This window comes from Malaclemys terrapin, chromosome 2 (assembly GCF_027887155.1).
Source record: "Malaclemys terrapin pileata isolate rMalTer1 chromosome 2, rMalTer1.hap1, whole genome shotgun sequence".
NCBI classification, from domain to species: domain Eukaryota; kingdom Metazoa; phylum Chordata; order Testudines; family Emydidae; genus Malaclemys; species Malaclemys terrapin.
In genome coordinates this window covers 211006718-211078806 of record NC_071506.1, presented here as the reverse complement: position 1 = coordinate 211078806, position 72089 = coordinate 211006718, and the positions used below count along the sequence as shown (strand labels likewise).

The window sequence follows — 72089 nt, the reverse complement described above, 5'->3', positions numbered from 1 at the left end:
GTCCCCTAACTGCCCCCTCCTAAGACCCCCCCCCCAACTGCCCCCCAGGACACTACCCCTACCTGTACCCTGACTGCCCAAAACTTTCTCCACTCCCCTCCAAAAGCCCCCCCCCCGTTTCTTGACTGCCCCCTCCAGAACCTCCCTGTCCCTTCTCCTGCCCCCCCTTACCCTGCTGCTCAGAACAGGGTGTTGGGCTCTGTGCGAGCGGAGCCGGACACATGGCTGAGCTCCCCAGCACAACACAAAACCCGGTCCCTGGCCCTGCACAGGGTTGCCGGAGCGGGCTGCAGGAGGAGGAGCTGCCGGCCGGCTCAGAATGCAGGGAGGGGGGGGTGGGAGGAGGAAGCTGCTCCGGAGTCCAGCCCGGGACTTTCCTGCAGCCCTCCCAGCCGCTCGCTCTGCCGGGGGAGGGGGAAATCCCGGACATTGTGAGTGCTTTACAAATTCCCCCCGACGCTATTTTTAGCACACAAAAGGAGGACATGTCCGGGTAAATCCAGACGAATGGTAACCCTACTCTGCACCCCTCCTGCACCCCAACCCCCTGCCATACCCTGCACCCCAACCCACTGCCTTGAGCCCCCTGCTGCACCCTGCACCACTCTTGCACCCCAACCCCCTGCCCTGAGCCCCCTGCCACACCCTGCACCCTGACCCCTCCTGCACTCCACACCCCAACTCCCTGCCCTGAGCCCCCACCACACCCCACAGCCCTCCTGCACCCCCTGGGGGCAAGGAGGGGGCAGAGTTGGGGTGGGGATTTCAGGGAAGGGGTTGGAATGGGGGCAGAGAAGGGGTGGGAAGAGGCGGGGCAGGGCCTCATGGAAGGGGTGGAGTGGAGGCGGGGCCGAGGGGGGAGTCAGTAATGCGGCCCTTGGGCCAATGTACTAGTCCTCATGGTCATTTGAGTTGAGACCCCTGCCCTACAGCCACCCGAGCGAAACAAGCTGTCCTGATGACAGCACAGATTTACTGATAGAACTGCCTCTACCTCTACAGGAGGTGATTGCTAGCACAGCTGTATCTGTCACAAATCCCACCTCATCACACCCCTGACCAAAATAGCTATGCCAGCAAAAATGTACAGAGTAGACCTGGCCTGAATGTCATGTGGAGTCAAACAAAACTCCTGTCCACTTGAACAGGCGTCTTGCCTAAGTGAGGATTGCGGGATCAGCTCTCCCCCGTCTTTAACTCACTCAGGTTCACCTGTGTACTGGGAGGTTTAGGCTCAGAGCTTAGTGTTATATGTCATACACATTAATCTGTACTTTTATCTATGTGCTGCTGTCAGCAGGGTGAGCTAAAGAGCTGAGAACCTTAATTCTGCTTAAATCTTTAACCTTGTGTTGCCTTTTAAAGTCACAATTCAATTCAGCATAGGATTGTATTTAATTAACTGAAGACATTCCCCCTTGGAATGAATAGCAGAGTTGTTGGCAGCCAAACTGGTGCAGGTGTTGTTTAACTTTTGACTGACAGACTTCAACTCCTTGGTATAAAGGTGAAGTTATTGCACTGCTGTTTCAACAGTGGGAGTCCCAGTTCCAACACACACTGGTATATTGATTTCCAAATATCTGCTTAACGTCAGAGGTGGTGCTAGCCCACTGGGGGCCCTAAGCAGGAATATTTGTTTGAAACTGCCCCCCAACACATAATAAAAAGCAAAGCGGGGGCTGTAAGGAGCTTGACTCACCACCACGGCACCTCCTGCTAGTCGTCCTCAGGGAATTAGCTCTCCCAGCGTCCGGAGCGCCCTCTGCAGGTCGGTGATCCGCCTTACCTGTGGCCCTCCCAGGACCCCGGTGCCCCATTTACCTGGGGTGCTACCCCTCTGGCAGTAACCCCTCAGAGCCTCAAGGTCTCCCCCTCCCAGGGGAATCCCCACCCCCCTATCCCCACTTCGCCTCAGTGTTCGGCTACTGCCAGTCCCCATCTAGCCCCCCACTCACTGGGGCAGACTGCAGTGTGAGTCACTCATCATAGGCAAAGGGGGTTTGGACCTGCTGCCTCTACCTACCCATGGGCTGCCCCCTGCAACCTCAATACCTAATGGGCCTTACCAGGCCTGCAGCCTGGGGCTTTCCTAGGCCGGAGCTCCCCGGCTCCCTAGGCCTTTTCGCAGCTCACAGCCTTTTATAGGGGCCAGCTGGGCCTGATTGGGGCATGGCCCGACATGAGCCTACTTTCCCCCAATCAGCCCAGGCTTCTTGCCCCAGCCACAGCCCTCTCCTAGGCTGTTTCTAGCCCCCCAGGGCACGAGCGGGTAACCACTCCGCTACAGGGCCCCTTTGAGCTGCTTGGGGCCCTAAGCAATCTGCTTATGCCTAGCGCTGGCTCTGATAGTGAGGAAATCGTTCTGTAGCTGGTGTATCTTTCCATACAATAGGCCTTTAGGACTTGACTTCAATGGACTTCGGAGCTGGGTTTTGATGCATTAATGGAAATGTGTCAGTTTCTCACATCCCCGTCCCTATCTGCACTAAACGCTTTCTGACCGCATCGAACCACGACAGCATTAAACCACATCAGCATTAGGCCGGGCTGATGATAATTCCAGAATGCTTATGGCCTTTGTCCCATTTGTATTTAAGGTAAGACAGGCTCCTAGCAACGGAGCTCCTTCATGCCTGAGCCCTCGCCCTGCCTTCTCCTAAAGAATTCCAAATAAACTTCTAAACAGTACTTTGCCAGAAGACGTGTTACTCACCTTTGACCTAAATTTACCTCCAACCCACACCTCTGGGAACTGACAGGTTGAGAAGCACGTTCCCAAGTCATTTGAAAAGATATTCATGATTTCCAAATATCAGCTTAACGTCAGAGACTCTTGCCGCTCAATGGAAGCGACTCGCTTCCTTTGAGCAGGGGGGGAGATTACCTTCAGGCGCACAAGGATAACTATTTAATCCTTTACTGGCATGATGAAGAAAGCTGAGCCATGTTAAAGCTGGCTGCGGAGCAGGGGAGGTAAGATTTTAATCTCTCGGTGAGCGCTCTGCTAGACAAGATACACAATGAAATATTCAAGACAGATGCATACCATAGATTTTCAATGTGCCATGTTTGGTGTCTTTCTTAATGTCTTTGCATCTGTACCTGACGGGGAGCTGATTTGGAGCTTCAATTTCTGAACCTCCGCATAATTTCTGTAGCACATTTTAAACACTTTCTGCCATGTGTGTGAAATTTCATTTTCCATTACGGCTGCTAAGTGTCAGTCTAGCTTTGTGATTCTTCCGGCTGTATAATAATTGCTTCCTTTCTTTGTAGGAATGATGTGGCATCAGCAGCCATGGAGGGGAGATTTTTCTGAGGAGGCTGTCTTTAATTAGCAAAACAGATTAGTGCTTCAGTGCCTTTCACTGGGGACAAAGGGATTTCTCTCTAGATGTGGGACACTCCCTTTGCAGCAGTCTGAACGCAAAAACTGCTACTTGTATATTTTGGAAGCAGGAAAACAGAAGACGGGCGACTGCTATACTTAGGTTTAGCAAAAGTTATTGACAGGCCCAAGATTCAGATATGAAATTTGAACGCCCTGGCCTAAGCTTTTGGATCCGAGAGGGGCCAGCCGTGCGTATGGATTCTGAACCCACCTAAATTTGGGAGAATATTTGGGTCCAAGTTTTGATTTAAGCACATCCATAGCGGCTGCAGTATTGTATTGCTAAAAGCATCCGTCCCCCTTCTCTGTGACACTGTTAGCCCTGAACGGTTTGCTTGGGTGACTCGTATAAATTTACATTTTAACTGGGAAGCGATTGACACTGAGGGGGAAGAGTGCATGCGTGTGTAAAGTTCAGCTCTGTGGATTAATCTACTAGGGAGTTAATGATGCACTAACAGCTTGAAATTTGCCAGGGTAATGATAGAACTTTTAAGATGTTCTGGCAAGCCTAGAAAATAGTCACCCTGTTAAACTGATGCCACCTGGTGGAGACAATTGGAGACTAAGATTTATACTTTAACCTGTCTGGCCATTCAATGTCAGACCTGCGGGTGGCTATCTTACAACAGAAAAACTTCAAAAACAGACTCAAGGAGAGACTGCTGAGCTGGAATTGATATGCAAACTAGACACAATCAACTCAGGATTGAATAAGGACTGGGAATGGCTGAGTCATTACAAACATTGAATCTATCTCCCCTTGTAAGTATTCTCACACTTCTTATCAAACTGTCTATACTGGGCTATCTTGATTATCACTTCAAAAGTTTTTTTTTCTCTTACTTAATTGGCCTCTCAGAGTTGGTAAGACAACTCCCACCTGTTCATGCTCTCTGTATGTGTGTATATATATCTCCTCAATATTTATTCCACTCTATATGCATCCGAGGAAGTGGGCTGTAGTCCACGAAAGCTTATGCTCTAATAAATTTGTTAGTCTCTAAGGTGCCACAAGTACTCCTGTTCTTTTTAAGATTTATAGCAGTTTTTAAACCAGTGTTTCTCAAACTTCCTTAACCTAAGCCCCTCTTCTAGGTATGAAAATAACATGTAGTTGTGCCATTGCCTAGTTCTGTGCTGGGGAGGGGGGGGGGGGGGGGTTGAATTTTCCTCTTGACCCCCAGATGGTTATCCACTTGTGCCGTGAAAAATTGCTACTAACCCTGGCCATTTTGTCTTAGCTAGGGTAAATATACAGATTCTGTTCTCATTCATCTAAGGGGCTAATCTTTTTTAAAATGTACTAAGCTATTTACCGCAGTAAATTCTTGCCACCCTGGTTTTGCCCTCTATCGTGGATGCAGCTGCTTAAGGAAGTACCGATCCTGAGAGTAGTACTTCAAGGAAAGCTGTTGCTGAACCCAGACTGGCTGACACTGAAATGTCCATCCCAAAAGGAGGTAGAATTCAGAAGCACTGATTCCAAGCATGAAATGAAAATAGAGCCATTCTCCAGTGTTCCTCTCCACCAGCTGCCACTCAGAAATTCGGGATATCACAGCCTCAGGCAGCCAGGGCAGGCCACAAATAGTATAGGTCTCAGGGTCCTGTCATTATCCAGGTTTGATAGAGATAGGTTATAGAAATATTTAGTTTATTTAAATCTATATGATGAGAAATTTTTTGCATTTTGTCTAGTGAAATCTGGGCTCGGGAAGGCAAGTCCAGTGAGAGAAATCTCAAACTTTTTATTTCCCAAATATAGGTAGATCTGTCCCATCAGTGCCTGTATGCTCTTGAAAAATGACCTTCCAGTTTCTTTTATTATCCTTTGTGTACAGCATGCTGGCTCTGCTTAACATGTGAGCAAAGAGCTATCGTGTGTGCTTCAGAGAGTTCATAGCTGGGGTGAAAGTGGGAACTCAACCCAAAACCTCTTGAGAGGAAGATGAGTTTTTCCTTCGGTATTGTACAATGTGAGCAGGATCCTGTTATTCAGATTTTCTTTTCCTTTTAGAGGGAAGGGTGGTTATCCTAAGGTGGAAGAGGCCCTCTTCCCTCCTCAGTTCTAGGGATGATTATTATTATTTATATGGTAGCACCTAGAAGCCCTCCCCCAGGATCAGGTCTCCATAGTGCTAGGCGCTGTACAAACACAGGAGAAGGACCCTGCTTCAAAGAGCTCTGTGGAACAATGTGCAGGGATCTCTTGGAGCCGATGGACCATCGCAAGCAAAGTCCGTGCTTGATCTTAATTATTGTTCACATCATCTACTGGTGAAAACGTTAATAAAGAATGTGATTTCATTGTAGAAGCCGAGACAGCCGAGCCCTCTAGCATGGTAGGTTCTCTGAGCGCAGAACAGGTTTCAGTTACAAGCTGAGCAAACAGCTGCACGGGAGAGAGCATGACCTCAAAGTGCTGCAGGCAGAGCCCCTTCTAGGATTGCAAGGAGGGAGTTGATTCACAATTTCCTTTCCTCTGTTTGCTTTATTTGACAAACAATTATCATTCCAGACGTAATTGCTGGAAGAGCCCTATGGGACTCATAAACCTCTAACGCTGAAGGTTTTTCAAGTGAATAAAAAAGACCCAGTGACATTTTATTTATTTATTTTATTTTATTTTGCCGTCGTGCCCAGGATCTCCAGATCTAGATCAGGGTCCTGTTATGCTTGGCGCTGTACAAACACAAAGACAAGGTACCTGCCCCAAAGAACTTCAGAATCTAAGAGGTTCTGAACTAGTAAAAAATAATAAGTTATCACAGCAATTCTCAACCAGGGATCCGGGGCCTCCTGGGGGCGGGAGGGCTGCGAGCATGTTTCAGGGGGTCCTCCAAGCAGGGCTGGCATAGACTTACCAGGGTCCAGGGAAGTAAGCTGAAGCCTGGGGCCCTGAGCCCTGACATCTGGGGCTGACGCTGAAGCCTGAGCAACTTAGCTTTGTGGAGCCCCCTGTGGAATGGGGCCTCGGGCAGTTGCCCTGCTTGCTACCTGCTAAGGCCGGCCCTGGCTTTTATATGCAGAATAACAGTTGTTGCGGCAGAGGTGGGGCCCGGAGCTTTTATAGCCTGTTGGGGGAGGCCTCGGAAAGAAAAAGGATGAGAACCCCTGAGCTAACAGACGTTAATGAGAGAGTTAAAAAATAAAATGTCCCAAGGGTGGGGGGCAGAGGGCAGGGGGGACCCTTGGCATGTGCATACCTTCCCCAGCGGGGCTCAGTTTGGAGGAAATGTTCTCTTCTAGATGACAGCTGATATGCAAATGTAGAGGTGATCCAAGTCTGCAGCTGGTTCCCACTATAATACCAAAACACCTTGACCAAGATCTTGAAATGTAGTTCGAGATTCTGGGTGTCCAATTTGAAATACATTAAAGAGATCTGATTTTTCCAAGAGTGCTGAGCACCCACCCTCTGAAAACCAGGCTCCTTTAAGGTGTCTCAAGTTGGGCACCCAAAAATTGAGGCACCGGAATCACTTAGTCCCTTTTGAAAACCTTGGTCCTTGTGATCAAAGGATGTTAGAGCATGTTAGGTTGGTGGAAGCCTGAGTCACGTATTAGGCACAGTATTTGATGGGTCCTCCCTCAGAAGGTCAATACAAGGATATTCCAGTTCACACCACCTGCAGTTAAATTGACTATAATCTCCTTTTAAAAGAACTGTTTATTGTTACACAAACTGTAAATCCATTCTGCATATTGAAGTCTTCAGATTTTGCATGCGTGTGTGTGCGCACAAGAAGGTTATCTAATAAACTGTTTCTTAAGCTCCAACAATTCTGCTACTTATATCATAAATTCAGTGATCTTCCTGTTACTGATCATTAATCTGCTTCATCTCCTGACAATTTTATACCCTTTTGATAAACTGTTTGTCTAACCATTTGAAAGAAACAATGTCAGAAACTCTACTTGAGGCATTCTCCAAACTAATGAGGAAAATCCATCACAGGGAGAGTTTCTCTCTTTCTTCATTGGATATAAATAAAATGTCAAACTAATTTACCTTCATAAATCTTAAAAGCTATTGCCACAATAATATTCTCATCTTGGGGTGGGTTTTTCCTTTCTTTTTCAGCATAAATATTTAAACAAGTATCAAAGAACATAAATCAATCAAATTACCTTCTAAAAACTGGATTATTTTGATATCTGGTGATTTAGTGATAAATGTGGATTCATCTGCTAGATTTTGCAGTTCCCAGGGTAGGTATCTGTGCTTTCCTGCTCAGGGCATGGGAATGCTTTATGGGCTCATACTGATCTGTTATTGACACACAGGCACATATCAACACAGAAAAGGCTAAACCTGAGGAGTGATCAACCCATTTATTTTTATCCAAACTGCACCATCAAACCTCTTGAGGTTCACAAGTCATTAGTAATGTTTGGCTTCTAACTTCCATAACTGTTCTCTTGGTTACTGCTGCCCATGGGACAGGGCCAGCACTTCCATTTAGGCAACCTAGGCGGTCGCCTAGAGCACCAGGATTTGGGGGGGGCGGCAATTTGGCGGCAGGGGGTCCTTCCGCGCTCCGGGTCTTCGGCGGCAATTCTGCGGCGGGTCCTTCAGTCGCTCCAGGACCCGCCGCCGAAGTGCCCTGAAGACCGGGAGCCCGGAAGGACCCCCCCCACCGCAGAATTGCCGATGACAACTGGGAGCGCGGAAGGACCCCCGCCCAGGACGCCAAAAACCCTGGCGCCGCTCCTGCCATGGGATATAATTTACCAAGGGCCATCTCACATCGTTTGTTTTTAAGCAGCTCTCTACGTTGGTTCCAATGAGGAGCTCTGCTCTTACTTATAGGTACATGGCTATGAATCCATTACTGTAAGTAATGCCTGTTTCATTAAAAGGAGGGAAGCCATGGGCTTACACACAGAGAAGAATTCCAAAGTGCATTTTATGAAAGCGCTCAATTTTTATTTCCTGCATTTGGATAGATGGACAGTGAATTTTTTTGATTACAAGGGGCAGGGTCACGAGTGATTTAGTGAGAAAGATATAAGCCCTGATCCTGCAGTGGGCTGTCTGTGGAACATTAATGTGGCTTCATGCAGGGGACTGCCCATGTGTAGGTTACAGCAAGGTGTGGGCTTAAAACATCTGAGAGAAAATTCTAGGAATTCTTAAATTCTTAAAGACTTTCAGTGACATGTCTTTACAGATTTCACGGTTTAGATTGTTAGATTCTGCTTGAATGAAAAACATCAGACGCTAAAGGCAATTATTATAGTTAACTTATTCATTTTTGTTTAGCTCATCTGAGCTAACAGAACTTTTCTGATTAATCAAGTACTGTGGGCTGCTAAATTTCCATCTGTAGAAAGGACAGCAGATAGAAAGAATTCTGCTTATCTATCTATCTATCTATCTATCTATCTATCACATTTGTGTTGTTTTAAAATGACTAAAGCTATGATATAGACTGATCCTGTGCCCTATTGAAGGCAATGCAGTACAGTCAATTGGGCGGTACAGGGGTGATTGGGCCCCTAGCTGACCTGCAGTGGATAACTTTGGAAAACCATCACTTTAACAACAATTCTGTCTCTGTTTCTCTCCTCTGATTCTTTATTACTAGGAATATTTGTACGAAAATAGGATCTTTCTTGCTGCTCCTGAGGGCTGTTCCCCACCCTAAGTTGTCATAAAATCATTTCCATGGCAATCAATTGTGGCTGAAGAAAGGCAGACGCACTTGTTATGAGAGTTTTTAAAGTCTGTAGTGTGTGTCACTGCCCTTTAACTCCTAAGAAGACAGACAACGAAATGCTGTGCTACAACAGGAGCTATACAGATAATCATGTGGCGTGTGCATTAAGGAGCTTGGTTAAACCATATGATTCAAAAGTACAGTATCCTGGGTAATAAAATAAACATTACCTGGCAACACTTGATGAACCTGAGATGGGTACTCATTTAGTCTTTGATTTAAATCCCACTATTTTCAAGGTTTCTTCTACATGATATTGCAAAGGCTGCAGCAAATGGTATTCTAGCCTCAGATTTCCCACCAATTTCTGTATCAAACACATTTGGATAATCTTGCAGACTGCTAGATGATGATCAGAACTGCAGTTTTCATCTCTGTGATCCTAGTTGTGTTCCCTAGCTTCTGTTTGCCAGAAGCTGGGAATGGGTGATGGGATGGATCACGTGATGATTACCTGTTCTGTTCATTCCCTCTGGGGCACCACCGTTGGAAGACAGGATACTGGACTAGATGGACCTCTGGTCTGACCCAGTATGTTCGTTCTTATGTGGCTTTTTAAACCACAGCCTATAGTAGGGGGATGCAAAGGCACACTATTGCACTACGCCAGCAATAGCTCCAGAAACATTGTGCCTCCAGACACTCTGCAGAGCTCAAGTGGCAGTTGGCTGAGCTCCCCTTTGCCAGGGTGCAGCCAACTGGTGAAGGGGAGAGGCCACCTAGCCCTATACATAGGGCCCTACCAAATTCATGGTCCATTTGGTCAATTTCACCATCATAGGATTTTTAAAATAGTAAATTTCATGATTTCAGCTATTTAAATCTGAAGTTTCATGGTGTTGTAATTGTAGGGATCCTGACCCAAAAGGGAGTTGGTGGGGTTGCGGTACTGGTACCCTTACTTCTGCGCTGCTGCTGGTGGTGGCACTGGCTTCAGAGCTGGGCAATGGTGAGCAGCGGCTGCTGGTTGGGACCCCGGCTCTGAAGGCAGCACCACCGCCAGCAGCAGCGCAGAAGTAAGGGTGGCATGATCTGGCATTGCCACCCTTACTTCTGCACTGCTGCTGGCGGGGCGCTGCCTTCAGAGCTGGGCACACGGCTAACAGCCACCGTTCTTTGGCTGCCCAGCTCTGAAGGCAGTGAAGAAGTAAGGGTGGCAATACTGCAACCCCCCCTAAAATAACCTTGCGACCCCGCTACAACTCCCTTTTGGGTTAGGACCCCCAATTTGAGAAACGCTGGTCTCCCCCATGAAATCTGAATAGTATAGGGGTAAAAGTGTGCAAAAGACCAGATTTCATGGAGGGAGACCATATTTCACAGTCCGTGATGCATTTTTCATGGCCGTGAATTTGGTAGGGCCCTAGCTATACGGTTTTCACCATCATTGCCAGTTCTAGAGTTGCCCCAGTGTTTCCAGTCCCAAAGTGCAACTATCAAGAGGGTGACAATTCCTGCTCAGTGGCACAATAGCCGAGGTGGGACGAAGCTTCCTTGAAACATCTTTCCTGCCCATCCTTCTTGCACACCCACATAGGGCTCAGTCCAGTCTAACCCTATAGCTCCTCCGCTTTACTTGCCTGTCTCATCATATCCACAGGGATGCCATTGGCTGCTTGCCAGACCAAAGCTGTGTTTGAGTTATGTGAGCATAGAAAAGTCCCCCGAAGCAGCAGCTTGTATTATCTTTTTGCACACATGGAAGCTATAAATGCCCAGTGAAATTTGGTTAAAAAAAGATGCACTCCTGAGATGAGACTTTGTCAAGCTAGAATAATTTTTTATGATCAAGTTATAAAACCCTAAAAGTAGGATAATGGGAAACCTGACACATCCTTAACTGAAACAGAGTGAAGGGCCCTGCCTCCCGGCCCTGCGCCTCCCTGATCCCGTCCCCAGCCTCAGCGCGGCTTGCACCCAGCCAGGGGCCCGGCTGCCAGCCCCTGCTGCAGACCCGGCTGCTGGCCCTCATTGCAGCTCTGCTTCCACCCCCACACTCAGCCTTGGCCCTTGGCCATGGCTCCGTCCTCAGCCCCAGACTCACCCCGAGCCTCTTATCCCTGTCTGCATTCTCCCTACCCCAAGCCGCAGCCCCACTCCTAGCCCTGGCTCTGAAGAACATTGGGGGGGCACGAACAGAGGGAAGGGGTGGCATGACCCTCTAAAGTTTGGGGACCATTGATTTAGGCTGACCTCCTGCACGTTGAAGGCCACAGAACCTCACCCACCCACTCCCGTAGTAGGCCCATAACCTCTGACTGAGTTACTGAAGTCCTCAAATCTTGATGTAAAGATGTCATGTTACAGAGAATCCACATTTACTCTAGCTTAAACCAGCATGTGACCCCGTGCCTCACATTGCAGAGGAAGGCGAACACTCCCCAGGGTCTCTGGCAATGTGACCTGGGGGAATATTCCTTCCTGACCCCAAATATGGCGATCAGTTAGATCCTGAGTTTGTGGGTGAGATCCACCAGCCAGACACCTGGGAAAGAATTCTCTATAATAACTGAGAGCCCTCCCCTGCTAGTGTCCATTCAGAACACACAGATGTGTATTATTCAGTAGCAGATCTTAGTATTGTTTGGGGGGGAGGGTTCCATTTATTACACATACAGAAGTGACATCTTCCAAGTTTAACCACCCAACACACACACACACCCATGAGAAAATGCAAAAAACTGCGTGTTATGCCATGTTAAATTTGAACAGATAAAAACCACAAGAAGTCAGGAAATGCAAAGTTTTTGGTTCTAAAAGCAACATTAGCTCAACTCCATTGTCCAACATATGTGTTTTGTGGTACACCTCTACCCCGACATAACGTGACCCGATATAACATGAATTCAGATATAACGTGGTAAAGCAGTGCTCCGGGGGGCGGGGGGCTGCGCACTTCGGCGGATCAAAGCAAGTTCGATATAACGCGGTTTCACCTATAACTCGGTAAGATTTTTTTGGCTCCCGAGGACAGCGTTATATCGAGGTAGAGGTATATTGTTTGATATTAACATAAATATATCAGCCAGAAAAAACAAGGCTGGAACATATCACACATATGGTAGATGGCCAAATGACTGTTGCTGTTTAACTTTTGCGGTACATTTTATAGATTTAATTATGTAATATTATTGTTCTTGTTATTATTTATTTATTCATGTAGCTCTCTAGCTGTGCATGGCATTTCACAGAACAAGCAGTGACTTACCCTGTGCTCATAAGGATTTACAATCTAAGGGCCCGGTTGGCAAACTCTTACTGCTGAGCATAGGGCTTACTATTACGAGGCATCCCTGCGATGTCATTGACTTCTTTTGGACTCCACCTGGGCACAGCAGCCCACCTGTGCAGCTCAATCCTAGGACAACACAGGAGGTGACAACACATGGTGAGGATGGGGAAGGAGTGGGAGAAAGATGAAAGCAATGGAGTAATCCTATCCTGCCCTCATTGAAGTCAATGGTAAAACGCCCATTGACTTCAGTGGGACAGGATTTCACACATTAAAATGATGTGGTCACTCTGGAGGCCAATGTAGTGTCTTGGTGGTTACAATTTTTTTATAGTAATAGCAATTGTTTTGACTTGAGGAACATGGCACTAACATAACTTGTATCATTTAATCTTTCTCTTAAAGAGAAATGAGAGAAAAGGAAATTGCTTGTGCAATTGGATGTTTTTTTTTTTAAATGAGCCCCTTTAGATTTTGAAGCTCACGCCTCACTGAGGGGAATATGGTGGGAGAGGGGTGAGTTCCAACCTTTTCTGCTCCTGTTATTTGCCTGGAGATCATTTTCTGTAAAACGGGTTTGTAGGGTAGCAGCACATTTGTTTACACTGTGGTGGATTTTTGTAATAGAAAACAATTCAGGCCAAGACTTTCAGAAGTGACTTGTGATTTCAGGTGCCTCAGTTACTGAGTGTCTGACTTGGGACACCTTGAAGGAACCTGATTTTCAGAGAATGGTGCTTAACACTGTCTGAAAATCAGCCACCTATAAATTATCTCAAGCTGGGCACTTGAACTCACTAGTCACTTCTGAAGAGGTTGGCTTTAGATTATATAGCAAATACTAACTATGCAATTAGAATGTCAGGACTATTGTAAAAAGCAACAGAGGGTCCTGTGGCACCTTTAAGACTAACAGAAGTATTGGGAGCATAAGCTTTTGTGGGTGCCATCTGAAGAAGTGAGGTTCTTACCCATGAAAGCTTATGCTCCCAATACTTCTGTTAGTCTTAAAGGTGCCACAGGACCCTCTGTTGCTTTTTACAGATTCAGACTAACACGGCTATCCCTCTGATACAGGACGATTGTAGAATGCAAACTTTAAAGAGACCCTAAAATACTGGATTCCCCAATTGTTTTTTTATTTTGCACTTGCAATTTTTTCCTGGCCATGATGTTTAAGTAAGTATTTTTAGAGGATTTTGCTGTGCATTTTTCAGTGAGACATTTACAGTTTCTGTAATCTCTATTGTCTCAGCACTAGACAGAGAGGCACAATCACACTCACTGTCTGAGCAGCCAGGCAGATGTACAGTGATGACAAAAATAAGACAGGACTCAAGTAGGCTGTGCCAAAATTCTTAGCAGATAGCATGCTCAGAAGTCATTTTGCAGTTGCTTATCATTTTAAAAAATATTGTTCTGCAAACCAAGGAAGGTTTCAAGTTTTGGACAGCTGTTTTGCTGCTGCCATGTCCAAAAGAGGGTATTTAAAAGCTCTTTAGTAGGAGGCATTTTTGTTTAATTCTCCCATAGCTCAAAAGTGACAAAAGTGATTTAGTTCAAACTTTTCCAGATAAAATAAAAATTCACTCCAGACCTAGCATGGAAATTTGCAGCTCAAAAGGTGACTGTTTCAGGAAGCATTGAGTGTATGAAAACAGCGAGTTAGGCTAGAAAGTGCTTTGCAATCTTAACAATAGCAATTGCTGCCAGATGCTTGCTGCAGTGCATTATGGGCCAGATTCTCAGCTGGCATGAATTGATCTATATCCAGTATCCATAGGCACATCATTCATTAGACTGAGGAAGATGTATCTTAGCTCACATGCTATTTCATTATTTATATAATAACTTTGGAGGTGCCACCCTTTTGTCTTATGTCAAACCAAACTGGTCATATTGACTATTTCTGAAGCAGTTAATGCTTAAACAAAAGCCTATTGAAGTCAATGAAAAGACTCCCATTGACTTCTGTGAGCTTTGGTCAGTCTCTCAAACTGTTGAGATAATATTTCTCATGTTGTCCTTAGTATTTTGCCGTAACATTCAAGATAAGATTTTCAAAGGAACCTCAAGGAGTTAGGTGCCCAAAATCTCAATGAGATTCAACTCCTTTGAAAATCCAAATTGGAGTCAGTGCTCAATACATACTTAGTTAATGCATTTTCCCAGCCTTTCTGTAATGTGTCAGAAATTTTCTTCCCCCCATCTGTCTCTTCCTCGGATCTATTCTGCTTCTTCAGGATGTGCTGCTGAATTTGATTCTGAAGAACCAAGCACTCAAGATCAGCTTCTGAACATAAAAGCTTTAGAGGACTGAGGTATATCCATGGTTGCAACCTTGCACTTGATATCAGGCGAGTGTATCGCTCTTGTAGGGGTATGTTTTAAAGTGATGAATCCTTAAAGATTGTCAAATTGTGTTCCTGAATGTACTGCAGTAGGATCTGTCCTCTTCTGTTAATGACTTGAAGCAAGTGTCTAAGTCCTGGGTATCCACCCTGGCTTTCCCAGAATTCCTGATCCAGGGACAGTGACTTCAGAAGCATGTTCTGTAAACATCCCGATTTGAGCACAGTCACAGCTGTCTCAGGAAACCTGATGAAGAAAATCAGAAGAGGGAAAGAAAAGGAGTTGGAAAGATAAAATCATACAACTAAGGGGTTAGGGTAGGAGAATAGTGTTTGCTCTATTTCTGTCTCTGTCCCCAGAAGTAGTCAGAGTTCTGTTCATATTTTATGCAAAGCAGAGATTGTTTTGGTGCTAACTATTTTTCTTGGATGCAGAGGTGTAGAAAGCGATAACAGTTTAATAAGCACAGAGTGAGAGAGCTGTCCCTCGCCCAAAACATTTGAATCTGGATTTTCAACCCTTCAGTGTTCAGGGGGTGTTTAGAGCCTCAGTTTAGGTCTTTGTCCAGCTCTTGCGAGGATGCACGAGAGCAATTCGGTGTGATAAATATACCCTGATATTAAAGGGCTGTTACCATGTTAACCCAACAAACATCTTTAGTATCGTCATGGGGGGGCGAGGTGGGGGTGTAGGTTTCAACGAGGTATGTGCGAATGTAAAGGAGTCAGTCTTTCTATTGGTTGTGAGCCCTAAGAATCACTATCTAGAAGAAAACTTCACAAATCCAGGCAAGTCCCATCCAGTCCAATTGATTCTCACCAGCGACACATCTGTTTTTATTGAAGAACCTTAACTGTTCTGCCTTATGTATTCTGAAAGGAAGGGGTTGTTCCAGTGGCATGGGCTGTGACCCTCTGGTACTGTTAGCTAGAATCGCTTCTGTTGCCCTTCTTACCCATCTATGCCTTCCAGGAGCCTGAAGTTGAGTTTTGCTTCCGGATGGTGGGGTCTGCCTGCATTGTCAATGAACACCAGGCGAGAAGGCGCACTTCTCCGGATCTGGTGGGAAAAAAGCGAGAAGTTCACATTTTGGGGGTTCTTTGAGCTGACATTTTGGGAGGAAGGGTAATTTGTATGCAAAGAGTGGGTTTTTGAATATTTAGGGTTGGCAGCAATGACAGTCCATAGCAAGGGTGGAACCAGGGACCATGTATTAACTCTTAGAGACAAGCTTCTTGTCTGCACCCAGGCCAGTGCAACTATGCACTGCCCTTTGCCTTGGAGCTGGTAGCAAAACCACAATTTAACCCAGAAGTCTTAAGTTGCTGAGCACATGTACCAGCTGCGTCAAATAAAATGCAGAGGGTCACCATGGCCAGGCCCCTAAAGTTAAACTCATCTCGTCCCCAAGGATTAAATTGGTCTGTAGTAGATTTCTAAGATGAAAGTCAGATTGTCATTATCTAACATTACTGAGCAACCTCAATGTCATACTTCATTCTTAACTGCCTGTTTTATTTATTATTATCCAGGGACAATATTTATTATCAGCCCGGTATTTGATTTCATGGTGAGAAGACAAGTAGATTGAATTTCATTTGTTTAATATTCTGGCAGAATAAAATGTGCGTATTGTTGAAGGAATACAGCCACTGTACGACTGCTATGTCATGCTGAACTTTTACTTCAGAAGTGTGTACGCGGCTATGCAGCCAGAAGGAGATCATGTCATTCTGTTTTTTAAGTGCTGCAACTTTAAATGGAGAGAGATCTCCCTGCCTCATGCTGTCACACTGTCACATTTCAGATGCAGAATGTTACAAAGAGAATCACACACCATGCTTGCTGCTTGCTCGCTCTTACTCACTCTCAGGACCAGATTCAGATACACTTACACTTACTATACTTTTACTTACTCTGAGCAGCAAATTACTCCACCAGTTGTCCCATTGACTTAGGTATACATATAAGAATCTAACCTGCCGACATTGTACACGGTCTTTCTTTTCTCTTACCCTGAAATAAAAGTTACCTAGACATATTTTGCTCTTTGTGGCAGTGGTAAAAACATAACAAGAGTCAATAACAGATAACCAGTCTGGCCTGTTAAAAAAAAAGGTAGAGGTTAGAAACTGAAAGGATGGAGGCAAACACGTTTGGCGATATCATACCAGGATGTGGACCAGGACCAGCTCTGCAGGAGTCCTACATTTGTCATGAAGCATTTCTTCCATGCAGGGTTCTGTAGGGTCTGGCTGAAATCCACAGCAGTAACGGTCCAGGCGGTCATGAACCTGTGGGTGACATTTGAAGTATTTAGAGGCTTCAGGAATTTCAGGATGGAGATGTTAAGTTGTAGTTTAACAGGGAACTTTTCATGCCTGGAAGAAAAAAGCTTGATAAAATTTAGAGAAAAATCCAGATTATTCATTAATGAAAGAGCTGTTTATATAAAAGATTGGTGGGTGTTCAGAGAACCATTCAAAAATGTAGCTGCTTTTCTAAACCATTTTGGTCTGGAAAGTGGACTGCAAAGCTCCCAATAACCGGCTTTCCTGCAAGATTTCAGACACTTCCTGCTTGCGGTATTTCAATACTCGATGTTTGCATGGACTGAATAGATTCTGTTTCTATCTGAAACCAAGAGGAGATGCATATAAAAATTAAGGCAAAACAAAAAAAATAAGTTAATTGAATTTTTTTAAACCTCAGAAAGGGATTTTCTCAGGCAAATTCAAATACTGGATGAGGATTTAGGTTGGCTCCTGTTTTATATGAACCATTTCACCCTTCTCTAATAATAATCGAAACAAGTAACAACTATTGATAGAAATGAGAAGAATGAACAAGGTGGCGTGGGGAATTGTTCTATGCTTGCTTGGCCCGTTGGTATATTCTTAACACCTGCATAGAGTGGGATTTGTCCTGCGTGCAGTTTGCAGATCAAGGTGGATACTCCAGGTGGGGCACGGTAACTTGCTTTAGCTGCATCTGTGTTTAGTAATTCATGGGCACTTTTGAACCTGCTCCTCCTCACTCCTGACAGCCCATTCAATGAAATGCTGATGCCCTCCCTGAAGTCCTGCTCTGGAGCCTTTACTGGAGTGTGCATTATACAGTCCGGGGCACAGAACTCTCCTCTTGTGGATCCTTAATCTAATGTATAGATTTTAATTTAACATCTTTGAATTTAGCCTGACATAGGGATGAAACAATTTGACTTTGGGTTTATTCCCCTGTTTTTTGGTAGGTGAGTGCCCAATGTTACAACCAACACTGCTAGGAAGGAGCCACCTCTGGCAGCAACTGGCATGTCTGAAATTTTCATCCAAATCCTTAGGGTCACATCCTCCCCTGAGTATACGGTTTGGCACAGGGAAGAAGGAATCCTTTCATAGGCTGTTATGGGGTCACTACTTTAGCCCATTGCCTACCTGTTGTATGCTTGCCACACAGAGGCAATGGCTGGTGGATCCCCCTCATGGCAGACTGGCTGGTCTAGACCTCCTTCCCCCAGACCTGCTCCATTTACTAAACCCAGGCAGAAGGTGTTGGGCTGCATGACACCTAGGTATGCACAGACTTTCTACATGAACATGGGCTCCCGTATTTGTCCCTACCCCACTCCTGAAGAGTGGAACCACCTCACTTGTGCTGCACGCATGACACTCCATATCCTTGGAGGAAGAAATAGGATTTGACTCTCCTTCAAGATTAATGTTATCACTATCAAGTGAAACCCAGAAGCCATAACCCCTTTCTAATTTTCCATGCCCCACTCCGTTAGCTTTGTCAAAATAAGCTATTGGTTTTTATGCTTCTTTGTACAAGGCAGACGGTCTGCTGTCTCAGTTATATAATAATCACCCCAGAGGTGTGCAAAAGTGCCAGGGCTGCATACAGGAGACTGACTCACTGCCTCCTCCGAACAAGGCCTGGCCAGAGCACAAAAGCATAAATCACCTCCTGCAAACACATCACACTTTCCTGAAATGGGACCAGTGCTGCTGAGGCAGGCAGAATTGCCAGAGTACATAGCGAAACTGACCAATTTCGCATGAGATTGCCAAGGAATCTGCTTCAAACCAGAGACGTGAATCTATAGCCTGGTTTTGGGGTATGAACCTGTAACTCAGGCCAGGTTCGCCGAGGTTCATGAACCTTTCGGTCAGGCTGGGCCAAATTTCAAGTGAACCTGAGCTGAGTTTCAGGTGCCAAAGGGGGGATTTATGATTTTCAGGGGAAACCATGTGATATTAGGTAATTTCCACAATTTCAACTTAACAACTACCAGAAATGTTAGCTGAATTGTGTTTTGTCTGAACCCCAAACTCAAATCAAAGCACAGAGGAATAAAGTGATATAAGGAATGCACAGTTTGATTTGTGTGACCATTATATTCCTAGCCCTCTTAGATCCCAAATTAATTAATTGGATGCCATGCTAGTATTTCTTAACACAGGCCCATGATGTTTAATGAGGCACTCCAGGCAATATTTCTCCTTCAGGGAAACCCTAGAGCTAAAGTATTTTCTGAAACCAAATGCATTTGAACTCAGGAAAATGTCACACTTATTCCATGCATATCCTATGTTTAGGTGCCTGAAAGTGCAGCACACTGATTTCTCCCACCTTTTGTCATTTTCCATCATAGCAGAATTAATAGTCTGTGCAGAACACAAAGAAAATCTCAGCTGTGCACTAGACAGAAGTTTGACTCGGCATACTCACTGGGAGACTATGAAAAAAATCATAAGTTGTCATGCACAAGAGGAGACATTGGCCACATTTTCAAAGGTAACTGCATTCCAATTTGGCTGGGTACTTATGTCTGCAAATGCAGCGTTGCAAACTGGGAAACTGCACATGAGAATGGGTAATAACATCTTGTGACTTCCCTCCCACCACTCTGGGGGGAAGATGGCAGCCAACAGCATGCATGCCAGTGAAACAGAGTCAGTTTGGAGAGTGAGCATCATGGAAATACTCTTATGGAAAGAGGCCTGGGATACTTAATGTTCACGCAGATCAGACAAGACCTAGATTTTGCAGGTGTCATCTGAAAAACTCCCACGAAATATATTACATCAGATTCCTATGACCTGCCTCAGGAGGGAACAGCCCTTTTATTAACTGCACAAGTATTCAACTGAGTCTGAGTCTGCTCAGGTGTCTAGAAACAGTCAAGTCACACTGGGCATGCCCAGAGGCTTGAGACATGCATTAATATCATCAATCTCATGGTTCTGTTACAGCGGTTCTCAAACTTCATTGCACCACGATCCCCGTCTGACAACAAAAATTGCTACACAGCCCCACATGGGGCTGAAGCCATAGCCCGAGCCACGCCGGCCTGGGCAGGGAGGGCTGAAGCCCTCAAGCTTCGGCTTCAGCCCTGGGTGGCAGAGTTCAGGCTTCAACTTCAGCCCCGGGGCCCAATGTGTCTAATGCAGGCCCTGGCGACCCCATTAAAAAGGGGTCATGTTTGAGAACTGTTCTATTACATCATTTTATTAGCATACTCAGCCCCACCCTGCTATATAATACCTACCTTTCTATCCCTTCTCCTCCTTTGCTGAAGGCTGACCCCAGCCCACACTGTATTTTCATTAAAAAAAAAAAAACCTCCCTTGCCTGGTACTTGTGGTAACTGTTGTGTGCCCATCTGGATATGAACGTATTGCCTCTGCTCCACCCACTAGAATGTGGGAGGCTGTACCTTTTAGCATGTTGCTGGGAGACTGTTTTTAGGAAACCAAGGAATAAATGTATATTAGAAGAACAGAAGTTATAAGGTACAGGCTGAGTCTGACATCTGACTTAAGTCTCTCTCCAGGAGCTGGTTTGGCTAATTGTCCCTGGCTGACGATGATGATCTTGCAGAACAGTTGTGATGCACAGTGTAGAGTTGATGAACCTTCTCTTGACTGACATCTGCTCCCCTGGACAGTCTGTGTCTTTATTTACGTATAGGCAGAGCTAAGGTAAGACCATATTCCACCTAGGCTTTACTTATACAGCTTATTGCATCTTGTACATTTCTGTAATAGAAACAGACACATACCATCCATCTAATGATCTCAAATGCTTTCTAAGCATTAATGATTTCAGCCTCTCAACTACCCTATGAAGGAGGTAAGTATCATTATACCACTTGTACAGATGAGGAAACGGAAGCAGAGAATTTCAGTGACTTGGCCAAGACACCAGAGACTGTCTAGAGCAGTACCAGGAATAAAATTCAGGTCTACCAACTCGAAGGTCTACGATTTAGAGATGAGACTATGCATTATATTTGAGGTTTGCAAGGGTTCATCCAGCCTGGAAGATTTACCATGTTACAACATATTGCAGGTTTCATACCAAAAGAACAAAGCATGATCTGGAAAAATTCATGCCTAGGCAAAGGCTCCAAAAAAGTTTAAATATGTTTAAACTCTTCCAAATTGGTGGCAAGTCACTCTCCATGAGCAGTATATATAGCTTATGACAGTATAGCCAAAAGTACCATTATGGCCATTGTATAGTGTGACTTCCTGCATAACATACCATAGAACTTCACTCTGATTCTTGCCCTGAGTGAAATGAAGAAAGGTGGGGAGCGGGAACCATGGTGTGGGGAGGGGGAGAGGGGGAAGTGGGCAGGACCAGGATGCGGGAGGGTGGGCTGGAGAGAAGCAGAGGGAGACAAGGGCAGGCTGTGGGCATAAGGACAGACGGGTCTATAACCACTACAGTGCACTCATCTTCATTCTAGCATTTCCTAACTTTGGACGGCTTAACTATGAAACCTTAATAATGTTCTTTTAATGTAGGTTTTTTTTTTTTTGGATGAACTTAACATTTATATTGTGGGATTGCCTAGAAGCCACCCAGCTCAGGGCCCCGGTCATGATAGGTGTTGTACAAACATATACGGTAAATGACCATCCTTGCCCCAAAGAGCTTGCTGTTTAAGAAGACCAAACCCAACAGGACAATGATGAAAACAAGTGGGTTGTGGTGGGGAGGGTGAGGGAGATGGGATAACAGCAATAACAGGGTGGGTGCAATTCTTAGCCAGTCAGGAGCAGTGATCACAGCTCTCGACCTACCTAGCCATCAGCTGATTGTAGTTTGCTATCTGCATTACAGAAGAGGTGAACTTTCTCTGGATTTGGACACATGAAGGGCAGCTTGGAAGAAAGAACAAAAGAGCATGTCAGAGACATGCTGATAACGGCTGGCACTTGACTCTGGAACTCACTCCCCGCCTTGGTCTGACAGACCTGGCATTTGTTGACTTTGAGGACATTCTGAACCCCTTACCTATCTTCTACTTTTGTTGAAGGATGGTGGGTTGAGGGATGGGAGGTGCTCAGGTCAGGGATGGTTTATTTTATTTTACCAGACAAGTGCTATATTTTCTCTGGGTTGGTTTGTATGGGCAATTCCTTGTGTGCCTGATTCTTATTTACACTGAGGCCTTGTCTACACTACGAGAGTAGTTCGAATTTACTTGCATCGAATTTTTGGAATCGATATTGCAAAGTCGAACGTCTGTGTCCACACTAAGGACAGTAATTCGACTTTGTGAGTCCACACTAACGGTGAAAGCGTCGACATTCGAAGCGGTGCACTGTGGTCAGCTATCCCACAGTTCCCGCAGTCCCCTCTGCCCATTGGAATTCTGGGTGTAGCCGGCAATGCCTTCTGGGTAAGAAAATGTGTCGAGGGTGCTTTTGGGTAACTGTCGTCATCCGTCCATCACTCCCGCCCTCCCTCCCTGAAAGCGCCGGCGGGAAATCAGTTCGCGCACTTTTCCAGTCATTGACAGCACGGATGCCACAGCACTGCGAGCATGGAGCACGCTGCGACCATCGCTGCAGTTGTGGCCGCTCTCAACGCCTCGCAGCTTATCATACAGGTTTCCCTGAGGCAGAAAAGTCAGGCGAGGAGGCTACGTTACCGCGGTGATGTCCTGAAGTCTGAGAGTAGCACAGACCTCTCAGAAAGCAGGGGACCCAGCGCCGAGGACATCACGATGGCAATGGGTCATGTTGATGCCGTGGAACGGCGATTCTGGGCACGGGAAACAAGCACTGAGTGGTGGGACCGCATAGTGCTGCAGGTCTGGGATGAATCCCAGTGGCTGCGAAACTTTCGCATGCGGAAGGGAACTTTCCTGGAACTTTGTGAGTTGCTGTCCCCTGCCCTGAAGTGCAATGACACCCGGTTGCGAGCTGCACTGAGTGTACAGAAGCGAGTGGCCATAGCCCTCTGGAAGCTTGCAACGCCAGACAGCTACCGGTCAGTCGCGAACCAGTTTGGGGTGGGCAAATCTACCGTGGGGGTTGTTGTGATGCAAGTAGCCAAGGCAATCGTTGATGTACTGCTGCCAAAGGTAGTGACCCAGGGAAACGTGGAGGCGATCATAGATGGCTTCGCAGCGATGGGATTCCCAAACTGCGGTGGGGCCATAGATGGAACTCACATCCCTATCCTGGCACCGGACCACCAGGCCACCCAGTACATTAACCGAAAGGGCTATTTTTCCATGGTGCTGCAAGCACTGGTGGACCACAGGGGACGTTTTACCAACATCTACGTGGGATGGCCGGGCAAGGTTCATGACGCTCGTGTTTTTAGGAACTCTGGTCTGTTTAGACGGCTGCAACAAGGTATTTACTTCCCGGACCACAAAATAACTGTTGGGGATGTGGAGATGCCTATAGTCATCCTCGGGGACCCAGCCTACCCGCTAATGCCCTGGCTCATGAAGCCCTATACTGGCGCCCTGGACACTGAAAAAGAACTCTTCAACTACCGGCTGAGCAAGTGCAGAATGGTGGTGGAGTGTGCTTTTGGCCGTCTCAAGGGGAGATGGAGAAGCTTACTGACTCGCTGTGATCTCAGCGAAACCAATATCCCCATTGTTATAGCAGCTTGCTGTGTGCTCCACAATCTCTGTGAGAGCAAGGGGGAGCCCTTTATGGCGGGGTGGGAGGTTGAGGAAAATAGCCTGGCTGCTGATTACGCACAGCCAGACAGCCGGGCGATTAGAAGAGAACAGCGGGAAGTGCTGTGCATCCGGGAGGCTTTGAAAGCAAAGTTCCTGAGTGAGCAGGGTAACCTGTGACTTTTAAGTTTGTGTACAGAGAAGCTGAACCTGCCCCCGTTTCTTTACCCAGTTAATGTTGACTAACCTCTCCAGTTACATACCCCCTTCACCCCCTTCCAACACACGTTTCGAAATAAAAATAGTTCTACTTTGTTAATGCACACCGTTTTCTTTAATACTGTTTTCGCGGGAATTTTTTAAAACTGGGACGCAGACTGTGGTGCGGAGCGGGTGTAGTGTAGTGACGCGAATGAAGCTTCTAAACTCAAGGATTGACAGGCTCCGCTGCGGTGGGATGGTTGTTTCAACGGAGCCTGTCACCCCTCCTGATCGGGACTGTGTGTATGGGGGGGCTATGTGACTTTGTGGCAGGGGGAGGACGGTTACAGATCCCCTGCTGCGTGGCTCTGTGATCCTGCATAAGGACCGCCGCTTAAGATCTGTAACTGCCCTCCCCCGCCACAAAGTCACAGAGCAACCCACCCCCCACCACATAACATGAAAACAACCTCCCAGACTAACCAGGGTAACTAGTCACTGCATCACTGCACTGTGTATGTGCCCTGCTGCTGTGCCTGCCCCCGCCTATGTACCCTGCCAAAGGTGACTGTCCTGTCCAATTACCAACCCCCTTTCCCCTCCTCCTCCAAAAGAACATGATTGAAACAGTAGTTAACAGAAACGTATTTTTTATTATCAACTACACATGGAAGTGGGAGGTGAAACTTGGACGGGGGCTTGTGTCAGGCGGGAAGGAAAGAACTTTTCAAGTTTTGGGGAATGAGAGCCTTCTGCTACTAGAGCTCTCTGCAGGGGTGGAGTGAGAGTTAGCAGGGACTCTGCCGCCTCTCCTTCTTTGCACTTTGGGTGAGATGGGTATGGGACTTGGTGGCGGGGGAGGGCGGTTAGAGATGGACTGCAGCGGGGCTCTGTCCTCCTGCCTCCGTTCCTGCAGAACATCCACAAGGCGCCGGAGCGTGTCTGTTTGCTCCCTCAGTAGTCCAAGCAGCGTTTGAGTCGCCTGCTGGTCTTCCTGCCGCCACCTCTCCTCCAGATCCATGTTTGCTTGCTGCATTTGGGTCAATTTCTCCCGCCACTGGGTCTGCTGTGCTGCCTGGGCTTGGGAACAGGCCATAAGTTCAGAGAACATGTCCTCCCGTGTCCTCTTCTTCCTATGCCTAATCCGCGCTAGCCTCTGGGAGTGTGATGCCAGGCTACGTTGTGAGACAGTCGCAGATGTGGCTGTGGGAATGGGAAAAAGGGAGTGAATTCCTCAGAAAGATAAATGTAGTTGTGAACAAAGAACATAGTCTTTCTCTGTGAACAAGACCATGCACAGCACCTATCACATGCGCACTCAGCACAAGGTCGAATTCTCGGCCTTCGCATTCAGTGCCTGGGGTCTTCCACAGCACATTTGAGAAGCGGGGCAGCACAACGGAATTTCTGTTGCAGGTAGACATGGTAAGCCGTAGACTTGTGGCAGTTTAAAACTTTTATATTACCACTGGCCTCATTTCACATTTAAAGCAATGTCAGTCCCTGCTGCCAGCAATCCGGCAAGCGGGAACTCTGCCCCTGTCCCACCCCCTCGCGGCTGTCCCCAGGAACGATCCCTTTCGGCAGCCCCTCTCCCGCCTCCACCGCGTGGCTGCAAACCAGCGGTTACAGTTCTGTAAAGGAACGAGCAAGCAGTCCCAACACTAACATTCCCCTACCTAATTCAAAGCAGGTCACCATGGGCGACATCACCCTGATGAGGATCTCTGACAGCGAGAGAGAGAGAATGCTCCGGGAAAGCCTCCAAAGACCAGGGCCGTATGCCGCCCTGCTGTGCAGAGCAATGATTCCCGAGTACTTGATAGTCTCGTGGCGCGGCAACGTCTCGTACTTCGGAGGACCCAATAAGGCCGCTCTCCCCAGGAACCTCATGCAACGGCTTTCCAATTACCTCCAGGAGAGCTTCATCGAGATGTCCCGGGAGGATTACTGCTCTATCCCTGCACATAAAGACCGCATTTTACTGTAGCTGCAGTAGCAGGGAATAAACAGTAGAGCGGCTTGGGCAGGACAATCACGGAAAACCGGACATTGCTAGATTTTTTTTCAAAACTTGCACTGCCCATGACTGAACGGTTAAGTGCCTAGGGCAAAGTAATCATGAACAACCCATTCTTTTAATTGTTAATATTCCTGTTCTGTTAAAAATAAATGTTTAGATGTTTACAACACTTACTGGCTGATCCTTCCCCAGATTCTGTGTCCGGGGTAACGGCTGGGGACGCTTCGTAGGGGATCTCTGTAAGGGTGATGAAGAGATCCTGGCTGTCGGGGAAATCAGTGTTGTGAGCGCTGCCGACTGCCTCGCCCTCCTCATCTCCTTCCTCATCTTCCCCGTCCGCTAACATGTCCGAGGAACCGGCCGTGGACAATATCCCATCCTCAGAGTCCACGGTCAGTGGTGGTGTAGTGGTGGCGGCCGCACCGAGGATGGAATGCAGTGCCTCGTAGAAACGGGATGTCTGGGGATGGGATCCGGAGCGTCCGTTTGCCTCTTTGGTCTTCTGGTAGCCTTGTCTCAGCTCCTTGATTTTCACGCGGCACTGCGTTGCATCCCGGCTGTATCCTCTCTCTAACATGTCTTTTGAGATCTTCTCATAGATCTTTGCATTCCGTTTCTTGGAGCGCAGCTCAGAAAGCACGGACTCATCGCCCCACACAGCGATGAGATCCAAGACTTCCCGATCAGTCCATGCTGGGGCCCTCTTTCTATTCACAGACTGCACGGCCATCACTGCTGGAGAGCTCTGCATCGTTGCCAGTGCTGCTGTGATCGCCACGGTGTCCAGACAGGAAATGAGATTCAAACTGGCCAGACAGGAAAAGGAATTCAAATTCAAATTTTCCCGGGGCTTTTCCTGTGTGGCTGGTCAGAGCATCCGAGCTCGGACTGCTGTCCAGAGCGTCAACAGAGTGGTGCACTGTGGGATAGCTCCCGGAGCTATTAGCGTCGATTTCCATCCACACCTAGCCTAATTCGACATGGCCATGTCGAATTTAGCGCTACTCCCCTCGTCGGGGAGGAGTACAGAAGTCGAATTAAAGAGACCTCTATGTCGAACTAAATAGCATCGCAGTGTGGACGGGTGCAGGGTTAATTCGATGTAATGGCGCTAACTTCGACATAAACGCCTAGTGTAGACCAGGCCTGAGGCTCCTTCACATTGTTCTGGCAACATAAAGGGGCCTTAATGAGGGCTCCCATTATGTATGCATGCATTTTCCAGCCCCTTTACACCGCCAGAGAAGTGCAAAGGGGCCTCAGTGGAAATGAGAATCGGACCCCATATATCAAATTTTGGACAAAATGTGGCCAGTTTCTTTCCTGTGGTGCCATCCGAGTTTTGCATGAAAGGTTGCTATGTAAGGATCATACATCTCTATGCCCCGTGGTTCTCACGACATCCCTAGCAGACTTTAATCATGTGGAACTGGGTCATTTGGGCCTAATTCTACCTTGACTGAAGGTAATGGGAGTTTTGCTATTGACATCAAAAGGGACTAGGATTTGGATTAATTTAACCTATTGTATTTTGATGGATTCCTGCTATGTTTACCGTAAGATCAATGTTGCCAGTTGAGGCAGGAAAGTGTAGACGAAGGCAGTATTATTGAGCCAAATCAAGAGAGAGATGGTATGTGAAGTGACCAGCCAACTCAAAGCTAAAAATCACTACCTAAGAGATGAATGCTGCAGACATTGCCAAACTGGGAGATAACTGAAACAGAGGTGTTCTAGCAGCACTGCTCAGCGAGTGAGCAGCAGTGTTCACAATACACTGTGCTCTCTCTTCTGGTGATTTTTCTTGGCAGCAAACTTTTTGCTTGTGGAGAGAGGGTCATAGAGAATGATTTGAATCATGTTAGTGAGCTACAGGGATAGCTCAGTAGTGGAGGGAGAGATAGCTCAGTGGTTTGCGCATTGGCCTGCTAAACCCAGGGTTGTGAGTTCAGTCCTTGAGGGGACAGAACTACTTAGGGATCTGAGGCAAAAATCAGTACTTGGTCCTGCCTAGGGAAGGCAGGGGGCTGGACTCAATAACCTTTCAGGGTCCCTTCCAGTTCTATGAGATAGGTATATATAGTATGAAAAATAGGAGGAGTCTCTGTGAGGTGTTCATAAAGGATTTTGATCAGTGTAGCTGGCCTTTGGGAGCCAATGTATATTAGAGAGGCTGCAAATAACAGAGGCACTCCATTAGGGGAAAGACCCATAGAACGTAATACAGAATGATAACCCTTGCATGGAATTTTTGGATCATCCTATAGAATTCACTACTGAATTCTATCCCTGCTCCAAAATTCTACAGAATGGTTCAGGATTCAAAGGATTTCATTCTCTATTAAATCCTATAGGGTTTTTGAGTCATTTCTGAAGAACTGTGTTACATTTCTATAATATCCTGCTGGCTTCATCCCTATTTAGCTTGATAGGACTTTTCCATTAGTGATGATGTCTTTGGAGCTATTGAGAAACTCTGTGGTTTGTTTTTGTCATTTGGTCTGCTTACACCTTAGGTAAAAGTCTCCCTCAAACATCATCCTTTTCATTTAGGGCCCAATCTTCACCTTGAATCCAATGAGTTTTTTGCTATGGAGCCCAATTTTCCCAATGGAAGCTGGATCAGGCCCTTGATGTGTTCTGAGTGGCGGGGCAAGGAAGTGGAAAAGAGACTAAACTTGTCCCGAATCTTTCTCTTCCTGGTATTTTTGAGTTACTGTCTGGTTTCTGTCTGGTATGCCCATGGCCCACTGTAGTCTCCCCATCACTGCTGCGGTTGAATCTGAGAACTGCCATATCTCTACGCAGGAGAAGAGGCAGTAGCTGTTCACATGTTGCGCTGGCAATCAGTCCACAAAGGGGCATTGGTGTTCTCCTATAAGAGAGTTACTTTCCTAAGCCTCCTGGCCCAGAGACAAATTGCTACTCTGGAGTTGTGGAGGATTACGAATCAAAGAGCAAAGAAGGAATCCATGCTGGACAGCTTTTTCCTGGGGTGGGGTGGGGGGAGAATAACACTCACTATCAGGGCCTGACATCACACAAGCGTATGCTCATGGCTGGGAGATGGGAAGTGGTGGTATTGGAATGAGGGAGGCAGAGAATGGAAAAATGGAAAAAGCTAAAAATGATTTACACAGTTGGTGTAAATCAATGTATCTCCACTGACTTCTATGCTGATTTACACCAGCTGAGGATTTGACCATATGGTTTTTAAGTAAAAACACCAAGGGTGAAGTCCTGGTCCCATTGAAGTCAAGAGAATTTTCCCACTGATTTCATTAGGGCCAGGATTTCACCCCATAACACCACTAACTCAAACCTGGATGTGTTTATTAGTAAGTTCTAAAGTAACAGTCACACACAAGAAAGCCGATCCCAGAATTTCCATTTTTTGCTCTTTAAACACTTATTTTATTTCCTGCTAGATTCATTTTAAATATGAATGTTAACATAAAATATTCCAGTCATGACTGGATTTGTTAAATCTAGTCATGATTGACCCCTTCTGCCAGCCATGCTTTGAGGTTATAAAGATTAATGGTTAAGCTCTGCCAAAAAAAAAAAAAGTAATGGGAACACATATTTTAGCAGAGATTTTTTAAAACCTTTCAGATAGTTTTTTCCCCTAATGCTTGTGCCTATAGTGCTAAGTAATACCCCTGAGGTGTATAAATAAGACTCCATCTCCCATATAAACCATCTCTTCTTCCTCTCAGTTACCCCTAATAACTCACAATTCTCTGTTCAGAGACACTGTAATAATCCCCCATAGCAGCAGGTTCTGATTTTCCAGATGGAAGATTAAGCACTCTTGATCCACACACAGAAGAGAAGGAAAATCTCCATGATGGGGGAAGGATCCTGGTTAGAGAAAAAAAAAAGCTGATTTTCAGCAACAAAAAGACACCCAGGAACAAAAGAGTCTGGATAACATGAGACTGACATAAGATTCTTTTAAATGAGCATGACCTCACACCAGTGTGAATCAGGAGTAACTCCACCCAAACTAGTGAGGTTACACCAGGATAAAACTAGAATAAGTGAGATCAGGATCAGGTCAGATGTGTCTGAAGCTTGCCTGTGTATCCATGTTCCCCTTCAAGTCCAAAGAGCTTTGCATGCACAAACTATACAAAAGCACAACTTTACATTGAGCTTGCAAACTGCACAGTACATTGAGAAGTGATAAAACAGCCGTCTCTCCCTTCCACACACATTGATTATTAAACACGTTTACTGAAGATTGACAGCTACGCCAACACTGATTTGTGAAAGTAAAGACATTTTTGTTTAAAATGTGTGTTATAAATGACAAAAAAAGGCCTTTTTGTGCTTCTCTCTGATACATAAAGTAGGTTGAAAGGGCTTTTGGTGTTTGAAAATGTGCTTGGGTTATATTTGGTTGGTTCGGGGGGGATTCAAATCAGGAAATCAGGTCCTGTCTAGGCTTGAAGACACTACAAGTACTAATGAAGTGGTGACATCAGGAGGTTAATAAGGACCAAAAGCTCACAGAGTAGGACACTACTGTACGTAATAGCAAACGTACAGCTTTGCCAAGACAGTATGGGGTTAATGTTAGAGGGACAAGTGTGTATTTTGTAATTAAAAGTTGCTGTTTCTTACAAGATTCTTCTACTAGGCTGCTTTTACCCACTGGTAAGCCAAAGAGTTCTTGACATCTTCTTTTCTAGGAAACCTAATCCTCTGCCCATAACCCCATGCCAACGTTTTTGAGGAAGCCTGGAGTACTTCAGGCATCACTGTTTGACTTGGTTGGCGTAATGCTAACCAGGAAATGAGTGGCAAAGACCCAGCAAAACTAGATGAAGCTCCTTGCTTTGCTGCACAATTCTCTACTTGAAGAGTAGTTCATTCTGCAAACAGACTGAGTCTGGTAGTTTAGGAAGTTTGCCACACTTGATCCAGCAACTACGACACTGAAGGTTTGTTCAGAATGGAAAGCTACTGTGTACGGTTTCAGTCTTTTCCAGTGTCGAGTCCCAGACACTCTGAAACCTGAAAAATTAAAACAAATGATAGTGACAGCTCCCGTGGTAAAGCGGTAGCAATCCAGCATATCCCTGCTAAAGGCGGAATTCCCCTGGTTTCATGTCAGTGTCAGGCTTCTGACTGAATCAGTCATCTGTGTGAGAAATCCTTGTACAGAGTTCTACTGATTGATGATCCAGGCTTCCTGTTCTTTATCTGCCGTTTGAGAATTCAAATAAGATTAGATGATCATGACAAACTGAAAAGCTAATGAAAACATGAATGAGTCCAGACTGCAGGCATTCCGCGTTCCTACTAGGAATACAGGGTTGTCCTGAGGCTGAGTGGAGTCTTACGGTAACAGAGCTTACAGATGGTGAGCTATACTTATGGTGTAAGTCACCACAACACCTTTTATGTCAATGAATCTACACTGATTTATTCCAGCAAGAGATCTGGCCCCAGTATCCAGCCTGCCTCCTCTTCCCCTCCCCTCTCCCCCCACCTTTGCTCTTCAAGGCTCAATCAGGCAACTTTTCCTCAGGTAAGTAGTGCCATTTCAGTCCATAGGATGATTTGACTGACTATTGCAGGACTGAGCCCTGTGTCACAGGTTGATTATCAAATGGTGTTGTGAATCCACTAATCTGATTCATAATGAATCACAGCCATGGGGTAGTGGTACAGTGATCAGCACATGGTTATGACCCCACAAACCTACTTTAACTCAGAGTACAAAATCATCCTAATTAGATGATGCCACTGGAATATGAAAAGGACTATTTAAAAAAAAACTTTCACTTTTGCACATTTGTCCGGGATTCATTTTAATCACAAATCTGCATGGAAAAAAACCACTGTTTCCTACTTTGAAAACAAACAAAATCAGTGAGTTTTCATTTCAGATGTTAATCTGGGTTTGGAAACCAAACCATCTGGGCCTAAGTTCTGTTTTCTCTTTCAACCTCCCATTTGCTTTCACTGCGCCGTGACGTGTTCTGTTCAGCGAGGTGTCTGAAGAAGGACTGCATGAGCTTGGATGGAGACACACACCTTTGCCTAGGCTCCTTTGACTATTCTGGAGGCCAGGCACTCTTGCGTTTTAATCCTGGCTCGGTCACTGATATGCTGTGTGACCTGGGGCAAGTCATTTGGCTTTGTGCCTTAGAGTCCCCATTCATAAAATCGGAATAATAATGCTTACCTGTCTGCCGCCCAGGGGGTTTGTGAGGGTTAATTAGTATTTCTAAAGCATTTTGACTATGGAAAGTCTTTTATTAATGCCACGTATAATTATAGAGACAAGGAGTGTGAGGTAGAGACTGGTGAGAAGCATTTGAGCTACACAGAGGTCTTCTTCAGGTGTGGGAAACTAAGTCAGAGTGTCACTGCAAAATACAAAATGGAACAGATTGTTTAGCACATTTTAACTACTTATGCTAAACAATCTGTTCCACCTTGTATGAAGCAGTGGCCCTTTGAGTATGTTTCCCAGACCTGAAGAATTCTACATAAGCTTGAAAGCTTGCCTCCCGCATCAATGGAAGTTGGTCTAATAAAAGATATTACCTCACTCACCTTGGTTTTCTAATATCCTGGGACCGACACATCCACAACAAACACCGCATACACATATAATTATGAGAGTAATAATGTGTACTTCTGGGTTTGTTTGGCTCACATTTTTTTTGACACTCCACAGTTGGAGACCTTCCCAGATTTCCCCTCTCCCCAACTTTGTGAAACAAGACTTTCACTGAAATAAGACTTATAGCTATGCCCAATACACACCCCCCCACACACATACACACTAAAGAGAAGAAAAAAGAAAGACAGGGATTGGTCCAGTACCAAGCATACCTGTAGGAGAAAATCAAAGAGCGCCAGTTTGGCCCACTCTGTGTGCAGGACACTCAAACACGGAGCTATTCCGAGGGCTGCCCTGGAATCTGCCATGCCACACCGCTGCTGCAGCAGAGACTGGTACTGTAACCACCCCAGTGCAAAGGAGTTCTGGTCATTGTTGGCATCATCTAGGTGCTGGATATCAGGCACCCAGCATACGATGGGCCTTGCGGCACCATTGGTGTATTTGTAGGGCAGCAGGGGACTGTTGAATTTGCGGGCCACTGCAGGCAGACTCCTATTCAGCCCCAACACTCTGTCCAAGTGGAAAGCTAGCACCTCATAGAGGTCACTGGGCCGCTTTATTAATCCACAGAGCCCATCGGAACAGTCTTGTTTAGGGTCAGATGGGGAAGTGTCTTGGCTGGCTAAAAGGCTGACTCTGAGTATTTGTCCGTGGGCAGGAATTCTGGTTTTGGTCACCACTTCGCTATTTGCCAGCCATTTCATCTTCTGCACATCATCTGCAGTAAACCAAGGTGGGATCCTCTCACCAAAACTCAGGCGGCCCTCCCATTTGGCAGAAAGGGCATCTTCTGGAGTCTTCACACACCATTCAGATGTCTGTAACTGCGTGGCCACACCCACCCAGAAATGAGCTCCTGGCTCTCCAGGCCCCTGGGAGTAACTGCCTGTCTGTCTCTGCGTGCCTGCTGCACCTTTGAAGGGCAGCCTGCTACCTGCTTCCGAGATAAAGGCCTTAATCGAATCTGAACGCTGCGGCTCAGCGCCAGCTGCCTGCACATCTGGTTTGCATTGGTCCTGTGCCACAGTTGGCTGGCTTGCAAAAGAGTTCTTAAGAAGTAAAACAAACTCTGGCTTTCCTTCCTGAAAACTCCTTTTATTGCTGAGTGAAGGAGAAAAGAAAGGGGCCTCCTCCATTTGTGGTTTCATATCTGCCTTTTTCCCTGTCAGCTTATAGAAATGAACATTGTTCCCTGTATTCTTTAGAGAAAAATGAGTATTAAGCTCCCTTTTCTTCTCACCACTGGTCCTGCAGGGAATGTTTTCATGCTGTAATTTACTGCTGGCTTCAGAGCTTTTCACAACGTTATGTTTCCTAATCTCTCCTTTGTGCTTTCTCTTTCCTTTCAGCAGTGTGTGGTTTTGTCGGCGCAGGCTGCTTGGCTGGTTCTTTGGCTTGCAGGCAGAGTGGGGATGGTGTGAGGATTGCCTTTCCTGATCAGAGCCAGGGGGAGCGTGTTCCCATTCTCTGTGGTCAAAGCTTCTGGCCCGCCGGGGGACAGAGGCAGTGGTGTTTGTCCACAGACGCCTGGGCCGGATGACTTTCCCATGTGGCTCAGCTAGTGCCAAGAACTGGAAATCGGACTCAGTTGGAAACAGTAGAGGAAAACTAGTAAATGCCACCACAGAGAAGGCAAGCAAGAAGCAGAATCCAGCCACAGGTGGTCTCTTCAGCCTCATTCTTCTCCATGATCTCTGAGCCTGTGGAGTCAGAAAGGACAGCCTTATTGACTGCATCATGGGGGATAGCTAGAGCTAGGGCAGAAGCTGTCTTCATGAAATGTATTGGCCTGCAGGAAGTTGGGTTGATCAGTGCAAATGGTATCTGTAGATCATATTGTGTTAGCACTCGCTAAGGCTCCAGTTCAGCTCCCACTAATGCCAGTAGAAAACCCCCAATGACATCAATGGGAACAGAACTGGGCTGTGATGTAACTCCATGGGCTTCACCAAGGCTGAATTTGGCCTGAAGAGTAGAAGAAAGTGAAAAAGGCAAAGATTTTAATTAAAAGGGCAATTGTGCAGCATCCTGGCCATTGCAAAACATGCCTCAGTGAATCACCAGCAGACTGAGCATGTCTTATTGTTGGGGACAGTGGACGAGCAGGAGAGTTTAAAGGAACATCTGGACAGACATAGATTACCAGTGTATAAGGAATGTTCCTCAGTGGTGGATTTGCTAATATTGCAGGACTTTGGTCTGTATTTACTATATCCCTCTATATCTCTGCCTCGTCTCTGTCTCATTCTAGTTTTGTATAGATTCATACAGCCCAAGGCCAGAAGGGACCACTGTGATCACCTAGTTTGACCTCATGTGTAACACAGACTATAGAACTGCCCCCAAAATAATGCCTAGAGCAGATCTTCTTGAAAAACATCCAATCTTGACTTAAAAATTGTCAAAGCTGGAGAATGACCCTTTGTAAGTTGTTCCAATGGTTAATTACTCTCACTATTAAAAACTGTATACCTTATTTCCAGTCTGAATTTGTCTACTTCAACTTCCAGCCACTGAAAGTTGTACCTCTCTCTACTAGATTGAAGAGCCCATTATTAAATATTTGTTCTTTATGTAGATACTTATAGACTGTAATCAAGTTACCCCTTCACCTTCTCTTTGTTATGCTAAGTAGACTGAGCTCCTGGAGTCTATCACTCCAAGGCAGGTTTTCTAATCCTTTAATCATTCTTGTGACTCTTCTCTGAACACCTCTCCAATTTTTCAACATCCTTCTTGAATTGTGGACACCAGAACTAGACACAGTATTCCAGCAGCAGTCCCACCAGTGCCAAATACAGAGGTAAAATAACCTCTCTACTTCTACTCAAGATCCCCCTGTTTATGCAACCAACAATTGCATTAGCCCCTTCGGCCACAGCATCGCACTGGGAGCTCATGTTCAGCTGGTTATCCACCGTGATCCCCAAATCTTTTTCAGAGTCACTGTTTCCCAGGATAGAGCCCCTCATCCTATAAGTATGGCCAGCATACTTGGTCCCTAGATATATACATTTACATTTAGCCATATTAAAATGCATTGTTTGTTTGTGTCCAGTTTACCAAGAAATCCAAACCGCTTTGTATCGGTGACCTGTCCTCTTCATTATTTATCCCTCCCACAACTTTTGTATCATCTACAAACTTTCAGTGATGATTTTATGTTTACTGCCAGGTCATCAGTAAAAATGTTAAATAGTGTAGGGCCATGAACCGCTCCCTGTGGGACCCCACTAGCAACACATCTATTTGACGATAATAACCCATTTACAATTACATTTTGAGACCTATCAATCAGTCAGCTTTTAATCCATGTAATGTGTGCCCTGTTAATTTTATATCTTTCTAGTTTTTTAATCAAAATTTCATGTTGCCCCATGTTCCAGTGCACACCCTATGTTCTGCTAAGTTGGCTCACCTTCTTGTCCCTGTTACAGCCTTCTCCCACATGAAGCCCCACACCTTTATTTTTTATGCTGTCTATTACACCTGAACATCCTCTCTGGCCTCTGTGCCTCATAACCTCACCCGCTTCCTTCAAACACCACCTACAAATACTCGTCTGAGCCTTCCTTTGCTCATCTCCACTCTCATCCTCTTTCCTGGCTCTGTCCTCAAATTTTAGTATCATTAAATAAATGTAAAATAAATCTGTGTTTGAAAAAATGAATAAAAAGGAACGAATAGGATGGGCATGTAACAAAGAGCATGCCACATTTTTACTTGCCTATGGCACCCTTTAAATAATAAGCAATGGGTGGTGAATTTAAAACCGTATGTACTGTTAGCCCATAATATTTCTATTATGATTAGTAATATGTTAGCACTTAGGAGCCCAGTTGTGGACCGGGAGCCCATTGCACTAGGCACTGTACGGACACAGTACAAAAAGGCTCAATAAATTGTAAACAGCCTAAAAATGTTTGTGTCGGGATATCAGAAAATTAACCCAAGCAATTGAACAATTCTACTACTTACTCCCTAGGCAGTTTTCTACTGCATTTAACTTTGAGTCTTTTGTGCTGTACCCAGATATTTCCTGCCCCTTACCAAGCAACGTATCACATCTCCTCAAACTGGTTCCCTCTGTGAGCTGTGCAGCAAGTTGGCTACAGCAATTAAGTCCTCAGTGACGTGTGCTTTTTATTCAGCCGTGGGTCCCTTCAGCAGCCTCTTTAGCAAGCTGGCCCCTCTCTGCTCATCATACCCAGACAGTAAATAAGAAGGAAAGCTCACACCCACCGATTTACTTGACAGTGTCTCTCCCTGAGTGCTGTATTTAGTCCTACAGTTGCCCAGATGAAGGGGCAGCATAGCAGGAACCAAACTGTGACTTGGTCACAATTCAGTCCCTGCTTCCCCCTGGCTCCATAGGAGGAGTAAGCTATGGCAGTCCCTTTCCTGGAGCAGCATGCTCCCCCCTCCACGCTGGCTCGGCTGCTCTGACCACCATGACGTGTATGAGAGGGGGAGTAGGAGACCCCGGGAGGCTGCTGTTGTGACTCCAACGCTGATAGCCAACACAAAAGCGTAAGGGGGGTATCTCACACCCCATGCTCACCTGCATGGATGCAGAGCGGGGCCCGTGATTGAGCCCAAAGTTTTACCAAGCCAACTTCCTATTGTATTTTACTTTTGGCGCAATGGAAATGGCCTCACCTGCCAAGTGCGTATTGAGGAAGCAACACTAACAATTGAATAGGCCCACTCACCAATTGGTTTTGTAAGGTAACAAGTTGTAACCCCCTCCTTTGGGACAATGCGACACAACATCAAAATGCAATGCAGAACTGATGCAGTTCCGATGGGAGGGGGGTTTGTGGAGCAGGAGAGCTCCGCCTGATGTCTCTAAGTACAGGGTCTCCGTCTGCTTAGCAGGTCTGAGCATGTTCCTGTAGCAGGCTTACACTTATCAGAGCTTCATTGTCTTTCTGAATATGCCTGGTTTGGTGAGCAATGCACTCAGCTCCCACTTCCATGTGTTCTCTCGAAAGGTCTAGTTCTGTCACAGCTGGCTGGTTTGCAGCTTTGGGGCCTCCTTTGGCACAAGAAGGATTGCTAAGATTAAAAAATGCTTGCAGTGTGATTTATGTCAAGTGGCTCCTGACAGACATCTTAAATAAGAATCCAGTCAGAGCAGGAGCTGACCTGTTACAGATTTTCAGGCATTTGTTTAGCCGTATAACTGAAACAAAGGAGAAAAACATTACCGATGATGCATTTTTCGTGGTAAACGTTTCGTATTAAAGGCTTAAGCAACAAAAATGAATGATCATTCAAATGAATTTTATTCACCTCACCCTTTTGGTTGAGTCAGTCACGGATGAAATTATAAATTCTTTCATTACTTAGTGCTTGTTTATGTCTTGCCCGGGTTCCTAGAGACTGTTTTTGGCCCATGTGAAAGGTGGTGTTCGTCCAGTTCTCACATCACATTTGACACTAAGGCTCTGTCTACATTATGGGCTAGGACTGTGATTACCCAGTTCACATCACATACGTGGAGTAGCTCTCATCAAAGTAGCATGAGTATAAATAGCAGCGTAGCCATGGTAGCACTGGTTCCAACAGCAGGGACACGGCTGAGCCATGCAAAGCACATGCCCACCGGTTCCATGAGGGTTTGTGCTCAGCATGGCTCAGACATGCCTCCACTGCCTCTACCTGTGCTACTGCGGCTATGCTGCTATTATACTACAGCTAGCTCGATGGGAGTACGTGTACACAAGCAGGGGAATCCCATCCCCAGCTCGTAGTGTAGGCCTAGCCTAATAGTAAATGGGTCCCCTAACTGGCAATCCCAGCCAACAGACCAAGGACCGAATGGGCATGGAGAATGATCTACCTTCTTATCGCTAGAGCTAGTTCTTCTATGGGAGGCAGGGCAGCTGCATTGCCTCTGTCTGTGCTGTTCCTAGTCTGTGAATAGAGGACGTCTCACTCCAGAGCTGGAAATCTGGCACCACATTCACTTAGAAAATTGGAGAACAATATAAAAAGAATTGAAGATGTCATTGCCATTAGTCACTGTTTATAATTGTGCAGTAGATGGAGTCTTATATTTTAAAAAAGGGTAAAACAGGTGGTGCCTTGTGTGCCCAGGTTGTAGACATCTGTCTGTCAGTGACCCGGAGAATAAGCTCAGACTGAGGAATGTTAGGTTGGTGGCGGTCCAAGAAAGAACTGAATCAGAAACTGAGAAATTATTCTTATTTTGGCATGATGAGAAAAACGGTAGAAAGGGCTCCTCTGACTTTCCCTGTGCAATGGAGTGTGATTTGTTGCATTCCACCAGTCAACACTTCCCACTCTTATCCTCTGGCATGGGGTGAAATCCTGCCTCCTCCTCTTCCTCCTCCCCCACCCCGCCTTCAAGCCTATGAGAGTTTTGCCAGTGACTTTGATGGGGACAGGTTATTCAACATAAAAGTGACTCTTTTCAGATTCAGTGGCATTTGTTCTTTCACCAGAATAATAGCCCCATTTCATTTCAGTGCCATGCATGTATCTAAGGCCCTGATCATGCAAACATGTATGCACATGCTTAACTTTACTGCTGTGAGCAGTCCCATTGATCTCAATGGGACCATCATTCACAGGAGTAGAGTTAAGCATGCATATGTGCCAGCAGGATTGGGGCCTTAATCAGGGCTGCACTGAGATCAATGGGACTGCATTTTGTGCGGCTCCCTCTTGCCACATTATAGATCAACATTGAGACACCCACACACCACACTCCCCAATACACACACATCGTTCACCCCAAGCTTAACAACAAAGCAGCTGATGATTCTGCGTTCTAATAAGGAAATAACTTATCTCCTTCTGCTGCTGGTGGCATCACGAGGGGATAATAAGTAAAATAGCTAATGTGTCTTTAAAAGTCAGTTTAATATGGGATCTCACACTAAAAATGTATAATCATCTGGTTATTGCATGGTGTCACTATAGGGAAGAATTAAGGTTGCTGGGATGCCCTGAATGCATGTAATGATTTTTACCCTTATCTTACTGATACATACTCTCAACCTTAACTCCCTCTTACTATAGGTGTTTTTCTGGGACAATCTCCTGAACATCTTGTTAAACGATAAATACACAGCAGCTGTACGTAGCAGCCTCTCAACTTCTCTGCTTCTAGTTGCCAATTTCTTGTTGTCATTGTGGAAAAAGTGCCTCCTGTGGTATCAACAGGTGTAGCCAAGGCAGTTAATTGAGCCACCTTAACCCCTTCAGGCCTTGAGTGGGGTGGCCAACCCATCACAAGTTCCCATGGTGACGATCCATTATTCCCACTTGCTGAAAACCTGGGCAGTTCCATATAAATTGGTGTGGCTGGCGGTAGAAACTCTATATTCCTACTGCTCAAGCCACAGAAACAGGCTTTAGGGTGAGCAAAAGCACTGACTTCCAGTTCTCATGGAACCGGAGCCTCATTATGTTTATGACTATTTAGCTGAATAAGCACTGGAGGGAATCAGGAAATGGAACAGGGCAAGAAGCAGAATTCTGGTTTCAGATTTCTGCACATGTATACGCAGTAAAGGGTACATTTACATAGAATGCCTGTTGTGTTTGTGGTGAGTGGAGATGCCTGAATTAAATCCCTGGATATGAACACTCTCAAGCGGTGAGGAAGTTTGGATCTGGATCCAAATTTTGTCGATAGCTCATCGCTCTGTTACAGGCTTAACTCACAACCCATGTGTTAGCACCCTCAGACCATGAGAAACCGGAGCTGTGCCTCGCTGTTGCCTCTTAAGGTTTGTCCATGGCTAGTTTGTGTTTGAATATTGTTATATAGAGAGTTATGCAGCATACACTGCAGGGGCTAGGCAAACAGGAATTTTGCCTAGCATAACTTTCTTGTAAATTCAGTTCTGAAGGAAGGTACATTCGTCCTGGCCCTGGGTGCAATGGTATTCAGACTGCAATCTGAAGCCATGGGGAGGGATTCTCCTTTCACTTTGGCTATTGCACAGAGGCTATCAAAAGTCCGTAAGCTGGCTGGGAGAATTCTTCAGACACTGGCACAGTATAGGACTGCTGAAGGCTGACCTGCATAGGCCCCTTCACAAACTCCAGCCTCGGGGTGTGTCAGGCCAGAGCCAAGACAGGAAGGGGTGTGTTGGGAGCAGGACAGCCTACACGGTTACAGAGATTCTCATCTTAATAGAACTGAACAGCCCCGAGATGGAAGGGAGGGAGGGCAGTGCTGTGAAGTAGAGCTGCTCCTATATTTCTTGCTCTACTTAGGGAGCTGCACCCTGGGTTAAACTTTGCTGTACTGCATCTTCTGGAGCTGCAGCACAGAATCTCAGCCTTTGTGTTTGTTTACACAGTCGGAGTGTGTCCAGGGCATTAACTGAAGCACTTCTATACGACTTATGGGGTGACAAGAGTATCACAAGATTTTTGCTGTGTTAAACCAGTTACCAGGCACTTCTCAGATGATAAAAGTTGGTATTTTGAGGAACAGAATTAGCACTGCAACAATCATTTTACATTTCTTTATTGTTGCCTAGTAGATATGTGAATATATAGCTACAAATAAAATGAAAGATTCATAGATTCAAGGACTGGAAGGGACCTCGAGAGGTCATCGAGTCCAGTCCCCTGCCCGCATGGCAGGACCAAATACTGTCTAGACCATCCCTGATAGACATTTATCTAACCTACTCTTAAATATCTCCAGAGATGGAGATTCCACAACCTCCCTAGGCAGTTTATTGCAATGTTTAACCACTGTGACAGTTAGGAACTTTTTCCTAATGTCCAACCTAAATCTCCCTTGCTTCAGTTTAAGCCCATTGCTTCTTGTTCTGTCCTTAGAGGCGAAGATGAACAAGTTTTCTCCCACCTCCTTATGACACCCTTTTAGATACCTGAAAACTGCTATCATGTCCCCTCTCAGTCTTCTCTTTTCCAAACTAAACAAACCCAATTCTTTCAGCCTTCCTTCATAGGTCATGTTCTCTAGACCTTTAATCATTCTTGTTGCTCTTCTCTGGACCCTCTCCAATTTCTCCACATCTTTCTTGAAATGCGGTGCCCAGAACTGGACACAATACTCCAGCTGAGGCCTAGCCAGCGCAGAGTAGAGCAGAAGAATGACTTCTCGTGTCTTGCTCACAACACACCTGTTAATGCATCCCAGAATCATGTTTGCTTTTTTGCAACAGCATCACACTGTTGACTCATATTTAGCTTGTGGTCCACTATAACCCCTAGATCCCTTTCTGCCGTACTCCTTCCTAGACAGTCTCTTCCCATTCTGTATGTGTGAAACTGATTGTTCCTTCCTAAGTGGAGCACTTTGCATTTGTCTTTATTAAACTTCATCCTGTTTACCTCAGACCATTTCTCCAATTTGTCCAAATCATTTTGAATTTTGAACCTATCCTCCAAAGATGCCCCTTTCCACCAAGCAAACTGAAAGTCATAGCTAGGAGCACATCTCGCTTGGCCATTTCTCATGAGTTGAGTCTCACCAGTCACATTCCTACAATGCACTGTTTCTTTTCGCCTCCTAACCTAAAGGCTGCAGAGGCTGTTGGCAGGGCTCTCTGCCTAAGACTACACCACAAGCTGTCTTATGAAAAGCAAGATGCAGCCAGGGACAACAACAGTCCCCACAGGGAATGCTGGAGTTTGCTGTATTGCCACATGTCAGTTATTATAAAGGTATGCACACACAAAAAGCTGTTGTTTTATTTCACAATATGGTTTTCACTCCTGTGAATCTGAAAGACACCAACACTTACTTTTCTCCTCTGCCTTAAATCCTTCTTTCCAGGATCTTAAGTTCTTTTCCCTTCTTTCTTTTCCCCAGCAAACTACCTCTTCCAAATTAGCCCTCTGCTGAATGGGACTATACCCTTAGGGCTGGTCTACACACAATTTACAGGAATAATTTATACCATTAGAAGTCCTTTTATACCACTATAGTTGCATACAAACTAGAGGGTTGCACTGCTTTAATTGTATCAATTTTAAACTAATATAGTTCAAGTAGTACAAAAACTATGTCAACAAGTCCCCTAAAAGGAGAGGAACAGAGATTGCCACAAGGTGTTGATTAAACCATTGGCATCTCCACACTTGAAATATATTTCACAGTTCAGTTTGACTTGGCATGATTTTGATAGAGCTTCTTAGTGGTGCATTGTTTGTTTGGGATATGCAAGAGAAAGACTGGGAATTGATCTGTCTTTTATGTAGGAGGGATTCAAGGCTGATTTATTATATTTGGAGCTTGAAAAATCACTGCTTTACCAACAGCAGGGAATTGTGGATAGAGGGAGACTACCAACTTTTGTTTTATGCCTCTTTATGTACAAAGACTTAGATCTTTTTTCTTTGTAGCCGTGTTTTCTAGGCTCATAAGAGACTGGTAAAAATTGTAAGTTGGAGATGGGAATTTTGTTACCAGATGCTATGCACATTTCTCCCCATTGCTTAGCTTATGCAGCTCAGCCTTGGCCTGAAATAACCCCTTGTATTAGAGCACTGGGCCTCCTTTATGTGTGCTAGCTGTGGATTTGTCTCATGCTGCAGTGTACAGAAATATTCACTGGAGACTAAGCTGAGACCACGGTCTCATTTGCATTGGACCTGAACTTTCCTGGTATGAAAGGTTGGTGCATTTTATAACTTTCTGTCCCCACTTATCACCCTATTTCTCCCTCCTATAGAAAGAAAGATTTTCTAGGAGTAGCTCAGTGCACTGGCATTGTGGCAATGATTTCCAAAAGAGTATAAGAGAGTTAAGCAAACCCCATTGAAATTCATTTGAAAATCTCAACCTATAGGGCCTGGGAATGGTTCAGAAGTGAATTCCAAAATATAATAATAGTCTAAAACACCCCTTGAAATCTACTAAGAACTCACGTGAACTGCAGAAATTCTTACAGTTCTACAAAGCCATCGTTATATGGAAATCATGCAAAATAAAACCATATTACTTTGTGTGAAAGAAACCACAGCTGTTAGCTAAACCATATCCATGTGGCATAGGGAATAGAACTCAAAACTCACTGGTCCAAACACAGACCTCTCACATAGGAGATCAATGAGAATTTCCAGTGTTGTTACTAGGAGTAGGGCTAACAATTGGAGCTGGGTGAAACTTTTATTAATGAAACCTAAAACCAGAAGCAACTCATCTGGTATCATGTTTCACTGCAAAGCTGGAACCCTGGTCCATGTTCAGCAAACCTTTGGGCAAACCAAGGTCTACATTTCAGATGAATCTGAGTTAGTGTATGGTTTTGAATGGAGATCATGCAAAACTCAACGGGTCTGCATGAGGACTGCAAAAAAACAGACAAAACACAACAAATGAATCTCGGGGTACAGGGGGTGGGCAAGTGAGAACATATAGAAACCAACATTTTTGAAATGTTTGGACAGACCCCTGTGACTCAAAACCAGTGTGAATAAATAGCCTTTTTGTAGGCTAGCCACGATACAGCTGGGTACTCAGAGACACTTGAGCATCTTTGGTTCCAATGAATAGAGGGAAGCAATGTACATACAAGCCTGTAGGTAGCATGGCAGTGATTCCAACACCCTTTAAGCAGGCAGCACTATGAACTATTGCTAGGGTAGCCATTGAAATCCAGACATTTGAAACAGTCTAATATGTTTAGATGTGTTGTTACGGTAAAATAGAGCCTGACCCAATTTGCCTGGGGAAAGACAGTTTGAAGCGATTGCTATACTGGAAACAAAGTCAACTTTAAAACAAATATGCTTTCGCATGCCCAGCCAAACTTGTCACATAAATCTGATACTGAAGCCAGGGATCAGCACGCCAGGCAAAGAAATGACGCAAGACCAAATTATTAAGCTTGGGACAAAGAATTCTTACTGTGATGTGACACGGCATAACATGGACAGAAAATGGGGTTTGGTTGTATTCTGTCTTTGGAACTATTTATTTTGGAAACACAATCTTATCCAGGCAAACATAACAGCACGGTAGAGCCAGCGTAGAGATAAGAAATGGTTTATATGAAGAAAAGCTTGCAATCGGAGCTAATAAGTTAAAGACCGCTGGCTCTGCTTCTAGGCATTGGTGCGGCAAAAAGCTGAAATGCTCACATAGAGCTATGTTAAAAGTAATCTCCATTTAGGAAAGCACTCGTTTCTGAATTGCAGTCACTTCTGGGGTGGAATGAGGCTGCCGTTCTGCACCAAGCTGGACTCTGCTAAGGGTCCTGGGGCTAACATAACCTGACTCGTATGAAAAGTGGTGTGGGGGTTTCACTGAACACAAGTTCTTAGGCCCTCAGTTTTACATCACACCCAAAGGACAGCACATCACCCTTTCATGCTATCCTGGGGCATGGGATCAGTGCTCACCTCCAGGAGCTACAGAATTACCACCACCACTTCCAGCAGCACCATGACTTTTTCTTGGATGTCTCTGTTCTAAGAACTAGGCAGACTTCCTGCTGCTGACAAGGGCTAGGGAGAGCACAGTTGGAGTGATTAAACCTTAGAGCTCTTACTTAATTGCTTCTCTCAGGGGTGCAATAAGGGGGCCCAGACCATCCTCCTCACCCCCCCCCCCCTTGGCCTGCATGTCCAGGGTTTGAACCCCCCAGAGCCACACTCCACAAGGGGCTGCAGAGAACATTCCCTTTCCCTTCAGCAACCCCCAGTTACTCCCCCAGGTGGGTGGCTGGTGTGCGCGGGATCTGCCTCAGTCCAGCATGAAGCCATAGAGCCAGGCCAACCTGTTGAGCTTCCTCCGTGGCTGTGAGGGTGGCTGAGTCCACAACGCAGAGCTGCTGAAGCAATACAGGTCGCTGATCCAGCTTGGGGACCACCCGGCCCAAGGCAGGGCCTCTGGTCTGGGTGAGGTGGGAGGAGGCCAGGGCTATGGGGTCTTGAGGAGATGATGTTCCTTAGAAGGGGAAGACCCCATGCCTGTGTGCAATGGAGGGAGCTTCCATCTGTGCTCCTGCAGATGGGGGGTGCCTCTAAGGTGCCATTGAGCTCATCCATCATGCACTTGGTTCCAGGGAGATAACCCCCTGGACACCAAAAAAAAAAAAAAAAAAAAATCAGCACCTCTTGGTCTCCCTACTTAGGCAAATTTTGGTCGTGCCCCTGGCTTCTCATATAGAAATATCATTTAGTTCAGCAAAAGGTACGTGAGAAGCCTGGTTCTTCACTCATTTCCATCAGTCTGACGTAAATGTAGTTCCATTGACTTCAGTCTGATTTCCACCAGTGCAAGTGAGAGGCGAATCAGGCCCACTCTTTAGAAAGAGCCATGCAATTATCAATGAATGATAATTTCCACATACAGACTCACAGAAAAGGGGGGCAGAGAGGCCTCCAGAACCCGGCAGGGCCTTGTGCTATTGGCCCTTCAATCAGAATCCTTCTGGGTTCCCATCTGTAAGTCGTTTACTTGGAGAACGAAGAAGAAAAGTAATGTACTTTTTCAGGAAAGAAGGGAAGAGGCCCATGTCCAAGGCTGCCTTGATGCTATGCCCAAGCCCCACCTTTACAATCACACATGGAAATGATTTGGAACAACGGGAAAATAAAAAAGCCTTTTGAAGGTAAGAACCATCTGTTTTTCTGCTGCACAAATCAGGCTGAATAGAAACAGCTGATACTTGGTTTTGATGCAGTCCTAGTGTCCGAGTTCTATCTCATAACTCTCCTGCTATTACAGCCCTTACACAAAGAAACAGCAACACACACAGCAAACCTGATCCTGTAAGGTGCTGAGCGCGCTCAGCTCCTAAAGGGAATAGAGGCACTCAGCACCCTGCAAAGAGAGGCTCAGCACTTTGCAGGATTGGGCCTACTATATGCATTCCAGAAATTCCTGTCCTCCTCTGACTGCAACAACAGGCCCCCAGTCTGAAGGGAACAGGACAAGGAGACAGTTTTAGTATCTCTCCAGGCGCTTTCTACTAGGAAAAGCAGATGTTGCTTGGTGCTTTTCAGAACCCTCAGAAAAACTTAAATATAAAAATGAAAACACCTGCATTTCTCAGCTCCTTTTGAGCTCCAAACTCAGTTTTTTAAAGCTGCCAGGAACAGGAACAACAACTGCATATGAAAAGAGTTCCTAGACCACACGCAGACCCATTTATCTTTGGGGGTCGTACAGTGCTCATCACCTTCATATCTGAAACTTGTTGCAAGTGGGTAAAGCTCCCGTGACCTGAAGGGAGTTGCCTGTGCTCAGACCAGATCTGAATATGGGGTATTAATTTTGTTTGAAGTACTAGTTGGGAAGGGAGAGGGGAAAATAAAGGAAAGCAAAGTTGCACCAACTGAGGAGCTGGTCCAATAAATCAGCATAGCTCTATTTATTACAATGTAGTGACACCAGTTTACATCAGTTGAGGACTACCTATTGTATGAAAATAAGGGCATGGCTACACATATAGCGATTCAGTGGCGCAGCTGCAGCATATCTGGTGAAGATGCTCTATGCCGACATAAGAGAGCTCTCCTGTTGACATAATAAAACCACCTCTGCGAGCGGCGGTAGCTCTCCCACCAACATACAGCTGTGCAAATGAGCGCTTATGTTGGTGTAACTTATGTCACTCAGGGGGGCGGTTTATTTACACCCCGGAGCGACATAAATTCTGCCGATATAAGCTGGAGTGCAGACAGAGCTTAAGAAGCAAAATGCTAATGGCTCATTCCAGAGATGAATCTCTGCCCTGTCCTTTCCAAGAGGAATATATCTCAGGGGAAGCCATTCCAGAGTTCATTGCTTTGGAAACTAGAACGTAACGTCCTAGATTACTGACAGCTTCTTGAATTAATTGCCCAAGACTTGGTATTAAAGGCCTATATTGTGATGTGAGCACAGCCCGGAGCAAGGAACAATGCATACACCGCCAGAGTCCAGAAGTAGCCCCAGGAGGCAGTCTGACTCAAATACACCTCTGTGCTCTGTTCACAGTTCCTGCCCTGCTTCTCTCTTGCTGCAGTGGGGCAGTCATTTTCTGCAGGCCTATACCCACAGCAAATTACAACACACACTGTGCTGGCTCAGGTGCCCTGGCCATTGGGACAGCAGGGAGGGCAGAGCCAAATCTCTGCCTAGGACCCCCTATCTGGAGCAGGTGGGTGAGAAATGGGCACACAGCACGTGTTTACTCGCATGCACCGAGACCCAAGCTTTGGGTGTCTGCACAGGAGCTTGCAAGTTCTTACTCCCCTAGTCACAATCTAACCCTTACTAAACTAAGGCTTGGTATTAAGATTCTGATCCCCTCACTCCTGTTGGGTAGCATCTTACTCCACAGACAGTCTCATTGACTTCAGTGGGACCACTTGTGGCATAAGGTGCTGCTCAGTGTGAGTACGAGTGTTTGCATCTGGCCCCAACCCCTTGCTCACTCTGTTGAGCACTTACTCACATGAGTTGTCCCATGGTACTGGCACTGTGAATAGCAGCTCACTAGTGGGAGTGAGGGCTTCACAGTCTGGCCCTGTGATCTCAGAAACATCGGTGCAATATTACTGCTGCCCATGCAGTTACTCCTGAGCTATGCTTGTCTAAGTGGGATCAGAATCAGTCCTTAAGTCTCAGCTTCCCCACGTGTACTCCTTCAGGTCCCTCCTTAAAACACGCTTCTTCTGTGAAACCAGCCGTGAACTATTCACCTCCTCAGAGAAAAGACACCCACAAAAACCTGGAACTAACAGGTTTGATGCACGCCACACTCCGGCACTAATTTATTTCTTTTAATTGTCTCCTTCCCCCGTTCTTTGGCCTTATCTTGTCTGTTTATAGTCCTGTCTCTGCAGCAGGGACATGGCCATCTTATGGGTCACTAAAGCAGCTCTCCATCCCTGTTGTGCCACTGGCACAAGTGGGCTGAGAATCTGGCCCAAAGCATTTCTTGTCATGCACAGTACTGTAGTTACTTCATTTGATTACTGTTACCAGCCTTGGTCAAGTATGAAAATGCTGTATGTGAAGAGCATATCCAACAAAATCCATGTATCATATGTGTGGCTTTAAAAAGATCTAGCCAAGCCATACTTGGTTATTCTCTAAACAGCCTTAGTACTGTCTGAAAAGTTGCATTTCATCTTGGGTAGTAGAACAGCTAGACACAGAAATCCAGTGGGAGCCAGATGGACATAGACGGGAGCCATTTTTTCCTCCTTGAGTTGATTTACTGACCAAACAGACAGAGCATTGTTCGCTTCCAAAAACCACTTTGTCTTTTCTGTCAGCAAGCGCTGGTTTGAGCACGGCACGTTCTGGCTTTATTTCACTCCTGCTCTAGGCTCAGAATCATGCACTGGAAATCAAAACAAGAGTTCTCCCAGCTTCCCTTTCCCAGATTTAACCAGGGAGTCAAGTTTTCCCTTCCACCTCAACAACAACAAACTGGAAGAAAGTACATTCTTTATGAGAGAGACAAGGTGGGTGAGGTAATATCTTTTACTGGACCAACTTCTGTTGGTGAAAGAGACAAGCTTTCAAGCTCTCAGAGCTCTTCTTCAGGTACTCAGAGTGTCACAGCCAAATACACGGTGGAACCAATTGTTTTATTATGCTCTATGGTATTTCTGGCAGCTGAATATTGCATACTTAACAGGGGATGGTGATGATAAATATAACGCTACAGGAAGAGTGTTGTATTTACAACCCCAATGTAAGTAGCTTTCCAAAGACACTTGCTTTAGGTCCATGCTCTAAAACTGCTCCAGTTTATGCTATGGCTTCAATTCAGTCTGAAATGAAAACCATACATACAGCTCTCCTTTGCCAGTTTGACAAACTGGCAGGTACAGTGTGTCCTTCTTGGAAATTAAGTTCAGTTCTCAGCAGGCATGCTAACAACAAAACCAATAAAAGATGTGAATTATATTGGTTTTTCAAAAGAGGCTTTTATAACCATAAGCCAACACTATGAATTCTTGCTGATCAAATGCAAATATGACAGAACGTGGCTCACACAAAGCATCTTGAAGAGCTGTGGATGCAGTTTGATCACTAGGGTTGCATTTTTTCAAGTGTGTCTCAGAGTTTTTATCTTTGAAATTTTACTCCTAGGGGGCTTGAACTTCGGCAGAATTCAAAATCAAAAAGAAGCATGTTTTCAATTTCTCTTTTAAAACCGAATTTAACAACTTGGCATTGTTGGTAGCTCAAGAGAGAGAACTCCACAGCTCTGAAGTATAACGGGCAAAAGCCCTTGCCACAAAACATTTCCATGGAAATAAGTGTACAGTTTCCTCCCTGCTCAGAGGACTCCAGCTCGGATGAAGCCCACTGGGTAAACAGATTAGGAGTATAACTCAAATCATAGTGAAAAAACACCTATGCAAAAAGCTCTAGGCAATCTGACAATTAATTTGCCTCACAAAAACACAATAATGACCACCCAGCAGCATTAAAAATAAATCCATATGGATAACACCAACTTAGCTCACCAGTAGCGTTAGACAATCAGAGATGTTAACAAATTAACTTAGCTAGCCCATAAAACAAAACAGCTGAAAAAGCTCACTTCCACCCGCTACCATTCTGGGAACATACCCTTAACTTTCCCCAAAGCCTTTTCCAATAAATAGCATTTGCCGCATGGCCAGAAGCCCGTCAAGTATTTAAATAACAAAACAAATCCAAAAAAATTAATACAAAATTGTGAAACGAACATGCCATTTGTAGCCATTGCATTGTTCACTCTGCTTGTATGTTCTATCCCTACCCTTTTAGTTGTGTTGTCTATTTAGATTGTAAACAATTCAGGGCAGGGACTGTCTCTTATTCTATGTTTGTACAGGGCCTAGAACAATGGGCCCCCTCTTCTGAGAAGGCCCCTGAGCACCATGATAATAAATTATACATGTTAATGTTGCGGGGAGAACATACCTCAGCCCAGATCCAGAGCTGTGGCTGAGGAGACCTTAATGCAGCTCAGGAGAAGCCATCTTTCTGTTCCCCCAATCCTGGCACTGGGCTGATACCTGGAATACATTAGAGCAACATCAGGGCTGCTCATAGAGTATGTTTCCAAGGAGACACCCCCGTATTAGCTCTGACCAAGCTAGCATGTTAAAGTGGAGTTGTGGAGGTGCGAGGGGCTAACTGCCCCGAGTACACACCTAGCATCTCCGGCAGGATCATGCTGGTACAGCTCGCCTGCGCTGCCTCAACTACCCTTCTATTTTTAGCAGGCTAGCGCTGATTGAGGTATGTCTCCATGAGCTGGGAATTACACCTTCCAGCTCCAGTGCAGATATCCTGTTAGTTCCAATAGCTGCTGACAGCCCCCAGGGATCATTCCACCAGCTGGGGCATCAGCTGACCTAAGGAAGCCCTGACCATGTTGATTTCCCTCAGCTACACCCCTCATGCTAGGAGCCAAAGTGGGGGTCAGGGGGTGACATGGGACCCACTACAGCAGCTCTACACGACTTGAGGGTCCCCAAATGATGGGGAAACCCTCCAGGGCCTAGGTAAGCCAGCTTTAGGGCTGCTTTGCAACCAGCAGAGTGCCATTAGATTGCCCTGACACAGGGCAGGATCCAGACTCTCACCTTTTGCCTTTCCTGAATTTTTCCCATGCAGCCATAATGTGGTATGTGAATGTCTTTTTCTTTCTTTATTTATCTGTTCATTCAGTCATTTTTGCATTAAATTTCCTAGCTTTGTCCCAAGAGAGAGGAACAGAAGAAACGAAAGAGAATACACCATGATGCTCAGTAACAATGGTAACCAGTGTCTATTCAGCGTCACAGCAAAGCTTGCACTGGCCTAACTCAAAGTCAACAATCAGCAGCTATTACCATGCACTGAAAATCTCACCCTCCTGGAAAAATGCACATCTGCTCAGTGCATCTCTTAAGCAATGGGGACCCTCAAATTTAGTGGCATTTTCTGCTAACACGATGAAGTGTTTAGCTCTTTAGGGCAGGGACTGTCTCTTTACTGCACTCCTAAGGCCCTGATCCTTGAACGTTGCCCCAAGGCGCAGGGGTGGGGAAACTGAGGTTTGCTACACACAATAAAATGCCCTTTTTTCAAACCTAATGCAGTACCTTTCAGACAGATTCTCTGAGCATGTGTACTGGTAGAAATCCTTGGCAGAGTCCGTCTTCTGTGAGCCAAGTACTCAGTGTCCTCCTATATCATTCTGCTATGAAAAGATGGATGACTTGCACAGAGGGAATGTAGTACGGCTGGCTATTAAATTAAGACTGCCAGAGTCAAAGGTAGCCCTGGCTTGAAATACTACTGCTTGTTTTTATGAAGTATTGAATAATACCTTGTTGTCTGGAGTCTGAGTCAGCTTTCATAGGTTCATAGATTCCAAGGCCAGACAGGACCATTGCGAGCATCTAGTCTGACCGCCTGTATAACACAGGCCATAGAACTTCTCCAAAATAATTCCTAGAACACATCCTTCTTACTCTGTATGTAGATTCAGAGATTTTACGATTAGATGCAGAACTAGACAACATACCCAGTTTCCATTTGTCATGGCCTAGTAAATCGTATTTGATGAAAAAAGAAGATAACCATGCAGCTTTTGAACTATATATTAATATTCTCATTTAGTAGGGAATGCTATAGTTAAGGTTCCAAGAAGTTTTTGAATTAATTCTAACTCCCTCTTTTTAGGTGTTACAAATTTCCTCCCCGAAACCTCCTTTCGAACTGGAATTATCCATGGGTATATTCTGCTCAAAGGTGATTTTTTTTTCATTGCTGAGGAAAGCTTGAAATACCTTTCAGCTATTTTTGTGATATGTAAAAACACAACTAAACCTCTGATCCTGCAAACACTTAAGCTTGTAGCTGTACATGTGAGGAATCTCACTGAACTCAACAGGACTACTCAGATGTGTACATTTACTCCCACACGTAAGTGTTTGTAGGACTGAAGCCTTATTCAGGAAGTTTCTGCTTTGAGACATCACTGCAGAACATCCCCAAATCATAGAATCATAGAATATCAGGGTTGGAAGGGACCTCAGGAGGTCATCTAGTCCAACCCCCTGCTCAAAGCAGGACCAATTCCCAACTAAATCATCCCAGCCAGGGCTTTGTCAAGCCTGACCTTAAAAACCTCTAAGGAAGGAGATTCCACCACCTTCCTAGGTAACCCATTCCAGTGCTTCACCACCCTCCTAGTGAAAAAGTTTTTCCTAATATCCAACCTAAACCTCCCCAACGGCAACTTGAGACCATTGCTCCTTGTTCTGTCATCTGCCACCACTGAGAACAGCCGAGCTCCATCCTCTTTGGAACCCCCCTTCAGGTAGTTGAAAGCAGCTATCAAATCCCTCCTCACTCTTCTCTTCTGGAGACTAAACAATCCCAGTTCCCTCAGCCTCTCCTCATAAGTCATGTGCTCCAGCCCCCTAATCATTTTTGTTGCCCTCTGCTGGAATCTTTCCAATTTTTCTACATCCTTCTTGTAGTGTGGGGCTCAAAACTGGACACAGTACTCCAGATGAGGCCTCACCAATGTTGAATAGAGGAGTATGATCACGTCCCTTGATCTGCTGGCAATGCCCCTACTTATACAGCCCAAAATGCTGTTAGCCTTCTTGGCAACAAGGGCACACTGTTGACTCATATCCAGCTTCTCGTCCACTGTAACCCCTAGGTCCTTTTCTGCAGAACTGCTGCCTAGCCATTCGGTCCCTAGTCTGTAGCAGTGCATGGGATTCTTCCGTCCTAAGTGCAGGACTCTGTTGAACCTCATCAGATTTCTTTTGGCCCAATCCTGTAATTTGTCTAGGTCCCTTTGTATCCTATCTCTACCCTCCGGCGTATCTACCACTCCTCCCAGTTTAGTGTCATCTGCAAACTTGCTGAGGTTGCAGTCCACACCATCCTCTAGATCATTAATGAAGATATTGAACAAAACCGGTCCCAGGACTGACCCTTGGGGCACTCCGCTTGATACCAGCTGCCAACTAGACATGGAGCCATTGATCACTACCTGTTGAGCCCGACGATCTAGCCAGCTTTCTATCCACCTTATAATCCATTCATCCAGCCCATACTTCTTTAACTTGCTGGCAAGAATAGTGTGGGAGACCGTATCAAAAGCTTTGCTAAAGTCAAGGAATAAAATGTCCACTGCTTTCCCCTCATCCAGAGCCAGTTATCTTGTCATAGAAGGCAATTAGGTTAGTCAGGCATGACTTGCCCTTGCTGAATCCATGCTGACTGTTCCTGATCACTTTCCTCTCATCTAAATGCTTCAGAATTGATTCCTTGAGGAATATATTATTATGATTATTATTTGTAGTGTAGTAGCACCTAGGTGGACCAGGATCCTATCGTGTAAAGCACTGTACAGCTTTTTAATACAGATACATATTGAATGCGATCCTTCTCCATCTTTGTTAGAAATCCACCCCTATCGAGCAACTGATTTTGGTTGGCCACTTGATTAGTCACTTTAGACATGTTTCAGTGTATGAATTATTTGCTAAGCACAACAAGCTCGGTGGTGCATGTGATATGGACACAGACTTTGCTCCCAAAAGTTTGTAAAATACAGTCACAGTAAAGACAGAATGCCCTAAGAATCCCGGAGGAGGGAATAACTTGGTATGTAGCCCCATGCTTTCTCCCCGCCCCCACAAAGAGAACTAAAGAATGGCTGAACTATGAAAACTGGCTTGTGATGTTCTTCAATGACTATGACCAATGCCAAGCTGGAAAATAGCAAAGTCAAATGACCCAACCTACAACTTTCAAATGTTCATCAGTTTGGTTGTTAATTTCAATCCATTTGCAAGGCTCTCATCTCAGGGAGATCAGGTTATCCCACTACTAGTTCTAACAAACAAGGCTTGTTAGGCAAGTTGATCTTAAATTACTATTTGTTAAGCAATATTTTAACTACAACATACAAAAATAAATGTTGATATTTGTTGCATAATGTACTAACATTGCAGTTAAAAGGCTGGTGTTGAGGTACCTCTATCAACTTCTAAAATAATTCTCCCTTCTCTTCCCAGCCTCCACTTCAACCCTTTCACTCTTTACAATGACCTCTTGGGAGCTTGAAATTGAACTCTGATTCCCTTACTTGTGTGCTGAGCTGCTGGCATTGTTTTTGGAGGGGATTATTTTACTTATTTAGGTTTAGAAAATGTCATTGAGACTCCAATTCAGCAAAACACTTAGGCGTGTGCTTGAAGTTAAGCTTACGCTAACATCCCATTGGCTTCAATAGGGCTTAGGCACGTGCTCAGAGTTAAGCATGTGCTGATATGCTTTTTCTAAACTGGGGCCTGTGAGGGGGTGTACCTGCCCCTTCAAGGCCCCTTCTGGAGGACCTGCGATCCTACCACATCCTGCCCCAAGAAAGGAGCAGTGAAGGTTGGGTCCTCCAACATTGCCTAGAGAGGCTGCATAGAAGCAGCCAATCAGAGCCCAGCAAGATCAGATAAAAGGAGCTGCTGGGGCTCAGTTCTTGGCTGGGAGCAGAGAAGGGAAGAACCAGCAGACAGGTTCTGGTGGCACATGCAGTCAGTGAGGAGGAGGAAGAGGATCTGAGAACTTCAGCCCTGAGATAAAGGTGAAGAGAAAGGGGCTATATGGGAGAAGGCCTGTTTTGGCTTGGACAGTCCTTTTTTTAAGCAAGAGTAAACAGGACAAATGCCCCCTTCTGTAAGAAAAGTGGGGTGTGCAGGAATGTGGGGGGGAAGGGCTATGCCAGCCCCAGGTGGAAAGGGAGGCTGGGCTCAGGTGGGGGGCAGACAGGGCTCAAGCAAGCAGCAACACTAGCACCAGCCTCATCTGGGAGGCAGGCAGGGCTTGGGTGAGCAGTGATGCCAGCCCCAGTCTTGTGTTGGGAGAAGGGCTGGGTGAGCAGCTCGAGCCCATTCCCAGGGAGGGGTTGTGGCGGGCCTCGGGTGAGTGGCTCAGGCCAGCCCCGCGGTGGCTGGGGGGGCTTGAGCCAGCCCCGCACAGTGCCCTGTTTTCCTTTTGGGAAATATGGTCACCCTACCCAGGGAATAGCAGCAACTAATTAAAGGAAGCAGTTGTGGCTGCTGTTTATAGGGTCCCTGGGTTGGGACCTGGAGCAGTGGGCAGGCCTGCATTCCCACATTGTGAAAGTGGCCTAAGCCCCAAGAAGGGGACAAGGCTCTTTTGGGAAGCCAGAGTGAGGGGTGGGATTTAAAGGGCCTAGAAACAGGGCTGAAGACCCTGATGAGGGCTGACAGTTTGTTGAACCCTTTGCTATCCCAGGAAGGGTTTGTCCATTTGACTGTGAGACTTGACTAGAGGGTTGAGCTGCTGAAGATCTGCCTACCAAGGTTGGCAACCTACAGAGGGTGCCAGGAGCAGGAAGAAGAGTGCAGTACCACACCCAGCTGCTAGGAGGCTCTCAAGACATGAGTGCCCCCATCCCTCCCCCTCCCCCCATCACTGGGCCTGAAGTATTTTATTTGTAGGGGGGGAGAAATAAACACATACAAAAAATGACATAGATATTACAAAATGGTATAAGGAGGAGAAAGAAGAAGCAAATTCTGTGCCTTCTTATCTTGACAGGGTCTTGTTACTATTAATCTACTATGTCATTGATTTAATGTCAGGGTTCCACTCACCCTGGGTTTTCTGTTTCTGAGGACGGAGTCACGTTTCTCAGGCTCATCATCACCTCACAGTCACAGGTCTGTCTGCATATTTCCTATGATGTCCCTCCCATACCAAGTACATCATTGCTGAGTTATGGGCCGTATATTGTATGGCACGTTCCTTTACTAAGAAGAAAATTTTAAACAAAATCTTCTGCCCAAATCCTCATTTTTCCAATGTTAAAAAACTTCTTTATGTCAGCATGAAAATTCCAGCAGTTGTACATAATAACAGGGCTGCCATTGCATTGACTGGTTCTGACTACATTATAAACCAAACTAGTACACCTCAAATGGTTTATGTCATCTGAATTCCACGATGGGATTTTATTATAGCCTTAATATGAACAAATAGTTCATAAGCACACCAGAGGCTGAAATACATTCTCATTAAACATCAATTGAATAATTCTGAATAATGACAAAATTCGTAGATTGACATCTGCTTGCTGATTTCCTAAAAGAAAAAGGGTTAATTGTCTAATAGATGGCTCACCAGGAATAGTTTGCCCTGCTCTGTTCAAGTTGTTTGCATGATTGCTCACCACTCTATGCATTTCCCAAACAAAGCACTGCCTCAACATGGGAGGCATTTTGCTCCCATTGTTCAGCAGTCCCTCCCAGTTAAGAAGCTGTTTAATTCCATTGAAGTCGGTGGAACTTAAGAATGTGCTTTATGTTAAGCCTGGGAATTGGGACCATAGATCAGTAGAAATCTGCAGAGAAGACACTTTTTTTTTTCTCCCAAAGGGTAGCAATTTGGCTATTTATAAACTGCAGCAGGTTGAAGAAACATTCAATCAGTGACATGAGTAGCTCTATTGTTTCTGTAAAGTCATAAAACACTGTGGGCCAGATCCAAAGTTCATTGAAGTCTATGTGAGTCTTTCCTCTGAGTTCAGTAGACTATGGCTCAGGCCTTCTAGGCCTTCAGATACCATGGTGATGAGCACAGATACCTAGATATGTTTGCTTGAAAACATCACTTAGGATGTATTTTAATTATGGAATTGTATAGGGAAACAGATAATGAGAGCATAAATATTAGTCATAAGAGTTCTGTTCAGCTTAAATGCTATAGATTGCCCCTAGCTGGTGATTCTAGAGTGGCCTAACCAGTTAATTTTGTGACTTTGGCTTAGGAAAATAAAGAACTCATAATACTCCCTAACTCTCCTCACCCCTGCTATATAAATCTTTCAGCTTGTAGGGAGTTCATAGTGATGCCTGTGATTCATGGAAAAGGCACTTTTCATTCAGATGCTATGTATACTGCAACTTAAAAAACACAGATTTAATCCCGGAAGTCAATATAAATCACTTACAAAAATAAACTGTCTCCTGCACTCCATACTTTGACATTAATAGCTTTAAGATGCTCCCTCGCCCTCTTTCCCAAGTGCAGGATTAGGATCTTTACATGGGCTCTGGAGACTAGCTTTGCCTTCTCTCTATTTCACAGAGATATTATTTTAGGTAAAATGTTACCGCAAATGTTTCATGCAAACAACACTGAGAAGCACTGAATTCACAGGCTATATGGAGAGTAGCAGGATAAGATGCTCTGAAATCTAGGAGTCTTGATTCCAGTGCAGCAGCAGCAGGCTGTCATGCAGAAAAACCCAGGATAAGAAGCCATCTCAGGAATCTTCACCTTCCTGGGCCAGTACAAACAAGGTTTGTTTGATAGGTGATGTGTCCACACTAACCGCCCACTTCGAACTAAGATACGCAACTTCAGCGAAGTATCTTAGTTCGAACTTACCGCGGGTCCACACGCGGCAGGCAGGCTCCCCCATCGACTCCGCGTACTCCTCTCGCGGAGCAGGAGTACCGGCGTTGACGGCGAGCACTTCTGGGATCAATCCGGGATCGATTATCACGTCTAGACAAGACGTGATAAATCGATCCCAGAAGATCGATTGCTTACCGCCGGACCTGGAGGTAAGTATAGACGTACTCCCAGATGGGCTCAGCTATGTGCTTATGTCAGCCTCTAGTGGCTGGCCTTCAAAGAAGCTATAAGCCCCATTACTACTGACAGTGGCAATTATTGAAGGGTCTCCTTGAGAGCAAAGGGCACAGGCTGCTGATTTTGGATAAGAATGTGCAGGGTTCTATTCCCTGTGCAGTTTAGCAGATGACTATGATGTCTCTGCATGTGGCTGTATGGATTCATGACAGGTGACACTTGAGAGCATTAGTGGGGTTGGATGGGGACAATTTGATTCAGCCAGCAATTCAAGCAACCCATGCTGACCCATTTGCGGAGGCTGCATCTCCGGGCAGTTTATTTGTGGGTTGCATTCTTCTGAGAGCGTAATAAGCCAACATCTTCTGTTCCAGGATCATATGTGTAAGCAGAGTTCCTGGAAGCAGTGGGCTTTTCTTTTCAGTAACCCACATGGGTTGGGATTTCCCAGAAACACCAATAGCCAGTCATGAATTGAAACAAATGGGATGTGAAATCCATACTTCAGCAGATGATAGTTTTTCCTGTTGAGGGATTTTCAGATGGATATTTAAATCTTGAGTCCTGTCAATTCCTTAATCAGTGTAAAAGAGTGATCAGATCACATGCCAGGCACAGGCAGCATTAGCTATTCATTCACATTTGTAAGGTGCCCAATCAATGCTCTACAGTCCAGCTGTTCTCAAACTTTAGCAACCTGAGAACCCCCATTTTGATTTTAAAAATTTTGCAGACCCTCAAGCCCCCAACTCAGCCCCAAACCCTGCTCCAAGGCCACACCCCACCTCTTCCCACCCTGCCCCTCCTCTTCCCTGCCTCTTTCTGCCCCCTCCCCCAACTGCACCCCGTCCCCCCTCCCAGGGCCTCCTGCATGCTGCTGAACAGCTGTTCCCTGGTGTGCAGGAGGCACTGGGAGGAAGAGGGAGGAGTAGATCAGTGGGGCCCATGGACCCCGGAGTACCCTCGCAGACCCCCAGGGGTCTGTGGACCCCAGTTTGAGAAGCGCTGCTCTACACAAAGATTAAAAGCAACTGAATAGGCCAAAGAAAGCACAGAAGGATTCTTCTGCCCTCCCATCCTCCTCTCCTAAATCATAACTGGCCCACCCCTCTTCAGGAAAAGCCTAGAAGAACAGGTGTATTGTGGCAGCATGCCCTGAAGGCCCAAACTACACGTTTTGCCCATTGAGCAGGGGTGGTGGGAGGCAGAAGTTCCGCAGTGAAGGAGCCCTCAGTGAGAAGGACTGTTCAAACCAGCACTTCAGCTGATTTCAGCTGCCACTATGCCTCAGATGAAGAGTGAGGTGACCAGGTCCCATAACCTGGACACACACAATTTAGGGCTTTGCAGACCAAATCAGCACTTCACACTTGTTAGGCATCAACTCATCCAAACATCCCTGAAAGGGTAACTACCAAACTAAAACCATCATCCAGGTGCAAGGAAGGGGATATTCCTGTCCCCCAGCTCTCACCCCCCATAACCAGCCCAGCCTGGCTGTTCCAGTTGCCCCTGAGCCCTTTAAGAATGGCAGAATCTGGAAACTCCTAACAGCAAAGTCTAGGAAAATAGCAATGGTTTACGGGTCGAATCCTTCAATCTGAGTGTTCAGAATGTACGTGGATTTTTTTCTACACCTTTCCCTATTGCCTCTGCAAAGAAGGACTGTAAATCGGTGCCCTGATAAGTGTGTGCCTGCCTGGGGACTGTTTTCCTACACACGCGTCTTCTAAGACTGCAGTGGGACATGGGACACCTGTGCATGTCAGTCCAACTTGTCACTCCAGTGACAGTTACATCCATTGTCATTCAGGTTCTCCTTTCTCTGTTTCTGCTCTGCAGGTCTCTGAATGGTCTTGTTATTCCCCCCACCACTTCCCCACCTGCCCATTGTGCTTACCTCGAGATGTTTTCAGATCAGCCTTTATATTTGTATGGACAAGGAAGGCCCCCTCCCCAAAGAAACATGCTCCTTTTCTTTGTGTAGTATCTGTGTCTCATGCTTTCATTTACATTCAATAATATTCCCTTTGTTTGTGATGAATTACACTGAAGATGCCTGAGGGGAAGGGGAATATTCGGCAGCTCACCAGATTTTGTTTCTAATTCTTCTCAACCTGCCACTAAATGTCTGTTTTTCTTTTGTGAGGATAGGCAGACTTTTCCCAGCACACAGGAATCAAGATTCTGTTTCCCTGTTGGTACATTTCAAAGCAAAAGATGGTACCGTCCTGACTGCTGAGCAGGAACAGCTTGACCAATGGACTGAGCATTACAAAGAACTCTACCCAAAGGATGCCATTATCTGTGACACCTCCTTAGCTGCCATTCCCCAGCTTCCAATGGTGCAGGAGCTGGATCAAACACCGATTCTCGAAGATGTAGAGAAGGCTATCAAAGAGATTGCATCTGGGAAAGCAGCAGGCAATTATCAGATCCCTCTGCAGCTCCGAAAGGCAGGGGGGAGAAAGCTTGTGAGAGACATCCACGCACTTCTCTGCACCTGCTGGGAAGAAAGCCACATACCCGGATCTGAAAAATGCAAACATAATTACTTCATACAAAAATAAAGGGGACAGAGCAGACTGCAACAACTACCCAGGGATATCTCTGCTCAGCATGGTGGGCAAGGTGCTTGTAAGGGTCCTGCTGAAAAGACTCCAAGTCCTTGCTGAGAGAGTTTATCCTGAGAGAACAGTGTGGGTTCAGAGCAGGACATTCTACGACTTGTCTATATGTCCTTCACAATGCACTTTTTACAAGAAAAAAGCTGTGAACAACAGACACCTCTCTATGTAGTATTCGTTGACCTACAAAAGGCCATCGACACGATTAGCAGGAATGGCACGTACAAGATCCTGTCGAAAATTGGCTGTCCACAAAAAGTGCTCTCCCTATTTAAGGAGTTCCATGAGGGAATGAAGGCAACTATCCAGTATGAAAATGAAACATCGTCTGAGTTTAGTTTAAGGGTGTGTCTTAGTGTCTACTGACTTTGGCATCTTCTTCTTCTTTATTCTTCTTCAGTATGCTTTTGGAAATGACCAATCTGCCACACTAATTGAATCGAGGACGGACGGCAGCTTGTTCAACATCAGACAATTTCAGAGCAAAAGGCATATCACCCAGTGCACTATTGGGATCTGCTCTTTGCAGATGACGCTGCATTCATCTCTAACTCACCTGGTGAACTGCAGATCATGATGTATAAGTTCACTGATGTATGTATCAAGTTTGGCACGGTCATCAGTAGCAAGAAAACAGTTGTCATGTCACAGGGCACCAACATCCCACCTAAAATCTGTCAGTAATGAAACTCTGGACAACTTGGATCACTTCTTGCTATCTTGGCTCAGCTTTAACCAGCTCAGTGAGCCTTGAAAGAGAACTTCATACAAGAATCGGCAAAGCCTGTCACCTTTGGAAAACTTACCTCACGTGTCTGAAACAACAAGCTGCTAACCCTGAACACGAAGGTGTCCATTTATCAGGCTTGTGTCCTCAATACCCTACTTTATGACTGTGAGAGCTGGGTTAGATACTCTAAGCAGAAGCGGAGATTGAACAGCTTCCATCTTTGCTGTCCCTTGGAGTCACTTGGGACCCATGGATCACTAACAACAAGATCCTTGAGAGAACCGGCCTACAGTCTATGCAGACCATGATGGACGCTCACAGGCTTCACTGGCTAGGACACGTGGAGCGTATGCCTCAAGATTGTCTGTGGAAGGCTGTGCTTTATGGCCAACTCAAGAACTACCTGCAGCACAGAGAAAGGCCATAGCTCTGATACAGCAACAAGGTCAAGCAAGATCTCAAGAAATTCAGCATTCCCACTGACAGCTGGGAGAAGACTGGAGAAGCTGGGTCAAGGCGGGTGCAGTCATCGTGGAGAACCATCAGAGAGCCCAGGCTGAGGCCCACAGGTGAGCCAGAAAGAGTGTGCTCCAACCTCCATCTGCCGAGTGGATCTGGTGCCACTGTGGGAAAGTCTGCCGCTTGTGCATTGGGTTCTTCTCCCACACCACTGTCAAGCACCATTGACTGACTGACTGACTTTGTCGTGTTTCCTTTCATCTTTCAAGTTCTTGAATGGCCACATGATACATTTCCAAGTACAATAGGTGGCATCCCCTCAGTTTTTCTCACAAAACCAATCACTGCAGACGGGACAAAGCCAGGATCCCCAGACCTGGTGAACTAACAGGTTAAGTGGACCTTGGATCCACCCTGGAAAGGTTCCCTTTCTCTCAGCATCTCCCACCCTGAACAGACACTCCCTCTTGTACCTTTGTCTTCATCCCACTCAAATCTTTGCTTTACAGCCCGAGCGAGGCAGCCAACTGACAGCCATCAGCTGTGCGTTGCATTGCTGCCTGCTACTCTGACTGTGCGACACAGAGCAAAGCTTCAAGGTAGCAGAAAATCACTGCCTGCACTTTTTGCAAAGCACTTTGGGGTAGACAGAGTGTGAGGGACACTACATAAGACCATATCCTGTTTTATATTTTTCCATCTTGATGGGATTACCAGCCTCTGCTATGAATGCCTGAAAAGCCGCTAAGTATCATTTAAGATTTTGGCACCAATCCAATGAGGCAGTAGTTTTATTTATTTTTCTGTGGGATTTTTTTTTTTAATTTGCCTATTTTCAGTTTTAGTTTTTAACCACCAGATTAATAGAAAAAATGTAGAGCAATCATTCAGTATCCAAAAGGGCTTGCAGTGCACGCATAGTAACAGAGTTCTCGCCTATTGGGGACAGTGTCAGGTTCCCTCAAAGGCAGTTTGGCAAAGATCTCTTCAATCTTTTCTTCATGGACAACAAGGAAGTATATTCATAGAATTCCAAGGCATCCCAGATGAAAAGGGAGGGAATTAATGCAGAAGGCCCTGCATCGCAGATGACTTTATTGAAAGCAGACAGAATTGTTTCCACATGGATTTCAGAAAGGTATCCTCCTCCTCAGTTTAAATCACTCCTCCAGCCCTCAAACAAACAAAAATCCTGCCCACTGCTGGGATTTATCTGCCTCCTGAGTCACCAATCAAATGGAGAGCCACACAGAGCCAACACTGCAGCACACCTTTCCCATATGAATCCCCATGGTCAAATGAACCTAGTAAACTCAGAGAGAGCACTGGTGTGGCCCTACTCTGAAGGCCCTTGTTCATAAGGGCAAGAAAAATAACTGCAAACTGGGATTATTTAACCTAGGAAGGAGAGGCGGGGCAGGGTACCAGACTGGTCACACAATTGGTCTGAACTGTCATGGTGGATCTATGTTCTGATCACCCTGATGAAGCTCATCTTACGATAGCTTCTAAACTGAAATACCAGTAAATGCTTTTTGTGCTGGAAATGGAGGACAATTTCTATCCCAGCCTCCTGTGGCAGTAACCCCCCACTCCTACCCCCACAGACGGCAGAGGGTTTAGGATATACCCTGAGGTTCCTTAGAACATGTAACCACAGCTTCCAAACCCAGCAGTTCTGGAGCTCTAGGAGAAAGTGTCGGCATCAATTCAGTGTTCCTGTTCCTTCACAGTGCTGGGTTGGCCCCTGGCCTTACTCAGCAGCATGCTGCACCTGTGCAAACCCCCCTCTCCCAAATCTTCCAGCCCCCAGCCACTCACATCAGTGAAGAACACACAGCCGACCCTTTACCTTTTAGAACCAGGCTCTACTTTTATTAGTCTCAGCCTCAGTTAGGGTGAGTGTCCCCTGGAGCTTCCTGCTCCACAATGCTCCCAAATGACAACTCGTACATGGAGGAGCCATAAATGTGAAACAAGCTGAGCCCCCGGGAGCATAGTTTCTGCCTGCAAGTCCATTGTCAGCTCTGACCACCTCCTCATGCAGCGCCCAGCCTCACCATTCTGGAACCCTGCCTTGTCTCAGCAATGTGGCTGGTTGCTTGTCATGGCAAAAAATAGGGGAAAGCATCATTTTAGAAGGGGAGAGTTAATAAAAGGCTAAGTCAAGGCTCATGGGATTATAATTACTATTATAATTAGCTGTGTGAGAGGTCAAACATCCTTTATTATGGATGATCCATACCTAATAGTGTAAAAAAAAACAAACAGTGCCACAGTACTATAAAGTACTGTGCAAATTCCTGGGGGAGGCTTGCTTGGTACTGAGCGGCGCAGTAGGACAAAACCAATGCCATTTGACTGAAAACAGAAACTAGAAGTGTTGGTTGTCATGGAGGTCCTGGCTGAAACACACAGCCAGTTTAGTACCCAGTGCTGCTAACACTTACACATAGGGATGACTCTAGTTGTGTGAATCGTCCCATTGAAGTCAGTGAAACTCCTCAGGGAGACTGCTCTCACCTAACTGTAGTTGAGACTCTGATACAAAAAGAGACAGGTTCCAAAGGTCCAATGCTCCACTCTCTTCATGTGACTGGGAGGGAGCAAGAGGACATGCGTAAAGGGGCACAGAAGGGGAAGTCTCATTGTAGTCAATGAGACTACTCACATGAGTAAAGTTACTCACTTTTGTAAGGGATGGCAGGATCTGGCCCTCCATTATGAATGATCCAGATGGGAAAGTTCTGCATCTTTTTCAATTTTGCACTTTTTATGCAGCCAAATTACCATTTTTTTGTGAAACTATGATGAAAATGGTGTGTCATAGATGTGAAAACAGACAAAACACAATGATAGAACATTCCACCACAGGAATTCTGTATTTTAACATGGCTCTATGTTTGCCCCGTCCTTTCAACTAGACACATCAGATTGGGAGAAAGAAAAAGAGGATTGGGGGGGGGGGGGTTCTGATTGGAAGTCTAGAGAGGGAAAAGCCAGCACACTAGTTGATTGAGTGACCTTAGGAATTTCATTTTAGATTTCTTTTCCCACTCCTTTCATCAATTTGTACAGACTGATGATAATGGTAGCAGAGTTCCACTATTCACTATCCAGGCTCATTATCCGCCCCCTTTGAGTCTGTGTAGCCAACAATTATTCAGTTCATTATTTATTACTATTTCACTAGAGATTGCATAGTTTATTTCTTTATACACTTATTTTTTTAAAAAACCCTCTCTGCTCAAATGCTCCCTGTTTCACCTAGCTGACCAACAGAGCAAACTGGCGCAAGTATGCTTCTGAATAACCAGACAGATCAGACTAGCGTTATCCACTGACCTCTGGGGAATTGTATTTCAAAGTCTCTTTGCAGTTTCTTGACTGCCCAGCCATAATATTATAAAGAATGAATCCAGACAACACTTATTTAATAGGGGGCAGATGAGCTTCTTGTTTGCCTACCTGTGCACCAAACCGTCTGAACAGGTCTAAGCCCAATTTTCTCAGTACCATCTTGGACAATGAAATGACTGCCAGGCTGATTCTATGACTATCCTGAATGGCTAATACTTCTTAACAGCCCAAACACCTTTTTACACCACGAGCTTTGCAGTAAAACACGTAAATCATACCATATCTTTGCAATGCAGGCAGAGGGGCTCCTCCTCTTCTCCCTTAGCCACCTTCTATGTTCATCTCCTGCAGAAGACACTGCACACTGTAGTCTTGTCCTTTTCAGAAACTAAACCCTGTGGTTCTTAGGCATAGTCCATTTGTAGGGCTTTTGCACTGGGTTTGCAGGAGAAACCACTAAAAAAAAAAAAAAAATATTTCAGCTACTAATCAACGTCTCTCCCCATTTTTATCTCCTTTTTAATTACAACCAGATGTTGTCACTCCAGGGTGCCTATCCCAACCAATATGCACGGCTCAGCTGAGGCTCTTTGCAATTTCAACCTCCTGCTCATTATTCCAAAGGGTGTTTAGTTTTCATAAATCCTTGCTGGTAAGTTGTCATCAAACTTTACAGAAGGGTCCAGTGTGTGTTATTTTTTTCCTTGCTGGAACTGTTCTTAGCCGTGTGCGGGACGGGTGCACGAGTGTGAGGAGTATAATCTGGTACTATGGGCCCAAATGCGCTTCAGCAGCTAGTGCATATCCAGTGTACAACTGGCAAACTTCAACTGCTAGTTTTAAAGTGTGTAGCAGCCCGGCAGCCCAGACCCACCTCCCTGTGGGGAGGGGAGAAGAGAAGGGGGGGTGGAATGCCAGTTAATTTGAAGAGGCTCTTTTCACAATAAAAGCCCTGCCTGCTTTCTTAAACACTGAGGGTTGCATTTAGCCACAAAACACAGGTAAAGAAAAGCTAAAAGAAATGAGCTACCCTGGCCTTCTGTGGCACTGACCATAAGAAACACATTGCGGGATTGTATTTATCTTGGAGGATCAATAGCAGACTAGTGAAAGCAAACAGTCACTAACTGCAGAGATGCTCGAGAAGAAATCCTTTGCTTTTTATACTATTATTTTTGCTTTCCATTATGACATAACAAAGGGCTGTGTCATATAGTACCATACCTGCTCAAGCACACTAGGACATTGGGACAAAACTTCTTATACAATCTGATAATAAATTATCAAAAAAATAATGCTTTGGCCTGGCTACTATAGCGACTTTCAGCAGCTCAAAGCATTTGATAAACAGTCTTTCACTGAGGCCTAGATTCTGCCTCCCCTCCAAAGAGGTAGCTCGCTTCACACCCTCTCCCATACTGGAGGCATTTGCAGGGGTAAACAGCATTTTTTCCCCTCAGCCGATTAAAATACCCCTGGCAGCCATATAACTATCAGTGGGCCAACAACTAGTGCTAGTTAGCCCTGTAGGGTAACCCCCAACAGAGCCCCAGTTAGTGCAGGCTCTGTTAACCGAGGGCCAGTGTGGATGCAACGTGCTGGCCCAAACCGTGGGCTGTGTCAGCTGGAGCAGTGCTTCTCTCTGCCAACTCCTGCAGGCAGCAAGCCACCTGAGTTCACCAGGTGAGACTGCCCCCTCTGCACCTCAGTATCTCCCTTCCCTCAGAACTCCCACGGTATTTGCCTGCTCTCCAAAAGTACCCCAGCCTCTCAGCCTCACACCCTAAACCCCCACCCTGGTGCCCATTATTCCCTCCCATCACCATCCCCAGAAATACTTCTCCCACTCCAGCTCCACAGGTCCTTAGCTGTACTCCTGGACAAAACACTCAATCTCTGCCTCCTTCCCTCCAGCTATAGCCCTCTATAGTATCCCCTCCCCCAGCCACATCCCTCCACCAGCTCTGCAATTGCCCAGCAATGCCCAGACTGTAGCTCTGCTCTGCAACTGAGCAAATGACCAGCTGGGGCAGGAGCAGCAGGAGGGGAGCTGGTGACCGAAGCATTCCTCCCCACTCCCGGCTACTAGCTTCCTGCCCCTGTCAGGCTAGGAAGGAGCAGAAGGAGAAGGGAGCTGGTAGTTGAAGGGCCATGAGAAGAACAGCTTCCAGCTCCCTTCCTTCTGCTGCAGCCTCAGCCCGTGAACCACAGATGGTTCATGGAGAGATGACACCACCACAGTTCGAAGGCTGACAATCTCATACCAATGAACCTCTGAGTCCTCAGCGCAGGACTGGTGAACCAGCAGTCATCTATCTGTTGGCTTCAGCATGGGGGTATTAATGGAGGTGGAGGAGCTGAGGGCATGGCCAGAGGGAAGGGGGATACTGTTGGGGGTGGGAATATTGTGGAAAGCAGAGTGCAGGCCAGAGTTAGATTATGGAGGGAGGAGTTTTGGGGCTGGCACGGAGGGTATTTCCAAGAGGGAACCCACTGAACTATGCATGTTCCCTTTGGGGACTGCAGCATTACCAGCTCCGTCAGTGGGCCCCCTGTTGTACGTGGAAGTGAAATTCACCAATGTGCAGAGGAACAGGGCAAGGCTCTCAACACTATTTAAACTCTGAACAGTGGGGAAGAAGGGCCAGCAGACCCAGTGGCAGGGCCAGCTCCAGGCACCAGCTGAGCAAGCTGGTGCTTGGGGCGGCAGATTGTTCGAGGCGGCGTTCTGTCCAATCCTAGGGTGGCACGGCTGCTTTTTTTTTTTTTTTTGGTTCCGCTCCAGCCGCCCTGTAGGGGGCAGCAGCGCGGCGAACCAGAGCACCCTGCAGGGCAGTCCTCTTCCTTCCCTCCCCGCTGACCGGAGCGGAGCCCTCACGGCAGGTGGCAGGAGGCGGCGCAGTGGGAGGAGCCACGTGGCAGCGCCCCTGCTGTAGCCCTGGCCGCCCCCTTCTCTCTCTCTCCCGCCCGCTCCCTCCCCCCCCACCCCCAGCCGGTCCCTCTGCACCCGCACTCTGGCCGCGCCACAGGGTTTTTTTTGCTTTGTCGTTCTGGTTGCCCTGTTTTTTTTTTTTATTATTATTTTTATTTTGCTTGGGGTGGCCAAAAAGCCAGAGCCGGCCCTGCCCAGTGGTCAAACAAGAGTGCTCACGCACACCCAGTTCCCTGTGGAAAGGATGTCCCGGCCAGCCCTGCATCTCAGTGCAGAAGGCTGCCATGGATACATTGGCTCAGCACCCCATGTCTCTGGCACAAAGGTGCTCCACATAAATTCCAAATTCTCGGGCTTTATGAGGAAGGAGTGGATTTTGCTGCCCAGCAATGAATCTGTCTCCTATATGGGTGCAGTGAAGGAAGGAGGCCCCATGTCCTTTCCCCTCCCTTTACGTATCCACAGAGGGGCAGCCATACTTTGGCCCTTTTATGCTGTGTTGGAACATGACTGTATGTTTGGTGCCTCAGTACCTTCACAGGCACCTTATTTTTATTACATACTGCTACCCCAGTGAGCAACCTGTGAAATAAACAAGATCAAGACACATTATTATTTACGTATATTATGGTAGCATCTGAAGGCCCCAATTGAGATTGTGTGCAGAGCCAGTAGTGAATTTTTTGGTTACACTTTTTTTTTTTTTTTTAAACCAAAAGATGCTGATTTGTCAAAACCAAAACAGTTTGTGAAATAGTATCAGGTTCAATTAAACCCACAAATTGAAACATTTTTGGTTTTAAAAAAAGTTTTGAGATTGTTGAACGGGAAAATTTGGGGGTTTTTTTTTTTTTAGTCAAAATGACTTTTTGTTTTAAAATGTTAATGAATTTTCACAGATAAAGAGGTGGAGGTAGGTTGAAATCAAAATGAACCGTTTTGATTGACCTGAACCAAAACCTTTTTTGGATTTTTTGGTTTGCGACATTTGTTTGACATTTTTAATTTAATGTCCCAATTTGGGATGGAAAATTTGAAATGTCAAAAATCTCTCATGGGATGAGAAAGCGGTTTCCCACCCAGCCCTATGTGTGTGCTAGGCAGCAGGGGAAACAAAAAGAAACAGAGGTGAAATGACATGGCCAAGGTCACACAATGGGTCAGTGGCAGAGCCACAGCCAGGGTTAAAATCCAGGTTCCCTGAGCCCTAGTCTAGTGCCCGGTTCACTGACCACACTGCCTCATTGGCATGTCTTGTAAGGCTGCACAAAGAGTTAGACAGTTATAAGTAAAGGTCACAATATAATGCTTCTGTCTCTCACTGCACTTAGCCCTTCCAGGCCTAGAGATTTTTAATTCCTTCATGGCCTCTTGTTTATATATGTGTGTATATATATATATATATATATATATATATATAGCTATAGATAGATATATATAGGCTCCTAACATCCCTCATCACTATTCAAACTCCAAATAATAACCAGGACAAGAGGTGAATTAAAGGTCAGACACAAAAGAAATGAGTCTGACTTGCGCTCACGCAGCATGATTTATATCCCACACGTTAGCATAAGCCAGCTAGCGAAGTAAATCAACTAAACCAAGCACTGAGCCCTGCCAGCTGGGCTCTGAGAACACTCCAGCTCACCTTTTGCCTCTTGGTTTCATTACTGATATGGCAGGAGTTTTATTTTTTACTGGCCCATTACATCATTTTTATTAATTAAATGTTTGGGATACTTTTGTGGCAGTGGAAGCCCCATATTGCTTGTAATGATGCTTGCCTACACTGCCATCTAGTGGTAAAGCTGTATACCGATATACACCTAAAACCATTGTTGTTAAGGCATTAAAGCCTGGAACAGCTTCCATTTAAGTCAGTAGGAATTTTTCCACTTACCTCAGTAGAAGCAGGACTGCGATCTAATTAATTAAACCTTACAACATTCCTGAGGCACAAGTCAATATTTTGATCTCCTCCACAATGTGTGCATTCCCTTAACATTCAGTGGGTTTCCATGCGCTTGCATGTTCAAAAAACTGCATTTGGATGTGCAAAAAGGCAACTGGGATGGATAGCTCAGTGGTTTGAGCATTGGCCTGCTAAACCCAGGGTTTGTGAGTTCAATCCTTGAGGGGGCCATTTAGGGATCTGAGGCAAAAATCAGTACTTGGTCCTGCTAATGAAGGCAGGGGGCTGGACTTGCTGACCTTTCAGAGTCCCTTCCAGTTCTATGAAATAGGTGTATCTTCATATATTTTATTATAAATGCTGAAGTGATCAAACCAGCCTCTAAAACCTACTCATGTGGGCCAGATCCTTAGCTGGTGTACAGTGGTGCGGGAACAATTTTTATAGTGGGGCTGCTGAGAGCCATTGAACCAAACTGTAAACCCTGTATATAATGGAAACCACTTCAAGCCAGAGGGAATGGGGGGAAGGAAGGGAGCAGCACCCCTGCACCCCTAGCTTCAGCACCTATGCTGGTGTAACTCAGAGTGGCTTCATTGACCAGTGGTGCTGCACTGGTTTACACTAGCTTAGGATCTGTTCCACAACTTTTATGCACATCTATTTGCATGGGTGGATTGTTTCATATCTGTGTGTCCAAATGAGAGGGTTTGCATGTACAGACACATACCACTGGATGTGCAAATGTAAAGGCTGCCTTAAAAATTGTCCCTAAAAGGTAAACAGAGTTTAGTGGCGAGGAGTAGGGTTTATCCTCAATGTAAAGTGAATACAGGAACTGTTTCAACTGCTAATAGCAACTCCACTGTTGCTGGGTAGTGGAGAATTAACCTGCTGGTCAGACTCAAAAGATGTATTTGTAACGTATTTCAAAGCGATACCTTTCCAATAACCTGTATGATGCTGAAGAAAACAACTGGCACTATCCCCTTCTAGCCCAGTTGTATGAGGCTACTGAGAAAGAATGGGGGGCTGAACACAAGCGTATTCTCCCCCTATTCTATAGCTAGCCATTAACGGCTGCCTACTATGGGGTATTTGAGTAGTCATTCCTAGAAAGCTGCACCAATAGTGCTGGGAGAGCTGCATTTAGACCCTCAAGGGGGGGTTAAAATGAAAGTGTTGGCAACAAGTTAGGACTGGTGGCCAGACATCAATATCCACATTGAAAAGTTGGCTAAAGGATGTACAGTCTGTCAACAGGCACAGCATGCACAAAGAAGGCATCAAGCTCCCCTTGGGAGTGGCCAAACTTATCATGATAGTACATACACATGGAGTTCATGGGATCTTTCCTAGGTCACATGGCCCTTGTTGTGATCAGTGACTGTTAGGAATGGCTGGCAGTAGGGTGGATGCTATCTATAGCATGGTAATATCACACACAGTGCTTTTTCTGATTTTTAGCTCTCACCCTTCAAGTAAGAAAATAGCTTAATATTCACTAACATTGTACATGACCTTCCAATGGCTGATGGCTCCCAGGTTATTAGATGAATTGTCCCTTTCAATCGAATTGCCCCTGCAAACATTTTTCGCATGCTGACAACTGTAGAAAGGGTCCAACGGGGCAGGGAGAAGGGGGGAGAGAAAGCCCGAACTGTGGATTTGTAGAAACCTAAATTATTCCAGATGTCTGTCTTATCTCCCTGTATATAACAAACATTAGCCCTGATACTCCACTACTTTACCCCTTGTGTAGTCATTGACACCTGTGCAACATGGGCATACGAAGTTATCAAAGCAGGATGGTACTATTTCACACCAACTTTGCACTCTCTATCAAGAGAAGTAAAGTCATGCACAACATGCAAGACAGTAGAAAATCAGGCCCATGGAGTACAGTTCTTAGACACTACTGGGAGGGATGAATGGATAGCAGGAGCACAACCATAAT

General features: G+C 45.7%; 1 protein-coding gene across 8 annotated transcripts; it reads right to left on the bottom strand.

The window, feature by feature from the left end:
* Positions 1-13467: 13467 nt before the first annotated feature.
* On the bottom strand, positions 13468-66100 carry GASK1A (golgi associated kinase 1A). Of its 8 annotated transcripts, none has more exons than XM_054019788.1 (5): positions 65564-66100; positions 32722-34212; positions 16876-16998; positions 15660-15763; positions 13468-14950 (listed from the first exon to the last, which is right to left on the bottom strand). In XM_054019788.1, the coding sequence occupies exons 1-5, from the start codon at positions 65564-65566 to the stop codon at positions 14740-14742; spliced, it is 1932 nt and encodes a 643-aa protein (XP_053875763.1). In that variant the 5' UTR covers positions 65567-66100; the 3' UTR covers positions 13468-14739. The 8 variants fall into 8 exon arrangements, 4 of the variants coding, with proteins under 4 accessions (XP_053875763.1, XP_053875765.1, XP_053875764.1 ...); XM_054019790.1 differs by lacking the exon at positions 65564-66100 and adding an exon at positions 50397-50451; XM_054019789.1 differs by lacking the exon at positions 65564-66100 and adding an exon at positions 37225-37305.
* Positions 66101-72089: the final 5989 nt, after the last annotated feature.

Excerpts from the sequence above, each read along its gene's own strand:
- GASK1A (XM_054019788.1), bottom strand. Across the intron at positions 16,999-32,721 it reads TCTTTGATTTTCTCCTACAG|GTTCATGACCGCCTGGACCG; the intron begins GTATGCTTGGTA and ends TGTCACCCACAG. Across the intron at positions 15,764-16,875 it reads TGGTCCTGGTCCACATCCTG|ATCCGGAGAAGTGCGCCTTC; the intron begins GTATGATATCGC and ends TTTTCCCACCAG.